This window comes from Camellia sinensis, chromosome 8, assembly GCF_055761805.1.
Source record: "Camellia sinensis isolate YWXY chromosome 8, ASM5576180v1, whole genome shotgun sequence".
Lineage (NCBI taxonomy): Eukaryota > Viridiplantae > Streptophyta > Magnoliopsida > Ericales > Theaceae > Camellia > Camellia sinensis.
The window spans coordinates 143,383,144-143,455,232 of NC_138968.1; the positions used below are offsets into that span (position 1 = coordinate 143,383,144).

The 72,089-nt window shown below is 36.7% G+C and overlaps 1 long non-coding RNA gene across 4 annotated transcripts; it reads right to left on the reverse strand.

Annotated features, from left to right (window-relative positions):
- Positions 1–30,899: 30,899 nt before the first annotated feature.
- Positions 30,900–34,389, reverse strand: LOC145797164 (uncharacterized). 4 transcript variants are annotated; one of them, XR_014338358.1, is made up of 4 exons: positions 34,021–34,389; positions 33,606–33,677; positions 31,586–31,662; positions 30,900–31,312 (listed from the first exon to the last, which is right to left on the reverse strand). It is a non-coding gene; the product is annotated as an uncharacterized LOC145797164 (long non-coding RNA). The 4 variants fall into 4 exon arrangements; XR_014338357.1 differs by having other exon boundaries at positions 30,900–31,299; positions 34,021–34,385; XR_014338359.1 differs by having other exon boundaries at positions 31,586–31,678; positions 34,021–34,385.
- Between the last annotated feature and the right edge of the window lie 37,700 nt (positions 34,390–72,089).

Below are 72,089 nucleotides of genomic sequence, written 5' to 3' on the forward strand. Positions count from 1 at the left end.
ACGGGCAAGTTAGTCTCTACACTCGAGATTACTTGAATTCTAAGTTAAGCACAATAGTTCTCACATACCTTTCTAGAACTGAAGATCCTGTATTTATAGTATTCTCATTGAGCCTTGGGGCCTGGCCCAACCCTAATCCTTTACATGTACTTATACTTGGCCCTTGTTTCACTGGAAGAAAAACCGGCTAATTTATTCAGCCCTTCAACTGAATAGGGGTAATGCCGAATAGAGGTTATGTTCTGGACTGGACTGGTCCGCTCTTGTTGATCCAATAATATTTGGCTCTCACAATTGCCCCCCAAACACCCCACTAGCATCAATTAGTCGGCATGTTTGGCTTCTAGTCGAGAGGTAAAAAATTCGGCGGTTACTCCTCTTCCCGATGCCTGTCAGGGCGCGTACATGTTTTTTGATCATTGTAACGCTTTCCCGCCCCTTCGTACACTGCCTCCATTTAATGCGATTTGAATTTGTCTCTTCAAATGTATGCTCTAAATACTCAAAGATATCTGGTTCGCCTTCTAGTGCAACTCCTACATTCCGCGGCTTCTGCAACCCTTTGTTTCTCGCTCTTTCCTTCGTCTCCTGTAAGTTTTCTTCTCCTTCCTTTTTAATCTCCCTTCTTTATCTGCTTTTAGTTTTCCATAATCCTTGGGTTGGCCAAAATGGCAAAACACCTGAAAGAGCTCCTTTCTACGGATGGAATCTCCAGCTTTCGACGCCATTTCTCCATCCCCGACGACGTCCATCCGTCACTTTTGGCAGACAGCACCACTGATATGGTGAGGGAAGATGAGAGCACAATCGTCTTTCCTCTCCTATCAATTGCTGAGGGCGGTATCCGTTTTCCTCTCCACCCACTTTTGAGGGTCGTTCTTCGGTACTAGGGTCTCATTCTTTCCCAGCCCAATGTGAACTTCTTTCGCATCATAATGGGGATTGTGGAGATAAATCGGCGTCTTAGAATTAATTTAGGTATTCCTACCATTCGGCACTGTTATGTCCTAGCCAAATCTACTGGCCGGCTAGGACGCTACTTTCTCAGAGCCAAGGATACTGATCATCACTTAGTGACCATGCTTGCCAGCTTTGGCAAGCGTGTCGATGATGTGATGGTCGTTGTCTGCGGCAATTGGGAATTCGGCGAAGGTGAAGATCGCCTAGACCCTGTGCCAAGGCGAAAAGGTGAACCAGGTGGCCGATCAGATCACTTTGTTTTTGTTGTTTACATATGTATGTATTCGGAACTAAACTTATCTAATCATTTTGTTTATGCAGGCAGCAACTTAAAGAGAGTGTTGGTTTCAGACGACGACGTTGTGCTCACAGACATTAAGGCCGCGCTACGGTTCGTCGGCCGTCCAGACCTTCAAAAACAAGGGAGGGCAGCCCACATTCTATTGCGGTACGAGCCAACCTACACGACGTTCTCGGTGGCAGACAATAGCAGACAATATTCTGATCATGCGAGGCGACAACCATCTTACGGCCCTCATTTTCCCTAGCTTCAAAAACTTGAGACAGATCGGCTTAGAATCATCTGATTTTGAACACGTGGCCGAACCAATTGCCAAGGACCAAGACCAGTTGGCCGCGGAAGTTGACGAAGCTGTTAATTCGGCCTTTGAGGAAGCCGACTTGAATTCTTCTGACCCTCCGTCTATATCGGGCCGAGGGGACGCCTTCAAAGATATTTTTTCTAACTTGGGAGACCTTCTCGGTGATTTTTATGAAGATATGGCTGGGGAAAATCTCACGTAGATGGCACGAAAAAGAAACGCCGAACGTATGGCTGCCCGGCAGAAGGCCATAGCCAACCATTCCGGACTTGTCCCGACTGAATCTGTTGCGCCCACTGTTGTAGAAGAAACGGCTCACATTGTCGTGGCCGAGACGAAAAAGTTCGTCGAGCGCTCGATTGCGGAAGGGCAGCCGATTTCGGAGGATCGGGGCGAAAAACGAAGTGCTGAGGGCGCGGACGGCTCGAAAAAGGGCCCTATCGAAAAATGGCCACGTTTGGAGGAGTCGACTGTAGTTGTTCCTTTCATTATTAAGCCAAAGATGAAAAACATGCCGATCTCCTCTGAAGCGTCGAATTTGAAAGATCCAGCTGTGGCACTGAGTTTGGCTGAGTCAGTCTCCCTGCCGACTGACGAGAGGACCTTTCGTGCCGAGCTGGATTTGGTGACGATAGCATTAGCCGCCCAGTCGGCTCTTCTAGTACGTGACTAACTCTTTTGTTTGGTTTGCATTCGATGTTTCTTGGCATATGACGATCCTTTGTTTTGCAGACGGTTGGCAAGATCACCGAATTGGGCCGCCGCCAGCCTGACGCAATTGAAAGGATTGTCCGTTTGCGATCTAAAGTCGAGGGTCAAAGGAGCAGGGCAGAGTTTGAGGCAATAAAAGCCGCGATGGAAAGTGCGTGGGCTGAGGCTGAGAAGGAAAGGGCCAGGACTACTGATCAACTCAGATCTAACACCAAGGAGAGGGCAAACGCAAGCGAGGAATCGCTCAAGTTAGCCAATGAGGCACTAGCCAAGCTGGAGGCCGAGTTGGGAGAGTTGAAGCAGGCTAAGGAGAAAGCCAACTCTGAAGCTTCGGCGGCGTTCGAAGCTGGGAAAAGCTCCACCCTTAACGACTATGTAGAAGAAGTCCCCAAATTCGAGAATCAGAGATTCAAACATGGTTAGCTTAAAGTCCTTGCTGCCGCTGGAGTTACATTGGCCACGCCAATTCCATACAAGCAAGTGGACGTTGAGCCGCTTGAGTCTGACCTTGAAACTTGATTTGGGAGACATTCTAGTTTTGTTAGGTTTCTCTCAATTTCACTGTATGTTTTTGTCTAGTAGATTTCTGTTAGTTCAAGGTAGTTTTCATGTATAAATTGGTTACTATCTACGCCTAATTTATTAATGAAAATTTCCTTTTCATTTCATAATTCACTGTATGCAGTTTTTGATAGTAACAAAGAGTTCTGCACTACTTTGGATAAGATGGTCATTATATATTGTGCTTGCTAATTATCGATCCGATAGGAAATAGGATTGTGAGATGTGTAAATTAAATCACATTGCATAGTTGCTGATTAGGTAACGGTGTAAATCCGAATAAGTAAATCCATTCGGCGCCGTCGTATGCCCTTGGGCCAGCTAGTGAGCTCTTGGTGCCGAATAATATTAGTTCATGGGTAATGTACTAGTAAATCGGTTCATAGGACGGCTGGGGCACTCGAGCCGACTAATTTGATGAATCTGCCCTTGCCCCAATTGGTTCATGAACATTGGACGCTGAATAACACATACTCATGAAGTATTGATGAATTGATTCATGGAGCGGCTGGGGCATTCGAGCCGAACAGATTGATGAATCTACCCTTGCCCCAGTTGGTTCATGAACGTTGGACGCCGAATAACACATACTCATGTATTGATGAATTGATTCATGGAGCGGCTGGGGCATTCGAGCCGAACATATTGATGAATCTGCCCTTGCCCCAACTGGTTCATGAATGTTGGACACCGAATAACACGTACTCATGTATTGATGAATTGATTCATGGAGCGGCTGCGGCATTCGAGCTGAATTGATTGATGAATCTGCCCTTGCCCCAGTTGGTTCATGAACGTTAGACGACGAATAACAGAGGGGGCGATTGGAGCACGTGACTTGACCGGCGCCAGGCTGTTGAGGTCTCGATATTAATGAAATTACCTCGGAGGTGTTGCCTTCGTGGGGAGTTAAAGGGGGTGTACTTCATGAACGAAGGTCTTATTTATATGTTTTGACAGTAACTCAGTCCAGTTCTTAGCGAAAAATTAAAAAAGTGTGAATGTCGAATAGACTTTTCTTCAACAGCAGAGGTGAAGCGAAGACGCTAGCTGAGCTGGGAGGAAACATGAATTGAAGTGGTGAACCTTCTCACACAGGCAGTAGGACTTCGAGGGATCGGGAGAGACACCAATCCCCCCGTCGTTGAAATAGGTCGCCCAGAAAGGACAAGCAGCCACAGCGCAAGTCTCATCAACCTCATCCTGGAAGGGAATCTGACGTGACTCCTCACTCGTTAAGTTTTGCGGTCTTTGTGGGTAATAGACCAAAGACAGAGGCGGATTTGATTATTCGAGATCCAAATGTGGCAGTCGAGTTCGCTCGACAAATCTTTCCGCCCGAAGTTTAGCAATCGATGGTAGGTCAGCAGGACTTCGAAGTGTTTCATGAAGGCTTTCACGGGGCGGTGAGGGGGCTGTACACTGCTTATGAGATTGGCATGTGTCTCCGAGCCGCTCGTCGCGATATAGAATAAAGAGATGAGCGCATTCGGAAGTTAGAAGGTCACGCCGAGAAGGCCGAGCGTGTGCTTCAGAAAATCAAGTCCACTGAGCCTCAATCGGCCAGCCACCAAAACCCAGTTGTGGAAGAAAAGGTTACTCAAAGGCTAATTAGTCATGCAATCACCGATCGAAACACGGCCAGCATGTTTGCGATCGAGACTGCGAGGACTACGGCCTACGAAAAAGGCTTCCACGACGGCCGAAAGGTCGGAATTCAGAATACCAAGGAGAAACTCGCCGAAGAAGTTTGCCGATGCGAAAATCGTGGATTTAGGCACAGTTGGATCAAGGCACTCCAGCAAGTTGAGAGTCTCAAGGAAGCAGGGTTGGATCTGACATTTTCGTTATACCAACAGAATGATTTCTCCTTCTCCGCTTTCAAAATTGAGAAGAGTGATGATGAAGAAGTCGCCGAACCAAAGAAAACCTCGTAATGATTACGTAGATTGAAAGTGAGATTATGTATTTATTAGCCGATTTTAATAAAATGTTTATTTCTCAATTTGTACTGTTTTTGTTATTTATGTTAGTACACATTTTATTCCGAATGTGCGCACGTTTAGATTACGTTTATGCGGCTTGAACAATCTTATTTGAATATTTGCATTTTTCGGCCTTTGTTCACGGAGGCTTTAATTTAGATAGTAGAACATTGGCCATTTCAACTATTTGTTTCGTTGAACGATCTTATTCGGCACACGATAATTATATAAACATTGACCGGCCCGAGTCAACTAGGCATTTAATTCCGAACGGTTATATGCCAGCTTGTCATGAGCATTCTTCATTAAATATATATTTGGCATACGTGTCACGCACGGTCAATGCGCCGATGAGGCTCCAAATCCGGAGGCTTTTTCCACCCAAAGGCGACATACGCTGACGGGGCTCTGAATCCAGAGACTATCAGCCCATCTATAGTTACCGTTTAGATGATTAGGCCATTTTGACTCCAAAAGACCGAAAATTAGTACATGGAGTGGTTGTGGCCAATATTGATCGGCGTCCGTCTTTTGGAGTTCAGTGTTAATGAAATCGCCTCGGGGTGACTGCAAGGATTAGAAATAAATCGCCTCGGATTCTTTGCGCTAGTAACTTCACTTACTGTATTCAGACTTGATTTAAAACAATTTTGTTGCGTGGGGTTGGATAAGTGTGAATGTCAAATGAAGTTTTCTTCAACAGCAGAGGAGAAGCTCAAACTTTGGCTGAGTTTGATACTGCAATGAATCGTAGCAGAGAACCCACCCGTGCGAGAGAAAGGGCGTTGAAAGAACGGAAAAAACGTCAGCCTCCAAGTCATCGAAGCAGATCACCCCGAAGGGAGAAACAACAATGGGGAAGTTCTCCGTAGCCGCGACCGAGAAATGAGGCCGATGTAGCACCGCGACCGTTGAGTTTTACTATTTTCGTGGGGAATTCCTTTCTTGTCCTGGATCTTGGCCTTGACGTTGCCTATGGTGTCAAAGCTCTCCGTCTCGAGGGTGATTGTCTCGCCAGTGTGAACATCGTGGATTCAAGCGCGGTCAGATCAAAGCATTTCAAGCTGTGGATGCTCTCCGAGCAGCGGGCATTGATTCGGTGCTGCCGCTGTACCAATGCGACCACTTCCCCTTTTTCGCCTTCGAAGTTGAGAAGGGTAAGGATGAAGGCAACGCCATATGAAAATAGATATTGTAATGCTCGAATACGGATTGTGTTTTTGTAATTACTGTTTAATCGAATAAAAATTTTTATTTTAAAAGTTTATATTTCATTCTGAATTTTCATATGCTTAATTAAGCATCTTATTTCGAATGTTGGCACGTTTTTTTTTTTTTGGAGGGCGCTCCGAATTCGGAATATTAGTCGGCCCTTGAGCGTTGCCCGGTGGGACGCCATTTGGTCCGCCAAATTTGGAGGTTTTTTCAGCCCAAAGGCGTCATTCGCCGAGGGCGCTCCAAATCCGGAGGCTTTTTTGGCCCAATTGTGATATCCACGAAGGGCGCTCCGAATCCGGAGGCTTTTTCGGCCCAAAGATGACATGCGCCGACGGGGCTCCGATTCTGGAGATTTTGGTCAATCGTGATACACGAAGGGTGCTCCGAATCCGGAGGCTTAATTAGCCCAAAGACGTCATCCGCCGATGGGGCTCTGAATCCGGAGACTTATTTTGGCCATTCGTGATATCCACGAATGGCGCTCCGAATCCGGAGGCTTTTTCGGCCCAAAGACGTCATGCGCCGATAGGGCTTCGAACCGGAGACTTATTTTGGCCAATCGTGATATCCACGAAGGGCGCTCCGAATCCGGAGACTTTTTCAGCCCGAAGACGACATGTGCCGACGGGGCTCCGAATCTGGAGACTTTTTGGCCAGTCGTGATATCCACGAAAGGCGCTCCAAATTCTGAGGCTTTTTCGGTCCAATCGTGATATCCATGAAGGGCACTCCGAATCCGGAGACTTTTTGGCCTGTCGTGATATCCACGAAGGGCACTCCAAATCCGGAGGCTTTTTCGACCCAATCGTGATATCCACGAAGGGCGCTCCGAATCCAGAGGCTTAATCGGCCCAAAGACGTCATCCGCCGATGGGGCTCTGAATTCGGAGACTTATTTTGGTCAATCGTGATATCCTATCATGAAGGGCGTTCCGAATCCGGAGGTTTTTTCGGCCCAAAGACGTTATGCGCTGATGGGGTTCCAAATTCGAAGCCTTATTTTGGCCAATCGTGATACCCACGAAGGGCGCTCCGAATCCGGAGGCTTTTTTGGCCCAAAGACGACATGCGCCGACGGGGCTCCGATTCCGAACACTTTTTGGCCAATCATGATATCCACGAAGGGCGCTCCGAATCCGGAGGTTTTTTCTGCCCAATCATGATATCCATGAAAGGTGCTCCGAATTTGGAGGCTTAATTGGCCCAAAGACGTCATCCGCCAATGGGGCTCCGAATTCGAAAACTTATTTTGGCCAATCGTGATATCCACGAAGGGCGCTCCGAATCCGGACGCTTTTTCGGTCCAAAGACGTCATGCGCCGATGGGGCTCCGAATCCGGAGACTTATTTTGGCCAATTGTGATACCCACGAAGCGCGTTCCGAATCCGAAGGCTTTTCCGGCCCAAAGACGACATGCACCGACGGGGCTTCGAATCCGGAGACTTTTTGGCTAGTCGTGATATTCACGAAGGGCGCTTCGAATCCGGAGGCTTTTTCGGCCCAATCGTGATATCTACGAAGGGCGCTCCGAATCCAGAGGCTTTTTTGGCCCAAAGACGTCATCCGCCGATGGGGCTCCGAATCCGGAGACTTATTTTGGCCAATCGTGATATCCACGAAGGACGCTCCGAATCCAGAGGCTTTTTCGGCCCAAAAACGTCATGCGCCGATGGGGCTCTGAATCCGGAGACTTATTTTGGCCAATCGTGATATCCACGAAGGGCGCTCCGAATCCGGAGGCTTTTTTCGGCCCAAAGACGTCATCTACCGATGAGGCTCCGAATCCGGAGGCTTTTTCGGAACACTGTTGAACTGCAATTTGTAGTGAGTAAATTGGGATCTTTGTATTACAGAAAAAGAGATGTACATGGCGAACCGTTCAGAACAAGCATCATGTCCCACAAGTCGGGTCAATGATAAAATTTGCGTAAATGCGTGAAATTCCAGGGCCGTGGCAGACTCCTTCCTGTCATGTCTTTGAGCCGACATGCCCCTACTCCTACGATCGAGTCAATCTGATAGGGGCCATCCCAGTTAGGACCCAATTTTCCATCAGCCGGTTTCTTGGCAGCTGAAAGTACCTTCTTCAAGACCAACTCTCATGGTGTGTAGCGGCTCAGCTGAACGCGTTGATTATACGACTTGGCAAGCTGCTGCTAATATCGGCTAGGGCTTCCGTGGCTTTTCGCTAGGGAACCGTCTGACATCGTCTAGGCTGTTTCGATTCGGCACTTCAGTGGAGTTGACCTGCAACTCCGTTGGTGTCATTCCAGAAAGGAGATAACATGCTTGCGCGGCTTGTTTCGGCTGGAGCTCGTTGGTGATGAATCTAGCCCTGAAGGATTTCTGTAATTGGTGGAAGGTTTTGATCGAAGCCGGCTCCAGTTTATAATACCACCTGACAGCCAATGGTCCCAAACTGCTAAGAAATATTCAGCACATGAGGGCCTCGTCGTCTGCATGCAATGTCATGGCTTGCTTGTAGTGGCGGATATGATCGGTGGGGTCTGATTTGCCGTGGTACAAGGTGAATGGCGGTGCTTTGAATTTCTTGGGTAGCACTACCTTTGCAATCCACCATGCGAAGGGATCATGCCGGTCTTCTTCATCTGAGCTGTTTCGTCTGCGCTTATTCCTTATACGTGGACTCTCTTCAGAGGAACTGGAAGTTTCAGATCGCCCCTTCTTCTTGGGCTCCGGGGATAACGAGTCGGAGTTGCTATCGGTGTCTTGTTGTCGAGCTCGAGATCATCGACCGTCTGCCCTTATAGGTCGTTCCGGATCTTAGCGTACAGCCTATTTGGACTTCGCCACCTCCAAGGCCAAATCCTGACGGAGACGTTCGTTTTCAGCGATCATGTTCTCCAACCTTTGTTCATTTTGCTTTGCTTGTTCCATGATCGCTTGCATTGCCTCATGTTCTGAAGTCGAGGGTGAGGCGAAGTTCAAAGCGCGTCTTACGGGGACAGTCTCTGGTCCAAGCATGTTTGTTGGAGCGAGGTCGTCTCTCTACGTGGTTTCATCAGTGACTATCGGAGGGTCTTCCGTTACGCCCGCGATGGATGTGTTTGAGTATTCCCACAGACGGCGCCAATTGTGGAGAAATGGTTTTGGAAATACTCTTCTGATCCTGGGAGATGCTAGTGATCCTCTTCTAGTCACCTGTAAAGGAATAAACACTCCGGTCGGGGGTGCCGGAATTAGCACTCCGACGAGCAAGTTAGTCTCTGCACTCGAGATTACTTGAATTCTAAGTTAAGCACAATAGTTCTCACATACCTTTCTAGAACTGAAGATCCAGTATTTATAGTATTCTCTTGGGGCCTTGCCCAACCCTAATCCTTTACATGTACTTATACTCGGCCCTTGTTTCACTGGAAGGAATGCCGGCTAATTTATTTGGCCCTTCAACTGAAAAGGGTCAATGCCGTATAGAGGTTATGTTCTGGACTGGACTGGTCCGCTCTTGTTGATCCAATAATATTCGGCTCCCACAAACCCAATTCACCTCCCTCCTGGGTTGCCTAACTGGGATAACAAAAACATTTAAATTATATTGGAAGACAAATTCCGAAATGAACTAATTATTTCGGTAGTAGACTATCAAATAAATTGATATATTTCGACCCTAGTTTTCCGAAAGATGTTGGGGGAAAAAAAAAACGACTTTTACATAGTAGAACTCACTTTTCCTTGGCTATCTTTCTCATAAACATTTATCTGCTTCTGAAAATCTAAATTTTGAGAAGGGAAATCTTCCATAACAATGATGAATGAGGATGTGGTTTAGTGTGTAAACTAAAGAAAAGCTAAAAATCAAGAATAAGTGTGTTTAGTGTGTAAACTAATGAATGGAAGCTAACGATGAAGGGTTTGAAAGGATGAGGATGGAATGTGGAGGTTTAGCATACTGAGTATGGAAGAATGGAGTAGCTTCAATCTAGGAAGCATAGATACGGATACGAGATACAGATACGACACGATACGGATATGGCGATACAACAAAACCTAAAAAAATAAGATACCGGTACGGCTAGGATACGTTTGTGAAAAATATATTTTTAAAAATTATTAATAGTGAGTTACACATAAGCTAAAGAACGTTGAAAAACCACAATGTAATTTTATAATTCAAAATACTAACTTTTGAAAAACCACGGGTGGGTTCTCTCTCTCTCTCTCTTTCTCTCTCTCTCTCTTTCTAAACTCATCTTTTCTCTCCCTTGTCTTTACAAACACACCCAAATCCAAACTTCTCTCTAAGATTTAGTAAAATCTTTAAAAATTTGAAAGGGCTTTTTACACCAAATCGAAGACAGCGACATAGGCTACGTCTACACCGATTGAATCGAGTTTTCTTCGTCATTTAGTTTTAGGGTTTTCATCTCCTTCCTCTTGTAACGCCCCAACTTTCAGGCTGTTTATAAATCAACTCAGCCTCAAATTTAAACCTCTAACTAATTAACAACCTAAAAAAAAAATCAAATTTATCTCCAAAATAATTACACAAATGTATCCAAAATATATCCTATACAAATCTCCAGAAAAAATAATAATAATAACATATAGTGGTGACCCCAAAATATCTAACTCTAATAATCTCTTTAGAACTTCAAATCTAATCTCCACTAAATTGCTCCACACTTGAAAAATAAATTAATTCAGAAAGTATACAATATAACAGGAATAAAAAAGCTCAGACAAAGAATAAATTCATAGGGATCCAATAATTACCCAAACGATTCAATTCAAGATACCAAGCAATTTACCAAATTGAACAAAAAAGTCAACTCGACATATGATAATTTATCTAGGACCAGATACCTCATCCTACTCAGTACACGACTAGTGGCCGGCCTTACCCCCCTCACCCAAACACAACCGCTTATCTAGGCTATTGGTACAGAGCATATTGGCAAAGTCCACTCAAACTATGTACGGAGCATTTCCAAGTCGCTTAATCAGACAAATCAACATTTCCAACACAAAATAACTACACAGAGTTCATCAAATGACTAGAATAATCAAATGAATTAACAATGAATAATTCCACAGAATTTATCCAATTATCAAAATCATCAAGATGAGTACAAATTGAAGGTGATTAAAAAAACACTGTTTACAAAGAGATTTAAAGGAAGCATATTGTATATCACCCGAATTACCTCAAATCAATATCCTCCGTCGCAAACACTCTAATCTCGATATTTCTCCATGGATCTCCAAAAATAACTCTGATCTTACTTTGTTAAAATCTACAACTCTCATCTGCTATATCACCAAGGTGAAACAGAATTTTCAGATTCAAAACCACTTAAAGATTGAAATTAAAAGGACCATTTCATATTTTTGCCGAGCCCAACCTTCCAATGGTTCGTAGAGAATTTTTTATAGTTTTTAGAACATTTTTCAGAAATGGAATAGCTTTCCTAATTTTTTTGTTATTTCAGAAATACTCCAGCTCTATCTAGATTCGTCTACCATTATGAAAATCGAATGCTCTTACAAACCGCTCACTCTTTTTCAATGAAACCAATTTGCCTTGAAAGATAACTCCTTAAGGAAGATTTTAACATAAAATTGAGGTCCAGTAGATGTTTCTACATTTTTCTAAAAGTTTTGAAAGTTGGCTATAAAACAGGATTTTTCATGTACAATACTCAAAATAAGAAGATTTGTGAGAAAAGAGGCTAACTAAGGGAAATTTTTCAATTCTTTTGTGATAAAGACATACTAAATAATGTATCAATAACTTTGCTATCTAAGGTGGTTGGACTTAGAAGGGAGACTATATTGACTCCTCCGACCTTGCTAGAATCTTACTTGGTTATTAGCCAAAGGACTCGTTAGTGACGTTTCCTACTCTTGTAACCTTAAATAAACCCTATATTTATTTGTTAATATATTTCCTAATCTTCCCTATTTTTGGGGCTTTACACCTTTTCCAAGCTTGAGGTAGGGACAATCTTAGAATTATATATATATATATATATATATGTTTGTTTTTAAGATTATGCTTGTTTTGAAGTATTTCTCTCGTGTTTGAGTTATGATTTTAGGTTGATGAACCCTAGATGATATCAAGAGTAGATTTTCTCTATTTTTCCCAAAACTTTTGAGAATATGAGCTATGTTCTAAAGTGTGGGTGTTGTTTTGGAAAAATCTTTCAAAAATGGAACAAAAACCTAATTTTGGTGAAAACCTTAGAATTAGAGAATTTTGGAGAAAAAGTTGCAACATTATGAAATTTATGTTTGATAATTTGTTATGAGAATAAATGATGGAGGAAATTTCTATTGTTGTATCAAATGAGGAAATTTCATGAGGAAATGAGAAATTGTTGATTTGGGAAGTTTGAGAATAGCTTATTGTTGTTGTTTTGGAAAGACTAAATACTAAAAATGATGATTAATATATGGAAAATGCATGAATGTTGATATTGTATTATTTTATCTCTTATAAGTGTATTATGATGCAACATTGATGAGAGGTATGGGAATTTGATCACAATGGAGAATTGTGTGGTAGAATTAGAACTGGACCATATTAATGCATTGTACATTTTGCATCGCTATTCCATTTTATCAGTGTTACAATTGATTTTAAATCGTGCATTGGAAAAATTTTGCTTTGAGAAAGGAAATCGTTTTGTGAAACAAGGTCATTTTGATTTGTTTCGGGATAAATGTGTTGGTAAGTCCGAATAGAGGGTGTAGCTGGTATTGGTTAAGTTGGCCTAAGTGTCCATGGTGAAAGACCAAAAATACACGCAAAGGAGGTGCCACGTGCCTTCCGGTTAGTAACTGGTAAAGTGGAGATTAGTCGTGCATGTTATGCCTACTTGCAGACACCAACCTAAGGATTACCTAAGTCATATTTACCACCCCTTGAACTACATTGAAATTATTGAATTGTTGTATTTTCAAATTGCATTGTGCACAAAAGTTTCAAAATATAGAGATATATGTTTTTTGAGCATGACGTGGCATATGCATTCATTCTAGGAGACCGTGTAAAATTTATATACTTTATTAAAATTTTCCTACTAGGCTTCGTGCTCACCTTTTGGGATTTTGTGCAGGAAAAGATGTAGTGATCCCGCTGAGTTAAAGGCAAGGAATGTATTTTTGAGAGCACAATGCTCTTTTCTTTTGTTGTAATTATTTTGACAAGTCAAGGGCTTTATATGTATGGGATTGAAAACCATTATTTTGTGTAACAGGCATAAGCCTTTGAAAATTGTAACCCTTGAGGGCATTGAATTGTACTTGATATATTGTGCCACATGCTATAGATTCATATTCTAGGAATGTTGAATGTATAACCGCATGTGAAATATTTTTTGTAAATCTCAAGAGTTTTATCAATACACATGTTGGAGATTTGATGACAATGTTAATGTTGAGACTTTATTTCCGTATACATTAAGCAATGGAAGTTATTGTTATGGAAACAAGATTATGTAATTGGAAGTTGATAAATCTATATTGCGTTAATTATTCAGGGCGTTACAACTTAGTATCAGCCCTACCGGGTTTGAATACATGGAGCTCGTGGAAAGTGATCGTTTTTTCACAATGGGTTCATTTCTTTTACCACCACCTCTCCCACCATGCCACCACCATCACTGCCACTACTACTACCACTACTACCACCATGCCACTATCACTACTACTACTACTACTACTACTACTACCACCACTACCACTACCACCACCACCCCCACCACCACCACCACCATTACTACCGCTACCACCACCACCATCACTACTGCTATCACCACCACCATCATGCCACCGCCGCTGCCACTACTACCATCACTTTTATCACCATTGTCATTATTACTATAAATACTACCATCATTTACTACCATTACTATCGTTACCACCACCATCACCGTCACCACCACTACTATGCCATTGCTATCGCTGCCACCACCACCACCACCACAATACAAAAATTAAAATATATAATCTAAAAATAATAAATTTTAAATTTAATTTTATACATATCAAATAATTTATTTTTAATTCAACACTTAAATTCTTATCAAACAGCTTTTCAACTTAAAAAATTCAGTATTCAGTTTTCATTACTTAATTTTCAGAGTTCAGTTTCAGTTTTCAACTTTATCAAACAGCACCTAATTAGTATATTGATAAATGTAATTTACTATATAATCAAGTGAACTCTGTCATGGGACAAATTAAAATTACAAAACTCATAAGATAAAATATATTTATAAACATATATATGTATATATATTTTGTAAATGTAAGTTTTGTAATTTTTTAATTTATACCAATTAAACCATAACATGCATTTTTTAATTTTATGTTTGAACAAATTCTAACATAAAATTTTTATTTTAAAACTTTAAGACCAAAATATTTTCTTTGACTCTATAATTAATTTTTGAGATAGCAACTAAAATAAATTCCAATAATTATTATATGGAGAGACATGTATCCTTCTCTTCTTTTTTTTTTTCTTTCTTTTTTGAACTAATTATGAAGAGACATGTACGACAACAGTTTGTAGTACACAATTCTAAAAAGCAATATTAATTCAAAATTCTCACTATAAAAAATATATACCCAACTTTATATTATGTTTGATTCATAGATTTTGGTAAAAATTTAAAACACCTTTTCACTTTTCCTTTCAAAATTTCTACCCAAAATCATGAACCAAACACATCATCAATGTTTGAAAAGAGTTTTGGATCTTTTATTGTATTGATATACACTATCTTCAAAAAAAAAAAAAAAAAAATATTCGGTAGGAGAAACAAATTCTTAAAATGGATTATCAATCACATTATAAGAGAACAAAATTTAGCTAATAAAAGTTTTTTTAACTATTTAAAAAATTAAACATCAAGAGAAATAATCTATAGAAGATGTGAATTGATTCCTGTATTTTATTAATACAAAAATCTAAATTTTAAAACTATTCCTTTTCAAATTTCTAAATTTAAAATTTTAAATAGATTAATTAACTTTCTTTTTGAAATGTATAAATTAATATGTAATAAGATTTTTTTTTAAATGATTCAATACAAGTTGAGAAATTTTTTTAAAATTTTAAAATTGATTAGTTAACTTTCCTTTTCAAATTTCTAAATTTGAATTTCTAAATAAATTAATTAACTTTCCTTTTAAAATATGTAAATCAAGGCATAATAAAAAAAATAATGATTTAATAAAAGTTAGCCAATAGAAATTTTTTAATTATTTAAAAAATAAGAATTCTAGAAAAATTGTATGAGCTTTTGAGTTTCACAAGACTCTTCTCATTAAAAATTCAATTTTCCTTAATATATAATATAAATATCGTTCATCTGTTACTTGCTATTAAAATTTTAAATAAAAATAGATCACGTAAAAAATTAATAGGATCAAAATAGAAGGAATAGAAGAAAAAAAAAAAGGCAACGATTAATTATATAGTAATGGAATTTGGCTAAAAAAGGAATCGATTAATTATATAATAATGGAATTTGGTTTAAAAAGGCAACGATTCCAAACATAAGCCACATTAATTAATTAATAAATATATAAATAAATGAGAGACGTCCACATATTTTGGGGTTAGTTAATGTGTAATGGTAACAACCCTCACTTCACTCTAGTCATGCTTGCATATATTACATGATCTTGTCTTGGTATGTTGCATTTGCAAAACCTTGATTTGTCTTGCATAAGTGTTACTTGCATGTTTTGTTCCTTGCTTGGTGTGAGTTTAGCCGAGGTCATCTTAAGCCTAGGTTACACCTTTGAACTCCTTACACCTAGGACCATCTTGGAACCACCCTGGTTGACCTCCACCCTCACCCTGACATGTTGGCCGGGATGTCATTATCTAGGCCGAGTTGTTCATCACCAAGGTCGAGATGTGTATCATCTAGGCCGAGATGTTATACCAAGTGATCTTGTTCCTGGACTGGTACGACCTAGACCGAGGTGTGGCACAGCTAGGCCAAGTGTTGTCCTTCCTAGCCGAGATCATTGTTCCCTTACTTGTCGATGCCTTAATTTTTTAGCCGATATCATTACCTGTCGGAGTGCCTATGCCATCTTGCTTGTTGAACACACTTTGTCATAGTCTTGTCTTTTCACTCAGTCACCTTTTTGAGGGGAACCAACCCGGTAGTGCCACGTGTTCCAGCTGAGTGTTAAGTCAGCCGACAGACCTAGAAATGCATCATTTTGTTGTATGTCTTTGTTCTTGAAGAGAGAGAAGCTCTAGGAAGAGAGGAAGAAGAGTTCTTGAGTGAGAGTAGATTCCAAGCTTGATCTTCATACCTTGAGCCATTAGATCCGTGTTTTGAGGTTAGATTCTTGATCTACTCTTGTTGTTCTTATTGATCATCTAGCTGCATTGCATGATCGAACCTGATTTGCAAGCCATGCATCGATTTAAAGTTGGGTTTAGAAAGAGAAAGTGGTATTCATGTGTTCTTGAAGAAAAAGCCTTGTTTGATCCGAAAGCTTGCACCAAGATTCATGTTTTTGTGTTTGTTTTCATGAAACCTTCGAGTATGGGTACCCAGGTCCATGTTTTTGAATTCATAGCTTAAAATCTCAAATTTTGTAATGATGAGTTATGATCCTTGCATCCATGTTCTTCATGTTCTTCAAGAAAGGGGAACCCAGATTTTTCCCAACCTTACTTCCTTGAATGTGGCCACCGGGACCACACCTCGGCAAGGAGGTGTCGGATCTCGGCCAAGACCTGGTTGGTGCCCATTATGTTTTCTCGAGATAGGGAATAGTGTTTGTTTTGTCTCGACTTAGTTTGAGGGAATGCTGAGATCAGTTGCATTCATGTAAAGCTTGTTTGATAATGCATTCAATGGGATTTGTTATGTGCTTGTAGGCCTTGGATCCTTGGCCGTGACCCCGACGTTTGAAGAATTATGTGAGTAGTATTTTTAATAAAGCTATGTTATAATGTTTTGATAAAGCTTTGTTTTGCCTTGTTTCGAAAAAGTATTTGTTAAGCATGAATGACTATCCCTATTTTGTGTATCAAGTATTAGCTTGGGTTTTGGTAACAACCTTTGAAAGTCCGTACGTGCTAAGGGACTATAAGCATTTGTAGCACAACCTTTGAAAGTCTGTACGTGCTAGGGGACTATAAGCATTTGTAGCACAACTTTTGAAAGTCTGTACGTGCTAGGGGACTATAAGCATTTGTAGCATAACCTTTGAAAGCCCGTACGTGCTAGGGGACTATAAGCATTTGTAGCACAACCTTTGAAAGTCCGTACGTGCTAGGGGACTATAAGCATTTGTAGCACAACCTTTGAAAGTCCGTACGTGCTAGGGGACTATAAGCATTTGTAGCACAACCTTTGTTAATGTCATCCCTTGAAACTTGAAAGCCTTGAAAGAATTGTTAGATGAACTTGATTCATCCCTTGTTTTGTTACAAGCTATGATCATGTGTTGTTTGTTTAAGATCTTGAATAGCATGCATGCAAACCCCTTTATTACTTGTACCATTCACTGAGTATCCAAGCTCACCCTCTCTATATATATGTAGGTGATGAGCAGGACGGCAGTGACGCCTAGATGTGCTTTGCAACTTGTTTTGGATTCGCATTTTGTAGCATCTTGAAGATCATGCTTCTTAGCTTGTAATTCATTGTGTTCTATATATGATGGCTCGAGAAGCCTTTTGGTCAAGATGTATTTTATATTTCATATTACTGTACCCAAGTTGTAAGACCTTGATAAGATGTATAACATTCCATTCGACATATGCACAGCTCTTATGGACTAATTAGACTTAAATTTATTGCTTCTGCACTTGTAAGCCCCATATATCTATACTCTGATTGTGTGTGAACTTTGGAAGTTGGCCTTCGGTAACCTCAGATTACTAGCTATCACGGCACCATTCTACTAGGGGCGGAATGGGGTCGTGACAGATTGGTATCAGAGCCCAAGTTTCTTATAGTACGTTACTCACACACTTTGAGTCCTAAAGAGCATAGGATTTCCCTTAGAATTGATGTTAGGAGTGCATCATAATGCTTGCTACTTGACAATGTGTGCATCATCTCGGCGTGACTGTTTGTTATTGGCATGCATATTATTTGATCGTTTTGTTTTAAAGTCACATTTTGCATACTCTTAGCATCATGAGAAGGAGTAGACCACCAGTTGGCCGAGATCATCCCGAAGACAGATTGGACAGATTTGAGAGATTGGTCGAAGGTTTGGTCCGTGAGTTTAGACAACCTAGGCCACAAAACACTAGTACTACTTCTACCCAGGCCGAGCAGACAAACGGCCGACATGCAGTTCCACCTCCACATCCTCCAACGCCGCAAGTGCCTCCATAGCAAGCTTTATATGGGGACGGCACCATAGCCCTGATCCAAGAGTTTAAGAAAATGAAACCGCCGAGATTCTATGGGGGTATAGAGCCGATGAAAGCCGAAGCATGGGTCTTGGAAATAGAGAAACTGTTTGAGATTTTTCCCAGCACCGACACCCAGAAGGTGTCATTAGCCGCGTTCACATTAGACGACGATGCACGAAGATGGTGGATGATGACCCGAGAAAGCAACCCAGGTTTGACTTGGGCCAGATTTTTGGAATTGTTTTACAACAAACACTTTCTCCTTAGCATTCGAGACCGCAAGACTACAGAGTTCCAGACTCTAACACAAAGCAGGAGGACAGTGGCAGAATATGACCGTGCTTTTACTGAGTTGGCGAGATATGTGTCTCACATGGTCGATGATGAATATAGAAAAGCCAGGAAGTTTGAAAGTGGGCTTCGTGGGCCAATACAAGATCGAGTGAACATGCTCAACATGCCGACTTACGCCGGAGTATTGGACAAGGCCATCCTTGCAGAAGCTAACTTGAATCGATATCAGAATCCAGGAGAGCGCCAGAGGAAGAGACAGAACTATGATAATCGCCGAGTTCCGTTTAACGCCAAGAAGAAAGTGAATGTGGGCAGCTCCAGTAACTCGAACCAGGAAGGTAATGCTAAGTCGATGTGTGCAAGTTGTGGAAAACCGCATTCTGGAGTTTGCCGTTGGGCATCAGGAGCCTGTTTTGAATGTGGTGAAATGGGCCATCGCGTGAAAGACTGTTCGAAGGCAAGGGCTGATAATGGTAAGAAGAATGGGAGTACCTCGGGCTCTGCACAGGGAAATAACATTGGGAGGGCCCAGACGAGACAGGGCAGAGTTTTTGCATTGGTACCAGGAGACACTCAGAATGCTGAGACAGTTGTGTCAGGTATACTCCCAATCTGCTCTCAAGATGCATACATATTGATTGATTCGGGTTCCACACATTCATTTGTATCTACTAAGTTTGCCAAGAAGTTAAATAGAGAACAAGAACCTCTTGATTATGTGTTATATGTGTCTACTCCATCTGGGAGAACTATGATCGTTGCATCCATTTATAGGGCATGTGTCGTTGTGATTGAGTGTGTAGAATTACTAGTTGATTTAATGCCGTTAAGTATGACTCACTTCGATGTCATATTGGGAATGGACTGGTTAGTAACGAATCATGCATCTATTAATTGTGTTTCGAAGAATGTGACACTGAAACCCCCAAACCAAGCCGAGGTTATTTTCCAGGGTAAAGGAGTAGTACCCCCACTTTACTTAATCTCATCCATGGAAGCCTATAAGTTTATCCAAAAAGGGTGTCAAGGTTACCTGTGTAGTATACTAAGTGATTTGAATGGAAATGTTGAGTTAGCCGACATCCCAGTGGTTAGAGAATTCCCCGATGTCTTTCCAAATGAACTGCCTGGCCAGTTAGTGGATAGAGAAATAGAATTTACGATCGATGTTATGTCAGGAACCCAACCTATCTCCAAAACACCCTATAGAATGGCCCCAGCCGAACTAAAGGAACGGAAACTACAATTACAAGAATTGTTGGACAAGGGATTTATTAGGCCGAGCACTTCGCCTTGGGGAGCACCGGTTCTAATTGTCAAGAAGAATGATGGTACACTTCGCCTTTGTATCGACTACCGAGAACTAAATAAGGTGACCATTAAGAATAAGTATCCATTGCCAAGGATCGATGATTTACTTGATCACGGGTCTTTTCTAAGATTGATCTGAGGTCGGGCTACCATCAGCTGAAAGTTAAGGCCGAGGATGTCGAGAAGACTGCTTTTCAGACAAGGTATGGCCACTACGAATTTTTGGTAATGCCTTTCGGAGTAACCAACGCTCCTGCAGCATTCATGGATTTGATGAACAGAGTTTTTAAGCCGTACCTAGACGAGTTCGTGGTTGTTTTCATCAACGACATACTGATCTATTACAAGGGTGGTGATGAGCATGAGAAGCATTTGAGACTAGCCTTACAAATCCTAAGAGATAGGAAATTATATGCCAAGCTTAGCAAGTGTGAATTTTGGCTTTCCAGCATTTCATTTTTGGGCCATGTGATTAATGAAGAAGGAATCTCTGTTGACCCAAGTAAGATTGAAGCCGTCGTGAGTTGGCCGACGCCGACTAATGTGTTCGAGATTCGTAGTTCTCTGGGTTTGGCCGGCTATTACAGGAAGTCTGTGAAGGATTTCTCAAGGATTGCAGTACCACTAACACAACTAACTCAGAAAGGAGTGGCGTATGAATGGACCGAGGATAGGGAATCAGCTTTTTGGGAGTTAAAGATGAGGTTGGTTATAGCACCGATACTTATACTACCGTCGGACAAAGAAGAATTTCAGATTTATAGTGATGCTTCACATAAGGGATTGGGTTGCGTGTTAATGCAAGGAGGTAAGGTTATAGCGTATGCATCCCGTCAGTTGAAACCTCACGAAAAGAATTATCCTACCCATGATTTAGAGCTAGCAGCCGTGGTGTTTGCTTTGAAGATTTGGCGTCATTACTTGTATGGGGCTTCTTGCCAAGTTTTCACAGATCATCAGAGCTTAAAGTACTTATTCACTCAGAATGAGTTAAATTTGAGACAGAGAAGATGGCTTGAGTTATTGAAAGACTACGACATGCAAATTCAGTATCACCCAGGTAAAGCAAACTCAGTAGCCGACGCATTGAGCAGAAAATCAGCTGGAAGTCTGGCATGCTTAACCATGATTTCAGTGGAGCCCACCGTTATAGAGGAAATGAAGGCCAGACAAATGGAAGACGGATTCTTCAAGAAAGTTGCCGATGAGATTATCACTAAGCCGAGGTCAAGGTATACTATTGAAAATCAGGTACTTAAGTTTGAAGGAAGATTGTGCGTGGCCGACATTCCAGAGTTGAAAAGAAAGATTCTACAGGAATCTCATGGTTCCAGATTTGCTGTTCATCCAGGGAACACTAAGATGTATCAAAATGTGAAACAAACTTTTTGGTGGCCGAATATGAAAAGAGAAATAGCCGAGCTCGTATCCCAGTGTTTGCATTGTCAACAAGTGAAAGCAAAACACCAGAGGCCAGCAGGACTACTTCAACCCTTGCCGATTCCTGAGTGGAAATGTGTAACGACCCAGAACCGTATACCATGATTACCAGTAATTAATTATGTGTTAGTATGATTTAATTGAAGATTATCTGTTGAACTTAGAAGAATATCTGTCGAGATGAGAACTTTGGGACTGAAATTGATGACCGTAATGGGTTCAGAAAACGAAATTGAGCACGCCTATGTGATACCGGGAATTTTTAGAACCATTTGGGAAAATAAATTGAGGACTGAATTTCGTCTGATTCGTTAAGCCTCGTTTGGCTTGAGTTTATGGCACAATTTTATAAATATGACTTAAGATAAGGATGTTGACCTATGTTTGACTCAAAAACAAAAGAGAAGAAAAATGTAGAAAGGAAAGGGAGAGAGAATTCGTGAGAAAGGGAAGAAGAGGAGGAAAAAGGAGAATCAAGCTAAATCTTCCTCAATTAAGGAATCAAGGTAAGGATCCTCTCTAAATTCTTGAAGTAAGGTTGATGCATCAATGATCTCATGTTAAATAAGTGGATTGAAGGGGAAGTTATGTTTGATTTGAGCATGCATGGCATAAATTGATGATTTATGTTTATATTTGGCATTTTTGAGGAAGAACCTCCATGGATATGAAGAAATGAAGCTTTTATGCTCAAGTTTATGATTTTCTAGTTTACTCCAAGATTTGATCTTCTATTGTTCCATATGGGTTTTGATTTGAAGTTTTGATGTTGATTTAAGATGGGTTTTAAGTATTTTGGGTCTTAGATTTCATAAATGTGGAAAGTGATTTTGTAAAGAGGAGAATGAAGCTTGGAAGAAGAACCAGAAATTCAGATTTTTCTCTGTACGCTCGAGCGGAGGGAAGCCCGCTCGAGCGGTGAAAACAGCCTCCCAGCAGTATTGGGACTTTTTCCAGTACGCTCGAGCGGCCAAAGTGGCGCTCGAGCGGGAAGGCCTTTTTTCAGGGAAAATTTTGGAGAAGTTGCAGACTTGATTTTAACATGTTAATTGCATCATTTATCATCTTATAAACATGAAATTTCATAAGGAAAGAATAGAATGACATGAATTAAGTGATTTATTGATGACGTGTATTGAAGAAATGTGTTATAATGTTGATAATTGCAGATCAAGAGGCGAAGACCGTGCAACCGGTTTTGGAAACCCACTGTGAGTAACATTTCTGTAAAGATATGTTAGTATGATCTATGTTTAAAAGTGCTACGTTATGCTATGGTTTTGAAATGATAAATGTTTTCTGTGAACGAATGTCCAGTTTGTGAATCTAGTATGGCATCCATAGATAGTCCTAAGTGGACCAGTTTACGAGATCTCGGTATGTGTTTAATCGGTGTCCGTGACCGGTTAACCTAGTCGTTGGACGACATATGTTATGTTCTATGGAGTATGCCATTATGTATATTCTGATATGAGATGATTATGTTTATGAATGATTTATGTTATGGATATATGAAATGCGGAATTCGTTCACTACCCCTTTACTTTAATGTTACTTGCTGAGCTTTAGCTCATTGTTTGTATATATGTATTTATAGGTGAGCACTCTGGGAGTCAAGCCTAGGCGGAGTCCGAGCCGAGCCACCGTTTTGAAGCCTACCCAGTGTTTTGGTGCCTCCGAGTTGGGGCTAGGCCTAGAAGGCCATTAGGAAACTTGGTTTTGATTGTACATGTGGCATGAGCCTATGTTTTTGTACATGAATTTTGATTATATGTGATGTAATGTAGTGGGTAAATTAACATTTTTGGCATGTAATGTATGTTCATATAAATGCACAGCTCTTTGGACTATTAGTGGTTATTGTTTTCGCTTCCGCGAGCCCCTTTTATTTATGTCTTGTATAGCAAGGCCTGTGGTAATCTAGGATTACTGGCCGGTCTCGTTGCCAAACTTCTAGGGGCGAGTCTGGGGCGTGACAAAATGGGAACACATCTCCATGGACTTTGTGGTTGGTTTGCCGAGGACACAAAAAGGCATGGATTCAATTTGGGTTATCGTTGACAGATTAACTAAGTCAGTACACTTCTTGCCTATTCAGACAACATTCAATGCTGACCGACTTGCTGTACTGTATATGAATGAGATTGTGAGACTTCATGGAGTGCCGATGTCCATTGTGTCAGACCGAGATCTGAAATTTGTTTCTAGATTTTGGCAGAGTTTACAAAGAGCTTTGGGAACCGAGTTGAAGTTTAGCACAGCTTTTCATCATCCCCAGACCGATGGACAAACAGAAAGAACGATTCAGACACTTGAAGATATGCTCAGACTAGGTGTGTTAGATTTCAAGAGAAGTTGGGAAGTACATCTATCGTTAGTAGAATTCGCTTACAACAACAATTATCAAGCTAGCATTGACATGGCGCCGTACGAAGCTTTGTATGGGAGGAAGTGCATATCGCCGATATGTTGGACTGAAGTGGGAGATAAAGCTTTGATTGGTCCTGAGCTAGTCCAAGTTACAACCGAAAAGATTAAGCTCATTTGACAAAGAATCAAAACTACTCAAAGTCGACAGAAGAGCTATGCCGACCAGAGAAGAAGAGAGTTGGAATTTGAAGTTGGGGATCATGTATTCCTGAAGGTTTCACCAATGAAAGGAATTTCCAAATTTGGGAAGAAATGTAAGTTAGCACCTCGTTACATCGGGCCGTTTGAAATACTTGAGAAAGCTAACCCAGCTGCCTATAGGCTGGCTTTACCACAAGAACTAAGCCAAGTTCACAATGTGTTCCATATTTCGATGTTGAGGAAGTATATTCGGGATCCACTGCATGTAATTGATTATTCCGGGATTGTGGCCAATGAAGATTTAGGCTACGAGGAGAAGTCGATGAGAATTATTAACAGACAAATGAGACAGTTGAGAAACAAGTCGATACCGATGGTAAAGGTTGAACGAAATGAGCATTATGGAAAGGAGGCTACATGGGAAAAGGAAGAAGAAGTGAAAATCCGTCATCCGGAGTTATTCATAGAGCAAGGTAACTTAAGTTTGGGGACCAAACTTCTTTAAGGAGGGTAGGATGTAACAACCCTCACTTCACTCTAGTCATGCTTGCATATATTACATGATTTTGTCTTGGTATGTTGCATTTGAAAAACCTTGATTTGTCTTGCATAAGTGTTACTTGCATGTTTTGTTCCTTGCTTGGTGTGAGTTTAGCCGAGGTCATCTTAAGCCTAGATTACACCTTTGAACTCCTTACACCTAGGACCATCTTGGAACCACCTTGGTTGACCTCCACCCTCACCCTGACATGTTGGCCGGGATGTCATTATCTAGGCCGTGGTGTTCATCACCAAGGCCGAGATGTGTATCATCTAGGCCGAGATGTTATACCAAATGATCTTGTTCCTGGACTGGTACGACCTAGACCGAGGTGTGGCACATCTAGGCCGAGGTGTGGCATAGCTAGGCCAAGTGTTGTCCTTCCTAGCCGAGATCATTGTTCCCTTACTTGCCGATGCCTTAATTTTTTAGCTGATATCATTACCTGCCGGAGTGCCTATGCCATCTTGCTTGTTGAACACACTTTGTCATAGTCTTGTTTTTTCACTCAGTCACCTTTTTTAGGAGAACCAACCTGGTAGTGCCACGTGTTCCAGCTGAGTGTTAAGTCAGCCGACAGACCTAGAAATGCATCATTTTGTTGTATGTCTTTGTTCTTGAAGAGAGAGAAGCTCTAGGAAGAGAGGAAGAAGAGTTCTTGAGTGAGAGTAGATTCCAAGCTTGATCTTCATACCTTGAGCCGTTAGATCCGTGTTTTGAGGTTAGATTCTTGATCTACTCTTGTTGTTCTTATTGATCATCTAGCTGCATTGCATGATCGAACCTGATTTGCAAGCCACGCATCGATTTAAAGTTGGGTTTAGAAAGAGAAAGTGGTATTCATGTGTTCTTGAAGAAAAAGCCTTGTTTGATCCGAAAGCTTGCACCAAGATTCATGTTTTTGTGTTTGTTTTCATGAAACCTTCGAGTATGGGTACCCAGGTCCATGTTTTTGAATTCATAGCTTAAAATCTCAAATTTTGTAATGATGAGTTATGATCCTTGCATCCATGTTCTTCATGTTCTTCAAGAAAGGGGAACCCAGATTTTTCCCAACCTTACTTCCTTGAATGTGGCCACCGGGACCACACCTCGGCAAGGAGGTGTCGGATCTCGGCCAAGACCTGGTTGGTGCCCATTATGTTTTCTCGAGATAGGGAATAGTGTTTGTTTTGTCTCGACTTAGTTTGAGGGAATGCTGAGATCAGTTGCATTCATGTAAAGCTTGTTTGATAGTGCATTCAATGGGATTTGTTATGTGCTTGTAAGCCTTAGATCCTTGCCCGTGACCCCGACGTTTGAAGAACTATGTGAGTGGTATTTTAATAAAGCTATGTTACAATGTTTTGATAAAGCTTTGTTTTGCCTTGTTTCAGAAAAGTATTTGTTAAGCATGAATCACTATCCCTATTTTGTGTATCAAGTATTAGCTTGGGTTTTGGTTACAACCTTTGAAAGTCCGTACGTGCTAAGGGACTATAAGCATTTGTAGCACAACCTTTGTTAATGTCATCTCTTGAAACTTGAAAGCCTTGTAAGAATTGTTAGATGAACTTGATTCATCTCTTGTTTTGTTACAAGCTATGGTCATGTGTTGTTTGTTTAAGATCTTGGATAGCATGCATGCAAACCCCTTTATTACTTGTACCATTCACTGAGTATCCAAGCTCACCCTTTCTATATATATGTAGGTGATGAGCAGGACGGCGGTGACGCCTAGATGTGCTTTGCAACTTGTTTTGGATTCGCATTTTGTAGCATCTTGAAGATCATGCTTCTTAGCTTGTAATTCATTGTGTTTTGTATATGATGGCTCGAGAAGCCTTTTGGTCAAGATGTATTTTATATTTCATATTACTGTACCCAAGTTGTATGACCTTGATAAGATGTATGACATTCCATTCGACATATGCACAGCTCTTATGGACTAATTAGACTTAAATTTATTGCTTCTGCACTTGTAAGCCCCATATATCTATACTCTGATTGTGTGTGAACTTTGAAAGTTGGCCTTCGGTAACCTCGGATTACTGGCCATCACGGCACCATTCTACTAGAGGCAGAATGGGGTCGTGACAGTAATGCCCCCCCTCCCCCCCAAAAGAAAAAACACAAAAAAAACTTTAATGATACAATAAAACTTAGTTAATAAAAGATTTTTTTAATTATTTAAAAAATAATAATTACACACACGAAAAAAACTTTAATGATTCAATAAAAGTTAGTTAATAGAAGATTTTTTAATAATTTAAAAAATAATAATTCTAGAAAATTAGTATAAAATTTCTGAGTTTCACAAAACTGTTCTTGTTAGAAATCTAATTTTTCTTAATATATAATATAAATGTCATTCATCAGTCACTTACTATTAAAATTTTAAATAAAAATAGATCACATACAAAATTTGGAGAATCAAAATAGGAAAAAGACAAAAAAAAAAAAAGGGCAACGATTATTATTTGGTAATGGAATTTGGTTAAAAAAGTCAACGATTCATTATTTGGTAATGGAATTTGGTTAAAAAAAGGCAACAATTCATTATATAGTAACTAGCGGTAATCCGTGCGATGCACGGAAAAAATAAATTATATATATTTTAGGTGATAAATAAATTAATTTAATTATAAATTACGTCTATGCATAAAAAATTATTAATTATAAAAATTGTTGAGAATAATAGTATCACAATTACTTAATAACATAAATAACTTGTATCAAACTAAACAAAACATTAAAAGATAGAAATTCTATAAACTCAGAAAAGTTATCATAAATTTACTTGGACTTTTAAATCAGTGGTGTATATTATTATTGTGGGATCAAATTATGAATAAATAGCAACTTTTAATTATACTTTATAAGTAGTTTTTAAAAAATTTTAATTTAAGTTTGTTGCCTTACTCATAAAAAGAACTTCTCAAGCAAATCATTAATTGACACACGCATATTATATCAAAGTATAAATCATTCTCTATAGTTTAAATAATATTTGCAAACTTCCTACATCATTTTAAAAAAATTAATCAAGGTAAGAATTTCGTAAGATTAAAAAAATTATAGAAAAAAATAGTTTTAATCCATTTTATTTATAAAAAAAATGATGAAAAATTATTTGAATTGTACTTGAAGAAATATAACAAATAATAACTTTAATCATTATATATCAAAAAAAATTATATAGGTTACTCAACGAAAAAATGATCAAATACAAATAAAGTAATGGACATTGAATTAAATCATATGGGCTCTAAATTGATAGCATATCTAGCAAATCAACTAATAATAACATAGATATATTGACAAATATGTACTCCTTCCCTATCATCTTTGTATTATTCATTAATTTCATATATCATATAAAAGTTTTACTCGTTTCGATCCTTTAATAAAATAAGGATCAAGAAAACAAATTTTTAAAATATATATTTTTTAATTTTTATCTTTATCTATAGGTCATGAAATAATTTTTCATAAATTATTTATGAATTTCTATATGTTTATCTAAAATGAAATTAATTAAAGTACAAAATGAAAGGGGAAAAAAAGGAATAATTTCATTTTTTTAAAATCAATTATTTAATCTTTATCTTTATTTGTAGGCCATGAAATTAATTTTTATAAGTTATTTATCAACTTTTATATATTTGTTTATGGGAATAAATTTTAAATTATTTATAAGTTATGAAATTAATTGCTTAATATTTAATTTTTATCTTTATTTGTAGGCCATAAAATTAATTTTATAAGTTATTTATCAACTTTTATGTGTTTATTTATGAGAAGAATTTTTAAATTATCTATAAGTTATGAAATTAATTGTTTAATTTTTAAAATTATTTGTAGACTGTAAAATTAATTTTCAGTTTTTATATGTTTATCTATATGGAAGATTTTTGAAATTCAAATTTTTATCCATAAGCAATGAAATTAATTTTAATTTTAATTAATCAAACAAATAGAAAATTAAGAAAAATAGAAAATATGAAAGGCAATCAAAGAAGGTTGCCACGTAGGAAAGAAAAAAATTTAAAATTATGAGAATTTAGGAATAAATATTTGAAAACTTTTGACAAAACAACTACATTTGGTTATATATATAGTGTAGATGGAATTTGGTTAAAAAAGGCAACAATTAATTATATAGTAATGGAATTTGGTTTAAAAAGGCAACAATTCATTATATAGTAATGGAATTTGGTTAAAAAAGGCAACAATTAATTATATAGTAATGAAATTTGGTTAAAAAAGGCAACGATTCATTATTTGGTAATGGAATTTGGTTAAAAAAGGCAACAATTCCAAACATAAGCCACATTGATTAATTAGGGTTGGTTTAGAATGTGGGTTGGCTTCTTGGATAGTTAATATATAATAGTCCTATAAATAGGAACACTTATTTACATAGGTTACACAATTAAACAATTCTTATTTTGTTGCAACAATGGCTCGGCTTATTGTAATAAGAATGTTGCAAGTCTTCATGATTATGATTTTGACTCTTTTAATGAAAGGGCAGGCACGCATTCCGATTGCAATGAAGAATGAAAGCCCCATTCTTTTTCAAAAAGTAGATTTTGAATCCGAGCATGAGTTCAAATCTGAATCTGATCTCTCAAAAGTGGGTAAGTCTCACACAACAATATTAACTTCAAATGCAAGGTCCTTCAGACTTGTACCTGGAGGACCAAATCCTCTACATAATGTCTTCCCCCCCTTCCCTCCCCAATTTACCCAAAAAACAAACCCATAAATGGGTCCTATCTATGATCTGAAGTTGTAACGAGAAAGTTTGAATAAAAGTTCCTTTAATTTTAGAAATTTGAACTAATATTTTTCTGCCTTCTATGTGCTCACTTGGTTTGTACCTGCACTGTGTATGTTGAGTATTGAAAGTTCCAAACATAGAAGATCAATTTTATTTTTATTTTTTTTAACAATGGACAAGAGAGGAATAGAAGAGAACAAGTTGCGATAAGATTCACAATCAGGCAACACAAATAATTGAAAAATATATTTCTACTAAGCTAACCATTTTTTCTTACCAAAAATGAAATTCAGACAACAACGTTATTCGTCCATTTTTGTTTTCATAATTTAATATTCTCCATTGGTCTGTATTCCATGGATCTCAATGGAAGTATTTTAAGAAATTAAAAAATTTACAAAACACAAAAAATTTAAATTGAAAATTATAAAATTTTAAAGTCTTCAAATAATTTTAATAATATTTTGTTGAGCGTACTACAATGATAAAATGGTATAATTTTAATTAAAATATTTTTACTATTGGGACTATCAATTTTAACTTATTATATTTCATCACATTTTAAATTAATTCGCTAGTGGTGATTGACCTATTATTATTGTTGTATCTACAAGGATACTTTTTTTTTGTTTTTTTTTTTTTAACATCTAGAAGGGTGCACATTGAAGCTATGCATTATTGGCCTACGATTATTTCCTTTACTATTATCATTTTTTTTTCTATATTTTATTTATTTTATTGCTATATTGTGTGGATGACAGTGTACAGGATGAGAATAGCCTTGTAAAAAAAGATACGATCTGAAATAATTCAAAAGAGACCTAGAATTTAAATGACGTAGAACTCTTTTTAAAATTATGTTGAAAAATATATTTTAGGTAAATTACACTGAGAGTTTCTATATTTTGTCCCTTATTTTATTTTGATTCCTACACTTTTAATTAACTCAGTTTTGATCTTTAATTTTAAATTTTATATCAATTTGGTTCAATTGATAACACTGTTACTGTTTTTGATGAAAAATGAATATTAAATTAGTTGAGATTAACTCACTGAGTTTAGTAATCTTATAATTTTTCCCCTAAAAGCATGGCATATGCCACTTATTTTCGTATTTTTCATTAAAAATACTAACAATTGTAATTAATTGGACTAAATTTAAAAAAAATTATAAATTTAGTGTTAAAATCGAATCAATTGAAATTACAAAGATTAAAAAAACACAAAGATAGAAATATAGGGACGACGACGACCGTAATTTGTCCATAAAGTTTTAGTCATGATTTTCTCAACCATTATCACTTCAGTGTTTTCCAAAGAATTATCACTTAACTTTGACGATTATTTTGAAATTGGACATTTGGATAAAATCACTCAAGATTGAAGGGAATGTTTCACTTGGATGAGTGGCCCTATCCTCATTTATAAAATTGTAATTTTTTTTTTAAACTAGTTGGACCCCATGCGCATAGCATCATAGTTTGTCAAAACTATACTCTATTTTTCTTAATTTTTCAAATAAATGAAACATATCCACACCAAGAACTATGCTCATCGGCTGTGTATAGGCAAAGATACAAATATGATTAACTGTTGATAAATTACAAAAATAACATGTTTAGTGTACTTGGGTCAAGGATTTGCTAGCTACAAGATATATATATTCACAGATTGCATGCATTAATGTGGTTATTGGAGGAGCTAACTCGTCATCAAGAAATGTAAGCACGATAAAGAATATAAGATTAACTAGAGATTCTATCCTGAATCATCTTACTCTCTTGTATGGAGATTTAGAAATAGATTAGCAAATTCTTATACCTGCATTACAGCTTCATCTTCTATCCCGCCAACTTCCCAATATCATGGTAAAGCCATGCCTTCTATGTTTAATACCACTTTAAGGTATTCCAAGTTCACTTGCAAATCGATGTTTGAAGTTTCAATTGCTTGACATGGCCATCTAGCAATTGCAACTTGCAAATGTCACACAAAGCAAGAAAGTCATTATTTGAAAAATAGGCAACTAATCTGACATAATTAAACCATTTTCATGACCTCACAAAAATCAAAAGAGTGGGAATTGATCTCATAGATAAATTTAGAAGGAAAGATTCATAACTTAAAATAAGTTTAATTTTTTACCAATCCATTCATTTATATTCAAACATGGAATAACAATTCTTATAAAATCGTATATTTGATGCTCTAAATTAAAATAACAAAGGGGAATTCTATTGGAATCTTACCTCTTGACATCTAGTCCCAATCCATAATAGTTTTGCAATGTCGAAAGAGTTGTTGCTACCATTACTGGAGCAGACATCTACACATACAAGTTGCTTTAAAAATTCAAATATAGTAAGCAAATTCCCTGGATAAAGAACATTCTATAATAAACATTCACAAATAATTAGTTGAAAACAATGTGATCCCAATATAGGAAGATTACATTTACATTACAATTTAAAAAAAAAAATGAACATGATTCCAAAATATAGGATGTAGTTGATAATAAGATACTATATATCTTTCTTCCAATAATTACTCATAGACTTAATAGAGAAAAGTAAAACAACAACAGGAATTTGAAGTCCGAATTCAAAACAATCAAGAACAGTGAAAAAAGGGTCATCCAAGGATAGGGATACAAAACATTATGGAGATCAATGCAAAGAAATAGAAAAGGAAAGCAATAAGCATTATATGCTTATGAATTTTTTTGTGAAGCTGTGCAACTGAATATGCCCAGGAGGAGTACATTCCAGCAAACCCCTCTGCAAATGGTAGTGCGTTTTGTAGCTATAAATGGTAGAATGGATGAATAGTTGCCTACTCCCACGAATTGTAAGAAAATGAACAATGCCCTAGTATGTTGATCATGTTCGCCATTTCTTCAGAACAAGAATCATAACATTGAAAGGAAATAAAAACAAATATTTGAATCCAGGTCATGACTTATTGGAAAATTTGATTGTTGAACATAATTCTTACTGAGAAATACAGATTTTTGGTGAACGCTATACATTACAATTGGGGTTTGCTCTATTTGATTGCTTAGTCTAAATGCGATAGATTAGTTTGGTCTATGTCACATCATTTTTTTTTAAAATTGCTGATTTGGTTTTAGAGTCCATCATCAGGAATTTGTAATTTCTTTCTAATTAAATTTGATAACAACCAATTAGGGAAAATTATAAAAAGGCTATTGATTCTATTATTTTGTTTCCTTGGGTAGAAACACGTGATGTACGGATTGAGATAGAAATTGTTTGGAGTGGTTTATTTAACAATTTAGAGTGATACATCTATATTTGGGATTGGGTGGTTTTAGAATGCAGATTACTTAGGAATTGGCAATTGATGGAGAAATTTATGCTTTGCCTACACACCACCTGCAGAAATTTATGCATTGCCTAATTCTTATCAACTCTAAATTTCATCAGTATTCTATGACACCAAGTTCTTAGATTATTAATTAACCATCACTTTTTGAGAAACACAAATAAAAAGACTTCAGAAGATATTTGGAACAAATCAGGGGTAACATATTCTTTGGGCTCATGTTGGGTGGCCTCTTTCTATCTCTTTCTCCAGATAAGGAGACCTTTCACACAGTATCACAGACAGCTTTCTATCCAAAAGAATGTTGTTTCTAGGCTTGTAGCTCTTTTTTCTTTTCTTTTTTCCCCCCAACTTTATACAATAAAAAGTTTTCCTTTGTGAACTACTTTAATAGTGAAACCAAAGCTACAATTTGTCTTCTTTTCTTCATAGTAAATAGAATTGATTACAATTCTAACAAAATTAAACCTGTTTTACTTTATTTGTTTTCATTTATGGACTTTTGACTTTCAGCCAAGGTAGATTGCTGGTGATCTAATTTGGTAAGCATAATGACAATGATGTTGTGATCAAACTGAAACAGTTGTGATGTCGTCAATGACTGAAATCGGGTCGAATAATTTCTCTATTTCTTCATATTCCACATTGTGCATTCTATATTTGTTCATGTGCTCCTTTGAGGAATTCTTTGTATTAGTTAATGCTAGCCCCAACCAACATTTAATTCAAAAACAAAGAAAAGAGAAACTAAACATCATTAGAAGATCACCCCAAAAAATTCATATGAAACAAATAAATAAATAAAATGAAAATCCAAAAAACCCAAGTCTTGATATTGTCAAAAACATATAGGAAAACAAATACCCATAAAAAATCAAAAAGAAAAGAAAAAAGAAACCCATTAAAGAAGGTTCATGAACCAACCTTTCCAATCCAATTAACAACCTCTTTTGTAGCCCCCAAATTGAAGTCCCCATTCCTTACCATTGTTGTCTTCTGCACATAGAAGGCTTCATCAAAACTTGGAGCCATTGCAAACTTTCACTAATTTCTATAGATATTTATGATTTAATAACTACCCATCTTATCAAATGAGAATAATAGAATCATAGAAATCTCAGTTTTGTTCCTTGGATTGCTTTATAAGAAAATTAGAATTCTTCACTAAAGAATGTATGCAGAAACAAGAATGAAAAGAGTACAAAAACAAAAAGAGATGAAGCACTCTGTGTGTGTGTGTTTCATTTTGGCATATGATCGAGCACATAGTGGACACACAATTAAACAGTTGTGAGTATCAAGAATAGAGCCCCAAATAGACAAAAGGAAGAAGACACACCTCAGTTTCTGTAGGTTATTCCAGCTCATCGAACATACACCAATCCAGTATGTATGGCCATAAATATACTGAAGGTTCTGTTTCGGTGATGAGTTTGAAAACCCACTCACCTCTTGAAGATCTTCCACTGTTCCACCGATCGCACCACTCAACTCCCGAAGAGCTTATCGCTTGTGTCATGAGCTTTTCCCTTCTTGAAGGTTCCTACTGTTTGTGGTCTTCCTGAAACTGTGATAGCGGTGTATGCGTTTTGTGCAAGTTTCAAGAAGGGAGAGATGGTGGCCTCTGATTGGTTGGTCAATCGGTTGTAGATGTAAAACAAGCAGCAGCGTTACACCAAACCACCACCACCAGCGTTACACCATTCTTACATTTTTTTTATATATGTTATAGATATATTAACGCTTCATTTGTTTCAATGAAAAACGTTTTTCACATCTTCTTGTATTTGGTACGATAGAAAACTTGTCAACAAAAAATAAGCTTATTTTTGTGGAAAATATTTTTCACTTTTGAAAGGAAGAAAATAATTTTTGAATTAAATTTTTACCAATGCCACACACCACCTTCACTACCACTACCACCAACACCCTATCACTACCAACACCACGTTGCCGCCTCCACCACCATTACCGGCCCTTCCACCACCACCTTGCCGCCGCTACAACTATCCCCACTAATAAAATTATCAGTACATTAGTTTCAAGAATGCTATCAAACATTAAAAAAAAAATGTTTTTTATGGAAAAAAAATTTGAAAAAAATATTATGTGAAAAATATTTTTCAGTTGAAAATATTTTGCATCGAAACAAATGGAGCTTAAATTAATGAATCAATGAGCGATGATGTGTAGAGACTTACCCAAGATCATATGCAATAGGTGACTAATCCCTTGCTAACTTATCCCTTGAGCCAAGTTCTTTAACAATAATATACTAGACCTATCCATGGTGGTGAATTTTGATGGTGCCATCTTTCAGGATCAGCTAGTTGTTGGCGTGGGTGTTGTTGTGCGAGATGACCATGGTGCAGTACTGGGTTCTCTGTCAGAGCGAGTTCTGAGTTTATTAGGTGTCGATTGTGTTAAAGCACTGGCAGCTCTTAAGGCAATTCATTTTGCTACTGAGTTGGATTTGCAGAATGTGATTTTTGAAGGTGACTCTCTTAGTGTTGTCTCAACCATACTCCATGGTGGTGGTTCTCTCTCGTCCTTTGGACATTTGGTGGATGCATTCATAGCTGCTATGGCTCTTTTCATCATTGTAGATCTGATCATGTTAGCTGTTTGGGCAATCGAGTGGCACATGGCCTGGCACGGCTGGCGAAGCATGGCCCGCAATTATCGACATGGATGGAAGCGGTACCTGTTTCTCTGTTATTCTTGGTTCTCTCGAAGATGCCTTCCTAATTCTGTTATTACTTTTCCTCAAATTATATATATATATATATATATATATATATATTAGGCTATATCCATTGATTCATATTTAACGATATAAGTTCTTGGGTAAATTATGCAAATAGTCTCTATAGTTTATATGATGTGTCAATTTGGTCTTTGTAATTTTATTTTGCTTGATTTTGTCCCTTAATTTAACGGATTGTGTCATTTTAGTCTAATAAATAACGAGTATTAAATTAATTTAACAGAAGGTCAAACAATATGTCAATTTGGTCCTTGTATTTTACAAGATGTGTCAATTTGGTCCCTGTAGTTCCAATTTTCTCGATTTTTACAAGGACTAAATTGACACAATGTTTGATTTTCCGTTAAATTAACTTAACAACTGTTATTTATTGGACTAAAATGACACAATCCGTTAAATTAAAGGGCCAAATCAAGTAAATTGAAATTACAGGAACCAAATTGACACATCATGTAAACTTCAGGAACTATTTGCATAATTTTCCTTAAGTTCTTAAATCTAAAAAGTGGTACAAAAAAAAAATTAAGATGTTAGAAACCAAAATTCAATGACAAAATTATTTTTTAGGAACCAAATATTTTTGTTGTGAAAAGTGTCATCGTTATATTTTTAGCAACAAAAATTGGACATTGTGATGAATTATTATCATTTTGGGACCAAATTTTTTGTCTCAAAAAATAAGCCATTTTGAGACCAAATTATTTTGTTATTAGTGACATTTTAAAAATTTTGTCGATAAAAGCCTTGGTTTTTACTTTTCGGGATGACCTTTTAGCGACTATTCTCACGACGATAGAAATTGGTCCCTAAATGTCTTTTGTAACAAAAATTTTTACTTTTAGAGATAAAAAAATTTGATCTTTAAAACTCTTATATGTTGTAGTGACATTAGATAAATTGGATATTGTCATTTGAATCCTGATTGTGGAATAAAATCAAAAATGTGAGTTTCATAATTGAAAGAATCTAATGACATGTGTGAGCTTCAAAAAAAATTTGTGATTGCTAATTGATAATGGGAGTAGGCCTTTAGAAATTAATCAGACTAAGGGTTACTTTGGGAAGTTGGTTAAAAATTAATTCTTTGTCTTTTTTAGTTTATTTTGTCTTTTTGTTATGTAAAAGGTGATATAACTTAAAAAGAATAAAAAGTTAAAAGCTGACTTTTTACCAACTTCCTAAAAGAGCACTAAATAATTTGAGGATAAGGGGTCACTGTTGTGCGTGAAGCACAGCAGTGACTGTGGTGTCTCCATTTGAGGTGTATTATGACCTTATTTTTATAATCCAAACCGTCCATTTTATAGGGTTTGTTGAGTACTCCATGCCTACCAAAAATCATATTAATCGGATATCAACAACTATATGATCGATAACCAAAAAAATAAATAATAAGTTTTATTTTGAGAAATAACATAAATAATATGCAATTCGATCATATAGTTGTTTATATCCGATTAATATGATTTTTTGTAGGCATGAAGTACTCAACAAACCCTACAAAATGGACGGTTTAGATCATAAAAATAAGGCCATAATATTTCTCAAATGGATGCACCATAGTCACTGTTGTGCTTCACGTACAGCAGTGACTCCTTATCCATAATTTGACGAGTGCATCCTCGTAAGAACCCTATACTCATTATTGGTGATGATTTGATATATATTTTTAGAGAGGAAAAGTAATATCATTGTATTTTAGTTTTTTTAAAAAAATATTATATATTAGTAAAAAAAATTATGATATTAATTATTAATATTTATAAAAAAAAAATTATAATAATATTTTTTACTGGCACCATGGTATCAGTATAATTCCCCCTATTTGAAATACCCAAATTACAGTGCTAAAATTAGGGGCGATGACGGACTCTAGAAAAAAGTGGAGAAATTTGAAGACAAGAAGCATTAAAACACATATGAAACCCACATCTTTTTACTTTTTTTAATTTTATTTTAAATTTTATTGTAAAACCCAAACGTTAGTGTTCTATCGCATTCTATATTTTCCTCTCGAACCGAACAAGTACAGTTCCTTAAAACACACTAATTTGAAAGAGTTTGGGATTGCTGTTGCATGGTGCACAGCAGCAGCAGTTGTTGCACATTTTATTGGGCTCATTTCAAGGTCTAATTTAATAATCTGAACTGTTCATATTTTAGAAGATATCAAGTAAAATATACCTGTAAAAAATTACGTCGATCGGATATCATTGGCCTTTTCACCAAATCACATTTGTATTTAAAAAAAAAAGAAGATAAATATAATTTGAAATATAAAACTCAATATAAATGTGATTTGATAAAAGAGATAACTATATCTGATCGACATGATTTTTTGTAAGTATGTTTTACTTGATATCTTCTAAAATGTGAACGGTTTGGATTATCAACTTGTGCCCTGAAATTTGCCCAATAAAATGCTCAATAGTTGCTGCTGCACACCACACGCAGTAGCAGCAACTCCAATCACCATTTGAAAAGGCAAAGGTGTGATAGTATATTTGAGCACACAGCTTCTTTGAGCAACAAATAAATCTACAATTTTTTTTCAGGAAAAAAATAAAGATATGAAATACACCAAGCATAAAATACCAAAAAACAAAAAAGGATAGAAACTTGCAAACAAATTCTTAAATGCTATGTTTTTTATGGGAGCTTCTATTTGCACACACCCATTCTTTTTTTTGCACATCATTCTCAATACACACTTGAAAAAACAATCCCAATTTATTTTTCTCACTCCACACACCTTTTATTCCACATCTACTCTCAAATGTAAACCATGCACACACACACACCCAGACCCGTGACACACACAAACCCCTCAGACCCCCAGACCCGTCTCTCTCACACACACACCCATCTCTCACGCTTCCCAAAAGCTACATTCATCCACTGAAGACATCTCATTGAAGTATTGAAGTATTGAAGACATCTCATTGAAGCATTGAACGAATTCTTCACGTTTGGAGAACTTAGGTTAGTTTACTTATTTTAATCCTTATTCGTATTTCATTTTGTAATGTAGGGTTTGTTTTTACCATTTTTGAAACAAACGCATAGCCCACCGTAACTAAGCATGTTGTTCCTCATTCGAAACTAGTTTTCCGAACATGAAACACTTGTTCGGAAATAGAATTCTGAAAATTACCATTTAGTTTGACAATAGCATTCTGAATTTTTTTATTTGGTTCGACATTCAACTTTCGAAAGTAATGTTTTTTTTTTTTATTTTCAACTTCCGAACAGGATAGATATTTGCAGTTTTCAACTTCCGAATGGTTTTTTTTTTCCTCTTTTGTATATTCTTTATACAATAGTATAGTCATTAAATATATTAATTTTTGCAGATAATATGGATTCTGAACGTCAACAATGTGTTCCACCTACTACTTCAAATAGAAGACGTCGTGAATTGGATGTTGCCCATGAACGGGGATGAGGGCGTGGGTGAGGATAAGGTCGAGATCGTGATCCAGTTTCGATAGAATATGATATCCCCAGTGCCAGTCAAAGTCGTAACCAAAGTCGGAGACGAGCTGAAGGTGATGATATGCTTGAAATTGCCACGAAGGATGCCCCTTTACTCGATTCTTCTACTATCCAGGAAAAGGACCTTACTCATGCTTTCCCAAGTAGACCGACTGATCCATCAATACTGTGAAGTTTCAATAATCATGTCGCTACAGCTGCTTGGTAGGGAGAGATAAACATTCCTGAGTAGAAGTTAAATTTATTTGTATATGATTTTTTATGGTGTTATATGGTAGTTTCTAATGAGATATTAATTTGTTTTATAGGAATGAAGGCCCCTAAAGTGTCATAATCACTCTTCGAAGATCCTTACATGGGCTTGGTGGTCAGTAGACAACAACACCATATTCAAAGCCATTATTGAGCGGTTTGGGCTGTCACAGTTAGCTCGTTGCACTTATCAGTTTGTCAACAAGCTTCTAATCTCCAGTTTTGTTGAGAGATGGCAACCTAAGACGAACACATTTCATATGACAGTTGGTGAGATGACCTTGACCTTGGATGATGTTGGCACTATTCTTAGCCTTCCCATTATAGGCAGATCAGTCAGCGTATCAGATGTGACAGATCTTCATGGAGTTATACTACTGGTTTCTGGCTTAGGGATTATTGAATGTGTAGCACACGACGAGGTTTCTACTGTTGGTGGGAATTCAATCAGGCTTGAGTGGTTGCGAAGTCAATTTGCTGGTGTCACAAATTCAGACCCAGATAAGGCCATAGAGTACGTTACTAGAGCTTATTTGTTGTTTCTGTTGGGATGTACTCTCTTCAGTGACAACAGTGGTACCAGGGTTCCTATTGTCTACCTTGGCTTAGTGATGGATTGGGATCCATTTATACTTACGCTTGGGGTGCTGCTACATTAGCATTTTTATACAAACAGTTGGGGTATGTTAACTGATCCGGTGTTAAGCAGATCGGTGGTTATATGACTCTTTTGGAGGCATGGATTTATTATATGCCAACGACATAATAAATTTCTAGCACTCGGGAATATCTTCTGTATGGCATTCATCAAGGCTAGCTCTCTATCAGTGACAATAATCGCCGGCAAAACAAAACCATCCATGACATCATGCAATGTATCTAACACCCACGCATAGTTATCGGCCCTCTCAAACTGTAAGTATGCGAAAGCTACCGAGAAAGTCATTTCACTTGATGTCACTCCCGCAATTTCAAAAAGAGGAAGACGATATCTATTGGTTTTATATATGCAATCCATAATCAATATACGTGGGAAAGACCGAAATAAGTCCAAACTGGTAAGATGTGTCCAAAACAAGTCGATCACAGTCATCGTGGACTCTTCACATCGATGGAACTCAATGTAATTTTACTTGGCCAATTCACCCAATAAGTGTTGCATCTGTGATCTTCCAGCTTTCTCTACCACCCTGTTTTGATGGTATACATTGTAAATGGTTTTAAGTGTGCTTACATTGAGGGCATCTCACTGTTTCAAGGTTACTAGGATCTCTTTTGACCTAACCATGCTCTTTGACATATCCATTAACAATGATTTCTCATCCTTTGATAGCTTCCCTGCATATGAATGTCCCTCAAGGTGCTTCGCAGGTGGATGGTTATGCAATCTACATACTACGGTCAATGTCCATTCATCATTTGTGGTCAACCTATCAGCCCTTATATCAAAACGATAACCACACTTCTTCGTACTGGTTATTCTTGATGTATTGTTGCCATCATGTTTTAACTTTTTTGTTGCTCTATATTGGCCATTCCTCACACAAGTAAGATACATCCTAGGTCTTTTTTTCCCTCCACCATGATCTGATGTTTTGATTACAATGACCAAACCATTTCTCTTTCCAACTTCACATACCCAGTTGAGCAATTCATCCTTAATTTTGAATACCTACAAAGTCAAATAAATATTATCGAACATTTATATTTGTTGAGAAATTCAAAACACAATCATTATAATTTCGTAGAGTGAACCTGTTTAGTTGTGGATTGAGTAGTGTAATCCAATACACTATCCGAGCAAGCTTGGCTTCCTTGAATTGAGACATATTCCTACAAGTTTTGTACAACATTAAAAATTTGAAATGGCATTATAAAGACAAATTTGCAATTAAAACTGCAAATTTAGTATGAAATTTACGAATTTGGAATATAAAATCAAAAAAAAAATTACTTCATTCAAAAGTACAATGTCGAAAAAAATGCTACTGTTCGAATGTAGTTGTCCGAATTATTTTTAACGGTTCGGAAGTTAAATGTCGAAACTGTTAATCATGTTGTTTAATTTTGATGATGCTTAAAATATTATTTGAAAATTTTGAATTTTTTAATATACATATTTTATATTATTTGACACAAAATATTATATGTTTAAAAAATAGGTTATATGATATATTTGTTATAAATATTATTTAAATGGAAATATTTTGAAAATATCACTTTTCAATTTTTGACAAATTTAAAATTGATTAATTGTATTACTTTGACAAAATTGATTGATTGGTTGGCTGGTCACTATTCACTTTTTGATAAATTTAAAATTGATTAATTATATTATTTTGACAAAATTGATTGATTGGTTATATTATTTTGGCAAATATAATATTGATGAATTGTTTCCTTTTGATATACTCACATGGGATAATTGGTTATTTTTATTTGAGTGTATTTATAATCTCTTCAACAATTAAAAAACTTTTAGAAAGGGTATATCTATATTTTATCTGATATGAATATTATTTAAAGAGATTTTACTGTGCAATCAAATTTTTTAAATTAAAAAATTATTATATACAAGTCACTATGTAAATCTGTTTTCACATTATTGTTTTTTAAAAAAAAGTTAGCAGATCACTATTCATTGAGAATGACTTGACCAGCATTTTCAAACTTTTGTGGTTACTCCATGTGATTGAAAAAAACAGAGTAAAAAAAGAGTATCTTGAGCTCATGTCATCCATCGTCAGAAGAGGAGTGTCTCTCCTCTCAACGAGCAGATATTTGAGTATAAATTGAAGTGTTGTGTGTGGAAAAATATTAAGAACTTGAAGAGAAAAAATCTGTGTACTCCAAAATTTTGAGTGTATTGTATCCTGCTCTTTCACTTTCAGATCTAAGTGTAGTCTTTGTTCTTACACTCACATCTACTCTTTGTGAGAAAATTATTATAAAAGAGGGTTGAAGTACCTCTTCTCTTTTTTTTGATTATTTTGTGAGGAGAAATTTTGTAAGGGTAAGGTATTTATTGTTAAGTAAGATTCAAAAGATAAGAGTAAGACCTATGTAAAATCCACAAGCTTGTGAAGCTTTGGTGGTGTACTGATTCGTTTTAATAGTGGAGGTTCCTTGAGAAGTGGACGTAGGCCCGACGTACTGAATCACTATAAATATCTGTGTTTGATTTTCTCTCTCCCTATCTTCTTTATTTTTATTACTATTGCTCGATTATTTTATTTGTTGAAATTCGAATATTTTGATTATTATTTTTAATATTGTGAAATCATTTTTTAATAACTCAATTCACCCCCTTCTTGGGTTGCCTAGCTGGGATAACAATTGGTATCAGAGTCTAAACTCTAGTTTGTGTGACTTAACCTTCTTAGAGTAGATCATGGCAACTCCTAGTTATTCCTTACCTGAAGGACAAGCATCCAATAGGCCACCACTGTTTAGTGGCACAAATATTAGCTACTAGAAAACTAGGATGACCATACATGTTCAATCTAATGATTATGAATGTTGAAAAATTATTTGCAATGGTCCAAAAATTCCTACCAAAATCGTAGATGGCCTTAAGGTACCAAAACCTGAAGATGAGTGGAATGAATTAGATATTAGAATGGTCTAAATTAATATCAAAGCCACAAACATGTTATATCGCGCCTTAGATGCAACGAGTTCAACAGGATTTCCACATGTAAAATCGCAAAAGAAATTTGGAATAAGCTTATAGTGACTCATGAGGGAACCGAACAAGTTAAAGAATCTAGAGTCAGTTTGCTAGTCCATAATTATGAACTCTTTAAAATAAAGCCTGATGAAACTATTCCCCAAACGTTTACTTGCTTTACTGATATTATTAATGGTTTAACTTCTCTTGGAAAAATATATACTAATGCTGAAATTATAAGAAAAGTGCATAGCTCATTGCCAAAAGGTTCTGAGACAAAAGTCATTGCCATTACCGAAGCCAAGGATTTATCAAAACTAAGTCTAGATGAGTTAATGAGATCTCTATTAACTCATGAGCTCATAATACAAGAAGGAAAGGAAGAGGAGGACAACAACAAGAATAAAGGAATAGCCTTCAAATCCACTTCGAAACATCAAGAGGATGAGGAAGATGATTTGGATGATGATGAGGAAATGGCATTCATTACTACAAAGTTCAAAAGGTTTGTGAAAAAGAAACAAGGCGTGCGAAAAATTTTCAGAAAAGACTTTAACAACAGGGATTTTCAAAGGGAAGAAAATCACAAAAAATATGAAGTTGCCTGCTACAAATGCAACAAACCTGGACACTATAACTCAGAATGTCCGGAACTTAAGAAAAAATTCAAACAGAACAAGAAGAAAGTCATGATTGCAGCATAGGGAGAAGATAGAGATGAAAGCGACTCAAAGACCAAAGTTTGCAAAAATGAGGTTGGTAACCTATGCTTAACGACACTTGGAAACGAAGATGAGGTAAATGACAAATCTTTTATGTTTGATGAATTACAATCAGCTTTTGATGAATTACATATTGAATTTAAGAAACTTAGTTTGAAAAGTAACTGTCAAAAGAAAGTGATTTCAAGTTTATCAAATGAAAATGAATCCTTAACTTGCAAGATAAATGCTTTACAAAATGAAGCCATGAAAACAAAAGGAAAATGATATTTTAGCTCAAAAAGAGTCTTCAATTTCTGAGAAAAGTTTAGTCGTATTGTAAGAAGAAAATGAGTCCTGAAAAAAGGAGCAAATTATTTTAAAAGAAAATATCAAAGACTTGAAAAATACTCTTTCAAAATTCACTCAAAGTAGAGAGACTTTAGATAAAATTTTTAAAAAATCAAAATCGTACTTTTGGTAGAGGCAGAATTGGATATAAACCTTTTTCAAAAGTAAAAACTACCAAAAATGGTTTTGTGCATGCATCTTCTAGTCATTCTCATCTCACATGTCATTTTTGTGGTAAAAAAGTCATATTTTACCATCATGTCCTCTTAAAAGAAATCCTTTTACTAAAATAAAAAAGATGTGGGTCCCTAAGGACATTTCAAGAGTGTCAAATTCTAACTTTTATGGACCCAATAAAATATGAGTACCGATAGAAAAATCAAATTTTTGTAGGTATGTTTCAAGACAAAATCCAGTAATGATAGATGGTATCTTGATAGTGCATGTTTGAGGCACATGACCAGAAATAAAACTATGTTCTCCACACTCCAACTAAAGGATGGTAGATATGTGACTTTCAGTGATAATAGTAAGGGTAAAATCATTGGTGTAGGTAGTATTAGTAAAAATCATTCTCCTATTATTGAAAATGTTTTACTTGTTGAAGGTTTAAAACATAACTTGCTTAACATTAGTCAATTATGTGATAAAGGTTATAGAGTTATTTTTGAAAAAACTCACAGCACAATTGAGAACATCAAAGATAATAAAACGTTATTTATAGGATGTAAATATGAGAATATATATGTGTTTGATTTGCATAGCTTGTCTTCTCATTTTGACGTTAAATGTTTATCTGTAATAAATGAAACTAATTGGTTATGGCATAGAAGATTAGGACATACTTATTTAGATTTAATTTCAAAACTTTTAAAAAATGAGTTAGTCATTGGTTTGCCTAAAATTAGTTTTGAAAAAAACAAATTTGTGATGCATGCCAACTTGGAAGACAAACTATAATTTCTTTTAAATCTAAAAATATCGTTTCAACTACTAGACCGCTTCAACTCTTGCATATTGATCTATTCGGACGATCTAGAACATTAAATTTAGGAGGAAAATCGTATGCCCTTGTTTGTATTGATGATTATACTAGATATACATGGGTATTATTTTTAACACACAAAAATGAAGCTTTTTATAATTTCTCAAAACTTTGTAAAAGAATTCAAAATGAGAAAAATCTTAATATTTGTAGTATTAGAAGTGATTATGGTAAAGAATTTGAAAATGATGAGCTTATTATGTTTTGTGATGACTTAGGAATAGATCATAATTTCTCAGCTTCTAGGACTCCTCAACAAAATGGTGTGGTTGAAATAAAAAATAGAATTCTTGAAGAAATAGCCCGTACTATGCTTTGTGAGAATAATTTACCTAGATATTTTTGGGCTGAAGCCGTTTTCACTGCATGTTATGTTGTAAACCGTGCCATGATTAGACCTATTCTTAAGAAAATCCCTTATGAACTTTGGAAAGATAAAAAGCCTAATATTAGCCACTTGCGTGCTTTTGGTTGTAAATGCTTTGTATTAAATAACAATAAAGATAACTTAGGAAAATTTGATGCTAAATTGGATGAAGTTATATTTCTTGGCTATTCAAATTCTAGTAAAACTTATAAAGTATTCAATAAAAGAACTTTATTTGTTGAAGAATTTGTACACGTTGCCTTTGATAAATCTAACAACATTGTTTCCAAGGATCTTGTAAGTAATGACACTGCAGAAACACATCCAAAAATAGAGAGCATTTACATAACAAATGAAGAAAATCCATCTCCTGAACAAAAAGAAGAAATCACAATGAAAAATCTTCAAGAAGAATATGCTCATCCAGAAAACGAATCAAATCTACCAAAGGAATGAAAGTATGCTCATGGCCACCCTAAAGACCTTATCATAGGTGATGTAGCGGAAGGTATACAAACTCGTTCCTCTATTAGAAATGTTTGTAGTAACTTAGCATTTGTTTCACAAATTGAACCAAAATCATTTTTAGATGCTGAAAAGGATGAAAATTGGATTTTAACAATGCAAGAAGAATTAAATCAATTTGAAAGAAGTGAAGTTTGGTTTTTGACCCCTTGGCCTAAGGATTATCCAGTTATTGAAACAAAATGAGTTTTTTCGAAACAAAATAGATGAATCCGGAGTTGTTACTAGAAATAAAGCTAGATTGGTAGCCCAAGGTTATAATCAAGAAGAAGGCATTGAGTTTGATGAAACTTTTCCACCGGTTGCCAGACTTGAAGCTATTAGAATGTTACTTGCTTTTGCATATTTTAAAGATTTCAAATTGTATCAAATTGATGTTAAAAGTGCTTTCTTAAATGGGTACATTTTAGAGGAAGTTTATGTTGAAAAACCTTCCAGTTTTGAAAGTCATAAATACCCGAATCATGTTTTCAAACTTTCAAAAGCTTTATATGGTTTAAAACAAGCTCCTGGAGCGCAGTATGAAAGATTAAATAATTTTCCACTTGACAAAGGTTTTTCTAGAGGAAAAATTGATACAACACTTTTTATAAAAACCAAAAAAGAGGATATGCTAATTGTTCAAATTTATGTTGATGATATTATTTTTGGTGCTACTAATGAAAATTTGTGCAAAGAGTTTGCTAAAGATATGCACGGTGAATTTGAAATGAGTATGATGGGAAAGTTAAATTACTTCCTTGGTCTACAAATTAAACAAACTAATGATGGAATCCATTTAAATCAAACGAAATATATCAAGAATCTACTCAAAAGGTTTGAAATGGAATCATCAAAGCCTGCAATAACTCCAATGAGCACATCAACAAAAATTGACAAAGATGAGCAAGGTAAACTTGCAGATGAAAAGAAATATCGAGGTATGATTGGTTTCTTACTCTATCTTACTGCAAGTAGACCCGATATAATGTTTAGTGTTTGTATGTGTGCACGTTTTCTATCCGCACCGAAAGAGTCACACATCACCGTAGTCAAACGTATTTTCAGATATCTTGTTGGCACTCCAAATTTGGGATTATGGTATCCTAAGGAAATCACTTTTGAACTTTTTGGTTACTCAGATGTCGACTTTGCAGGATGTAGACTTGATCGAAAAAGTACTAGTGGCACTTGTCATTTTCTTGGACACTCTCTCACTTCTTGGTTTTGTAAAAAAACAAAACTCAGTGGCTTTGTCAACTGTCGAATCAGAATACATTGCCGCTATTGGGTATTGTGCACAATTGCTTTGGATGAAACAACAACTTCAATATTTTGGACTTCACTATGATCATATTCCTATAAAATGTGACAACACAAGTGCCATTAACCTTTCAAAAATTCCTATTCAACACTCACACACTAAACACATTGAAATAAGGTATCATTTTCTAAGAGATCATGTACTCAAAGGTGATATTGAACTCGAATTTGTGCCTACACATTATCAATTAGTTGACATATTTACCAAGCCTCTTAATGAAGAACAATTTTGTTATATTAGAACTAAACTTGGTATGATGAATTCTCCCTTATAATAATTTTATATAAAATAAAATAAAAGTAAAAAAAATTATTGAAAATTAAAAAAAATTATATAAATTCTCCCTTTCTCTCTTTGCTCACCCACTCACCGTCTCACTCTCGCTGTCTTTCTCTGCTGCTTCTCTCTCTCTCTCTCTCTCTCTCTCTCTCTCTCTCTCACACCCACTCTTCGTCTCTCTCGCTCTTGATCTCTCTCGCCTGCTCTCACTTTCTATTTTTTCTATCCCATCTGCTCTCTCCAACACCATCTTCATCCCCACCATCATCTATCTAAATCTGTTACTGATCTTCTCTATCATCACAGTTCATCACCATCATCATCACCCAAATCCCACACTGATCTACCCAAATCCATCACAAATATAGCGATTCCGGTTTTGACCCCGACCCTTGTTGTATTCTGGACACGGGTTTCTTGGTTTCATACTGTTGAATATGTCTTGCTTACCTTCTTTTCCCTTAAACTTGACTATTGGATTGTTGTGGTTGTGTTTGGGACAAGTTGGTTGTTTGTTTTCCAAACTCTTATTGCCTAGAATTTTGCTCTTCTGCTCGAGCGGCATTTCTTGCGCTCGAGTAGACTTTGCAAACTCTCAGTACTTTTGCAGGTTTGCAAAACTACTAGAAGAATGTATTCTACACTCGAGCGGTCCTTTCTACGCTTGAGCGGCCTCAGCTCGAGCGACATTTCTTGTGCTTGAGCGTTGGTCTATTGTTTGCAAAACTACTGGATATGTGTATTCTACCCTCGAGCATTATTTCTTGCGCTCGAGCAGAACAATTTATTGTGTCTGACACTTGAGCGTCACTTCTTACGCTCGAGCGGACTATGCGTATATCAGTTCGTAAAAATGTCATTTTACATCACTTTTTCAAATCTATTTATTTCCAAACCCTAAAGTTGAGACCCTCTCTCTTTAAAATCTACTTTCTCTCTACTTTTTCATCTAGATCTAGTGATTTCTCCACCCTTGTGCCTTTGTTAAAAAGGTAGAGCACTTCAAGAGCTACATTTTGATCCAAATAAAACTTGGTTTCAACGTCTTTGGAGTTTCTCCACTTCTCTCTTAGTCTTCTAAGCTTGAGGTAAGGACTTTCTGCACTCTCCTATGAATTTTAACTTAGCTATTTGTGGTTGTGTAAATAAATGTAGAGATTTGGAAGATTTTAGACAAACCTAGGATTTGGGTTTAAAATCAAAAGAGGGGTTTTCAAATGAAAGTGTTGAAAATGATTATGAGTGTCAATATGAGGATATGTTGTGTTGAAATTGTTGATTTTGGTACATGAGTTAGGTTTGGGACAAAAATAGGGTTTTACCCTAAAAAGTTTTAAATGGTTATTTTGTATAAATAAATGAAATTGGTATTGAAAATATGAAATTAGGTGAATATTTGTATAAATGATGGAGTTGGATATGCATTACCTCTCATCTATGGGAATTTGGATAATTTATCTATTTTAGAGATTTTATATTTGTTTGGGTTATCGGTGGAGGATAGCCATGAGTGTTGTAGAAGTTCCATGAGGATTAGGTGAATTGAAACTAATCTCTTAATGGTTGTCATTGAATATGACTGTATTTTAAAACATTGTATATGTATGATGTTTGGGAGGAGAAAATAGATGTACTCCATGTTTGAGAGAAGAAAGGGAATGGACCCTATTGATATTGAATTAAGTTGGCCTGTGTGTCCAAAGTGAAAGTCTCGAAACATTGTGTATACATGGTGTGACGCCCCAAGATTTGAGGACATCATAATAAGGTTTAAAACTTAAAATCAATTTTCTTAATTAAGGATCCTCATCAATGTTGCCACCAAATTTACCATCATCCACTAGTTAACAACACATAAACTAAAAGTTTTTAAATTACAACTCCAATCAAACCTAAAACTATCTTAGTACACAAATTAAAAATAAAAATAAAAAATAAAAAGACACTAGAGAAAAACTAGAAAACTCAAAAAAATGGTTCATGGAATTTTGGTACGTTTCAAGCTAACCAGGGCTGAATGTTGCCTTCCAACACCTCGGTGTTTCCTTCGGTTCCTTCAGTACCTAACATAAAACACCAGGGCAATGAGAATGCCAATGAACAACGAGCTCAATAAGATACTACAACCCAAAAATATCCACCTTGATAATAATACTCACAATTAATGAATACTGTGTAGTTAACAGAATAACAAGCAGCATTTAATAAGTATAACAAGAATGTTATCAGTTGAAATAATAACAATGGATAATAAGAACAATGGCAAACAGAAATAGTATTTTATCACAAGGAAAAATGCCAACTTTTCTTTTAAATTCACATAGATTTAGTTTATCAGATAAGTTTAAGTAACTTCCCTCGGAGCACTATTTCCACTCAACCGCTAAACAATGGCCACGGGCAATTCTGACTCCCCCTTGGTCAAATATTTAAATGTTACTTACTATAACTATCAATGATGCCCACGTACCAAGGTTACGTACCCGAGTCGTGACATTACGGCTTGCCCCAAGGGAACAGTCTATGTTGTGACGCCCGCACCACCAACCTTATATCGCCTACACAGATAAGAGCCGAAATATCTTCCCGTGCCATGTTAGGGTTCGCAACTCACTTGCACAAGATTCTAAGCTGGGCTTACCCCATCACTTTTACATTTTAATGTATCATTAGTTAAATTTCGTGTTTCTTTACTTATTGAGATATTCACAATAATCAAAATTTAATTACCAATAATGTTATACCAACTCATTAAAATTCCCAACCTAAAATATTACACGTCACACAATAATAAACAAATGTACAAAATTTAAATAAACAATTTATTTAAACCATGGTATGAAATAAAAATGTAGATACCAAAAAGAAGAAATAAATCATAGTCACACACATGCATGGATTTTTAATCTATAAGATTAGACTAGCACAATATTAAATTTTGGTCCAAATAAACAATTGAAGAGATAATTTTTTATTCTTCCTTAATCTGCCAAAATTTTTCAAAATGCATATCTTACAATTAAAATTATAAATAAATTACTTATACAACTCTAAAATTCATATAAATCTACGGAATACTCAATAAACATGTTATGGTCATTTTTCAGAAAGCATTTTTCAAAAACAAATTATGAATAATTCTAAAAAATTCCAAGAAATTTTATGACACAAGTTTATCACATTTTCTTAAATTAATTCCATACTTAAATTTATAAATAAATTCCATAATCTAAAAATTTATTATAAAACTAGACTTTTCAAATTTTATTTTTTGTTTAGAAATTACCAGATTTGGTTTAATATAGAATTTTTTATGAATTTTCAAACATATAGTAAATCTTTCTTGCAGCTCCAGATTTAACTAAAAATTTGAATAAATTCGTACAAAACTCCATAATTGTTGAAAAATTTTGTGGATGAACTAGACATTATTATAAACAACTTTGTAGAGGCAATCATCTCAAAAGTTTGAGTATAAAATTGTAAAAAAATTTGTACAACTGATCAGCAGATTTAAGGGCCAAAAAGAAATCTCCAATCCTCCCTTTAATGGTGTAAACTACACATGCAAGCCTATTTCCACAATAATACCATGACTTTAAGACTATCAATATCTTCAAATATTTGATATACACATCACAAAATTTATATACAACTATAAATAAATTTTTATCTATAATTATTGCTAGGATCACAATCTAAAATTTTAACTTTAAAAAAATGAGTGGGTTGAGAGGGTTTTCTTACTTAATAATAGGGTGATAAAATGGTAGAGAATTTTGACTTCCTTAATCTCCTACTCTTCTTCCTCTCCTACCACTAAGCTTAGTTGCTTCCGAATTTCCCTCTGATTTTGAGTGTCAAATATATGCACTGTGCTATGCATATTAATAGCCCCCCCTCACTTGAGGCTCTCTTTCTTTCTCTTTCTCTTCATTCTAAGTAGTCACTTTCCCTCAATTCCAAGTGCATAATGAGCTCGTCTTCCCTATATTAACATGCAAACAAACATGTGGCAAAGTTGCCACCGAAATTTGCAAAGGTTTTATATGTATATATATATATATATATCTATAATTGTGTATTTATATGGGTTGCTTAAAATTGATACATAAGATTTTTAACTAAGATATTTAGTAAGAATAATTATCATGTTGAATTCTAATTAAAATAATTTATAAACAATAAATATTGAATACCCACAAAATTATTATTCTTAATAATGTCTTTGTTAGTGATTGAATTGGGTTAATTTAAAACTAACTTTTACACTAATGTATTTTTTAGATAGACTCTGAATAAAATTAATTTATTTATTTATTTTCTTTTAAGAATAATTAGATGTGGGTTTTCATACATGGGTGCCCATTCTCGCTGACAAAATTTTCATAAAATGGCAAATAGAAGTGTTTGTGTGATGACTATATTGATTCGAGAACCTTTGAGTTGTATTCTTAGTATGGTTGTTGGTAGTGATTGGAAATAACTCATGAATTGAGATGAAATGGGGATTAAGATAGCACAAATTATGATACAAGACTTGGCATGGTATGGGTCCCAAAAGAATTGTAAATTATTTAGTGGCAGGCATTATATATACACATCACATTTATATCTTCGTTAAGATTTATATATTGTGTTAGATTGTTTCTACTGGATTTTGACTCACCCTATTGGGAAAAACTATTTTCAGGTGCTGGTGATATACCTCCGCCAAGGACTTAGCTTGGGAAGGACTGTGGAGCTGAAGCTCACTTTTGTTCATTTTGCATTTATTTTCTTTTCAAGCTGAGGGCTTTATGTGTGTTAAGCTTCTGACTCATCTTGTTGTAACCAAGTACGGTCTTGGAAAGATGTAAGACTTTAGAGCATTTGGATATCTGTTAGCTTTCATTTCTTATTCCTATTTGTAACACATGCTGTAAATTCAGGATGAATCATTTATGTATGTATAATGCATGTGTCACCTTTTATATATCAACTTTGATTAATGAAAATATTTTGTTTCAACTTTATTTCCTCTTATGAGACGGGTTTATTCTGATTTTGGAGGCGTTGCACCAAATCTACATAAATCCATCACCGGTCTATCAAGATCTATCTCCGATCTACCGATCTTCACTGTCCTTTCCGATCCTCTCCATCGACTCAGATCTATATCATCGTCACCATTTTTCACCATCGTCAGAGGTGGCATGCTACCTGTACCTGAAAATGATGTTCCCATATAGGGTGAGCCACAACCCAGCAGAAATATACTAAACCGAATATGAACAATGCCTAAAAGATTAGCAACTGATAGATAATCAATACTTACACTTCCATTTACATCTTATTACAGTTCCATGACAGTCAAGTCTATGTTACAATTCACTTTCCATTTCCTATTCAACTTTGAGTTTGAAAACAAGGCTCAGTACTCTGGCCAAAACATTTGATGAGATTATAGTTCAACACTAGAACACCTTCGAAATTCAAGGTGGATACACATTTTCGTGTTGTACCAATAACACATAGACCACTTCCATACATCACAAACGATAATGATATACATTTTAGTGTTATACCAAATCAAACAAACATTTCAATAGATAAGCATATAAGCCATATCACACTACAACAGATAAGCATATGAGTTATATCAACACTTCAACAGATAAGCATATGAACTATATCAACATTCCAATAGATAAGCATATGAGCTATATCAACACTTCAATGGGAGAGCATATGAGCTGCATCCCTGGGTCCATCCCCCATCTTCCCTTAACCATTAACCGGTTTAGAGGTACATCCCCCATCTTCTCCTAAACCGTGGAGTACATCCTCCATCTCCACTCATACACAAGCAATGCATATAAACACAGAATCATATACGTAATCAATCAATACATAAAGTTAATGTATTCTATCAACCGTTATACTCTATGACACTTCCGATTGATTAGTTTTAGTTTGCCTAATCATCATGCATTGTCTACAATAATCAATACTATCCTTCACCGGTAGCCCAGAGCAATTATTTCTATACAGGAAATTAATGCACAAATGAATAATATATTAACATTTCAATTAGGTCAGCAATAAGTGATTTAACTACACCCTTTAGTCTCATACATTCCCAATTTCAACATTTCCAATTCAATTCCTCATTTCCTTTAATCAATTATATACATTAATTAATTAAAACAATTAGGGCGAATTACCTTAATTAACAAAACAACTCTAAGGTTCCACTTTCATCCACAATCCATCATCCAACTCATTTCCTTTTTTTTTTTACCAAACTTGCATATAGGTTTATTCCAAACAAAACCTCAATTTTTGTAAAATTACACAAAAGGCCCAAACTTTCTCAAATCTACCCAACAACACCCAACATATCAAAATGTTAAAATTTAAAGACAAAATCCATAAGGAGGAGTAGGATATCCCTACCTCAAAAGATGACACTCAACGGAGAAGACGAAAAAACTCAACGTGCTCCAAAACTCAATATTTTCGGATCAAAAGATAGCCCTTGACGATCAACCCAACTTTTAAAAGGACCAAAGGTAAGGAGAACACCTAAGCTAGATCAAACCCTAGAGAGAAGGGAGACTCTAGAGAGAAGAGCTCTCAAAAATGGGTTTTTTGAAAAAGTAGGAGAGAGAAAGAAAAGTGAAAAGTGATTTAAAATCACCCAGCGGATAACTCATATACGCACAACCCGCTCGAGCGGAGAATAGAACACTCGAGCGTCAAGCACAAATATTTGGTACCGCTCGAGCGTAAGGATGACCGCTCGAGCGCCAAGAAACAAAAGCAAAACACATCCGCTCGAGCGTGAAGAACCAGTCCGCTCGAGCACAGATTTTCATCTCCCAGAACTTTTCAGAAAAGAACTACCCGCTCGAGCGCCAACAATCCCGCTCGAGCGCGACTCACTCGAGCGCAAGAAACCCGCTCGAGCGTAGAAAACACACCTGCAGAAGTTCTGCAGGGGCACGAAATACTGGAAGTGTGTAAACCCCGCTCGAGCTTAATAAGACCCGCTCGAGCGAACAACCAAAAACCAAACTCTACTCGAGCGCAGAATGATCCGCTCGAGCGTAACACCAAAATATAGGGCAACAACACTAGAGACCAAAACTCAATCCACCTGCTCGAAACATGCCCAACACATCCTAAAACTCAAACACTAAGAGTAAAAGATAGAAACGAGAATAAGACGACAACACAACCACAGAACCGAGTCCAGATTACAGTTAAACAACCAAGGGGAAAAAGCGGGATCGCAATAACCTCCCCCCCTTAAAAAATTTCATCCCCGAAATTAAGGAGACACCTAAACACAAGGCCAACAGATCACAGAGCACTCAACACCTGAGCCCCAAGGAAAGAAATTACTCTCATAACAAACCTTCGATTCATTCATACCAAGGAAGAGACTAACTAAGGGAACACGTTCTAAACGACAACACTAGGTACGAAAGCCTTAACAAAACCAAACTTTCCCCGAAGCAATTCACCAACAACCGACTAGCACCCCAAGCTAAGTCATTACTCCACATGCATAATTCCCAACAACATGACCAAAGTAAATCGTTTGCATAAATAAAAAGAAAATCATTTTCTGGTTCAAGAGACATTTCTCAAAGATGTTTAAATTTTCAATGTTAGCATTCCGAAATAAATCTTGCACTTTCCATGCGAAAACCCAAAAGTTTTGTAAACATTTTTCACAAACACAGTGTTACCCAAAACGCAGAGTCATCCACAATCTATTTGCCCAAAAGATTAATCTGGAATTCTTTAAAATCCTTGAATTAAATCAACTTTTCAACAACGCCCTTAGATGGCCCAAACACTAGGAAAATTTTGTTTTCCATTTCTTTCCAAAATAGTACTATCCACAACCAACACAGAATATAACATTTCTATAATGATAGTTAATAGAAATAACAACAGTACTAACAGCACATAAGTCATAAGAAATTCATGATTTTGCAATTTCATTCTGCCCATACGGCTCAGGACCTGGCCAACATCCAAATGAGAGCACATCTCATCTCAACAATACCCCCTTTAATACACAAATGATACACATTATAATGCTGTATCAATATCAAACCAAACATCATACATACATAATGTATAAAAAGCCAATCATTCACAATGATCAATCAATACATATATTAGATGTATTATTCCAACCGTCAGATTTAATGACAAAACATGTTCGATTAGTTTCAGTTTTCCCTAATCAACATACAAAGTCTACAACAAACGAGACTAAACCCAAGGTGACCAATGCCAACCCAAAACCCGATACCGACAAGCTGACTAATCAACTCAATAAACTCCACACTCAGTAATCCACACACTGACGTGCCTATCAAACCATTAACCCCATCCACGAAGCTCTCTACACCAACCACAAATTTTGGAATCTCACCGGATCTCCTAAAATTGAACCGCATCAACACTGCGTCTAAGGGAATCACCATCCCCCGCCATGGCTATCTAGTAAGCCTGCTCACTTCCTTGACCGAAGACCGACACGGTCAACCTCAATCACAACAACCCAAACACGAAGGACCACTTTGACCCACGCTATACTCATTACTTTAGAACACGAACTGCTCTTCCTTCAAAGAATGCTACCAGCATCCACTCACGACCCACACCCAACAATTGATAACCAATCAGAATACGAACGCTACCCCTATACAACCGATGGGGTCACCACGGACTCACTAACTAGCAAGACCCAAAACACGAACCAACATACAGGTACCATTTCCACTAACCCGAGATACAAATCTCACATTTCCTCGAACACTCTCACATAACCTTGCCAACACCACGCAACTCTCGCAACCATCACATCTAACCATCACATCAAATCTCCACATCTTACTTGCCACCCATCCCGAGAGTACCCTCCAGAGGCCCGGCCTCCGTGCTAAACCACTAGTCAAAACTACCGCTAGGCAACCACCATGAACCCACCCCGACACTGTCGCATGTTGCCAACTAGGCTTTTAAAAACTCACCCTCCTCACTATTAACCCACATCTCTATCCGCAAATACCATACCACTGTGACTCCATCCACGGATCACACCCTAACGACGGGCTGTACACCTAATCAACCCTTACGATAGCATTTCCCGACCTAACCAGTGTTAAGGTACAAACCTAACACATTCGATCATAATAAAGGGGCCCAAAGACTTAGGAAATACCCATATACTACTACCCGAGATACAGCACCAACTGCTTACAATATATCACTCCCCGATGCCAACAACCATACCCTCATGTAGGGGCTAACACTCCCTCAATCGAAACAACCAACCAATACATATGCCAATTCGGCAGCGTTACCTACCACGAAGGTACAAGTCTATTCCTAATAAGGTTATGCACTATACCCTCGTAAAGCACCATGTTAAATACATACTACACCTAGTATTACTCGCACACTTCACATCCCCTCGAGGAGCCCTCACGATAGTAGATCAACATCACTTTCACGCATATAAGGTCAGATAGATAACACTAATGAAATTTCGAACACCCGGTAAGTATAGTTGTTCCCGCCTCCTTGTAATCCTGATTAAGATAAACATCTCTTAGTAATCCTTTCAAATTTGAAAGCATGGCTCATCAGCCCTCATTTCTCCCAAACCAAAACGCATACATAAAAAGGGCATTGATACCAAAAATTTTTTTATGGTTTTACAGCAACTTATTACATTAATAAAACTTTAGAGCTACAACATGCTCTAATTCACCCAATCCAAGGAAATTAACAAACAAAGCATATATGTATATATATATAGATAAACACCAGTTTAAATGTTTCAACATTCCCAAAACACATTGGTTACACAACAGAACCTAATGATCACAAAACAATAATCCACTGATTACAAAACGGATTAGTCAAAACAAAGTCATCCCATCGGTATTACCACCACTACCGTCCCTTACTGGACCGCCGAAGTTGGTCATCCCCAAACATAAGATAACCTACAAGCTTACAAGCCACGGACAAGAACTACTGACGTGCCCCCTTTGTCCACACCTGGAACAACTACAAACTTCCCCAACTGGGGCTTGGGAACTCGACTCTACTGAGGCCCTCGCAAACTGGCCTGCTAGTTCCCCAGAATGATACTGTTCCTGCCCAGTCAAATGAAACTGAGCCTGGCTAGGTTGTAAAACCCCTAAAGAAGCCCCCGGCTGAGTACAGAAACGTCGAATATGACCCGGCTGATTACACATCCAACAAGTAGGTGGTGCCTGAGCATGAGATTGGTTCAGAATCTGGGTTGATGAAGACCCCAACAACTGCCTCCCCACTGAGCATTTGATCGGCCCAAAACTCGGCTGGTTAGATGATCCTGGTGGTACAACTACTGGTTGAACTGCTAACCTTGCCCTCTTCCTCTGTGGGCAACCCGAAACCTTGTGGCCCAGTAGACCACATTTGAAACAAATGACACCCCTCTGTTTACGTTCTCCCAAACCCAAATCCGACACTGGAAGGGTAGTTCTAGCCCGACCTCCCTGTTGCGGGTTTAAACCCCTCTGCCTCTTAAAAGGCCTACCCACACCCTGAGTCACGGGAGTTGCCGAGATGGCTCCCTCCCCACTCTGTCCCATTGCTTGCACCGCAACCTCTACATGGGCAGCTGCCTCAACAAGCACACTATATCTTTTAAGCCAAGACCCTGCTACCCTTACACGGATGTCGTCACGCAGCTTACTCTCAAACTCGAAACAACGCAAGTTCTCCGTCTCCACCAATTCTGGAGCAAACCTCGACATATTAGCAAACCATCTTTCGAACCGCACCAAAGGTGTAGTACCTTAGCGTAACTCCACAAACTGTTTCCGCAACTCTTCCCGAGCGGAATGAGGGAAATCGTAACTTCCTCGCCTAGGCATCCTAGTAAAAGTAACAGAGACACGTTAGCACACTCATACATGTGCCGAAGCTAAACACTCACGTCCTAATACATGGACAACTATAATTCACTCCATGTAAGCACATAAACACATAGGCACTTACGAATTTCATTTTCGGATAATGATAGTCCTGAGGCGTTACTAGAGTTCCGGTCAGAAACAACATTGATCAAGTGCCTTTCTAACAGGACTCCCAGAGACCCAAAGATCCAATCACCATCCAAGAAACTACATTCCATACCCAAGTAATCACATAAACATGTTATCACATAAGTACATAACATTACGTCTAAGTCTCTAACAAGCGAGACAAACCCATTGTGATACTAATCACTTCCCACGTACCCAAAGTATTCGAACCTGGTACGCTCTGATACCAAGTTGTAATGCCCTCAAAATAATAACATTAAACCCATCCATATAGAGACATGCATTGATACATAAAAGTCCACATTCATCTATTCATCAGAGTATTTCATTACAAAACGTCTAACATGTTTACAACAAAAGCAAATGCCCTACGGGCTTACAGCTTTCCAAGTTAACACTTGGTTACAAAAGAGAGTGCTAACTTAATTACACATTAAGTCCTTGGCTTAAATCTATATGTAATACAATCAAGGAAAATAAGACAACAAAAGTATGTCTGCCTCTAGCCTCCCAAACTATGTCCTCAGAGGTGGCATGCTACCTGTACCTGAAAATGATGTTCCCATATAGGGTGAGCCACAGCCCAGTAGAAATATACTAAACCGAATATGAACAATGCCTAAAAGATTAGCAACTAATAGATAGTCAATACTTACACTTCCATTTACATCTTATTACAGTTCCATGACAGTCAAGTCTATGTTACAATTCACTTTCCATTTCCTATTCAACTTTGAGTTTGAAAACAAGGCTCAGTACTCTGGCCAAAACATTTGATGAGATTATAGTTCAACACTAGAACACCTTCGAAATTCAAGGTGGATACACATTTTCGTGTTGTACCAATAACACATAGACCACTTCCATACATCACAAACGATAATGATATACATTTTAGTGTTATACCAAATCAAACAAACATTTCAATAGATAAGCATATAAACCATATCACACTACAACAGATAAGCATATGAGTTATATCAACACTTCAACAGATAAGCATATGAGCTATATCAACATTCCAATAGATAAGCATATGAGCTATATCAACACTTCAATGGGAGAGCATATGAGCTGCATCCCTGGGTCCATCCCCCATCTTCCCTTAACCATTAACTGGTTTAGAGGTACATCCCACATCTTCTCCTAAACCGTGGAGTACATCCCCCATCTCCACTCATACACAAGCAATGCATATAAACACAGAATCATATACGTAATCAATCAATACATAAAGTTAATGTATTCTATCAACCGTCATACTCTATGACACTTCCGATTGATTAGTTTTAGTTTGCCTAATCATCATGCATTGTCTACAATAATCAATACTACCCTTCACCGGTAGCCTAGAGCAATTATTTCTACACAGGAAATAAATGCGCAAATGAATAATATATCAACATTTCAATTAGGTCAGCAATAAGTGATTTAACTACACCCTTTAGTCCCATACATTCCCAATTTCAACATTTCCAATTCAATTCCTCATTTCCTTTAATCAATTATATACATTAATTAATTAAAACAATTAGGGCGAATTACCTTAATTAACAAAACAACTCTAAGGTTCCACTTTCATCCACAATCCATCATCCAACTCATTTCCTTTTTTTTTTTACCAAACTTGCATATAGGTTTATTCCAAACAAAACCCAATTTTTGTAAAATTACACAAAACGCCCAAACTTTCTCAAATCTACCCAACAACACCCAACATATCAAAATGCTAAAATTTAAAGACAAAATCCATAAGGAGGAGTAGGATATCCCTACCTCAAAAGATGACACTCAACGGAGAAGACGAAGAAACTCAACGTGCTCCAAAACTCAATATTTTCGGATCAAAAGATAGCTCTTGACGATCAACCCAACTTTTAAAAGGACTAAAGGTAAGAAGAACACCCAAGCTAGATCAAACCCTAGAGAGAAGGGAGACTCTAGAGAGAGGAGCTCTCAAAAATGGGTTTTTGAAAAAGTAGGAGAGAGAAAGAAAAGTGAAAAGTGATTTAAAATCACCCAGCGGATAACTCATATACGCACGACCCGCTCGAGCGGAGAATAGAACGCTCGAGCGTCAAGCACCAATATCTGGTACCGCTCGAGCATAAGGATGACCGCTCGAGCGCCAAGAAACAAAAGCAAAACACATCCGCTCGAGCATGAAGAACCAGTCCGCTCGAGCGCAGATTTTCATCTCCCAGAACTTTTCAGAAAAAGAACTACCCGCTCGAGCGCCAACAATCCCGCTCGAACGCGACTCACTCGAGCGCAAGAAACCCGCTCGAGCATAGAAAACACACCTGCAGAAGTTCTGCAGGGCCACGAAATACTGGAAGTGTGTAAACCCCGCTCGAGCTTAATAAGACCCGCTCGAGCGGACAACCAAAAACCAAACTCCGCTCGAGCGCAGAATGATCCGCTCGAGTGTAACACCAAAATTCAGGGCAACAACACTAGAGACCAAAACTCAATCCACCTGCTCAAAACATGCCCAAGACATCCTAAAACTCAAACACTAAGAGCCAAGGATAGAAACGAGAATAAGACGACAACACAACCACAGAACCGAGTCCAGATTATAGTTAAACAACCAAAGGGAAAAACTGGGATCGCTATAGTTTATTTCAAATCAATTACGCACATGTGTCGTTTGTATATTAGTGGGACTAACAGTTCATCGTCATCATAACAAACGGGACACTGTATATTTAAAAAAACCACACATCCAAACACAAAAGTACAACATTTAAACCTTCATCTAAGCACGAATAAACACACAAAACAGCCCACATGATTAGCAGATAACACATTCCTATTCATACAGTTTAAATGTTTCCAATGTTTGGGTTAAACATTGATCGTCCCAGCCTCATATGCACACATCCTACGTAACTCAAACCATCCCACACATGCCACCAACACAATGCATCATCTTACACAAACGACGCATCAACACATATTATGTATGATGGCCACGTTTGGAAAAACACATCTCTATCAAAACAAAAGTTGTTGGTTCATTTTTTAACATTAATAATAGGTTCATTTTTTGCCATAAAAATTGTGCATGCGTATGACGATGTGCATGCTTTGTATATTAGTGTCGCGTGTACGATTAATTGTTCAATATTGCTAAGTTTATTTCAAACCAATTACGCACATGTGTCGTTCTAATATTTGTGGGATTAACAGTTCATCATCATCACAACAAACGGGACGTTGTACATTTACAAAAACCAAACATCCAAACAAAAAGTACGACATTTAAACATTCATCTAAACATGAATAAACACACAAAACATCCCACATGATTAGCAGATAACGCATTCCTATTCATAATGTTTAAATTTTGACGTTGATCATCCCAACCTCATATGCCCACATCTTACATATCTCAAACCGTCCCACACATGTCCACTACCACATATTACGTATCCATACACCATACCACTTTCTCAGTAAATAACACACCATCATGCCAAACAAACATCCACATTCATAATTGCAAACAAAATTATTTACCGGACTAATTTAACTGTCTGCGACCAAAATAGGACCCAACATTTTTCATAATAAGTATGTGCAAAAAAAACAAACACCATCATTCAAGCTACCCCATTGAGAAAAAATAAATATATGGTTCAAAAACCATAGTACAACGGCCAAAAAATATTCAAACAAGATAGTTGACAATTATGAACCAAACAGTCAACCGTATCTAATTCTTCATCCCCCGTACCGGGTCGTTAATGAGAGCCTTTACCATATTTGCACGCAACATGCTGCAGTTGGAACCTTGAAGCGACCGTTCTACATCACTTCGATACCCATATTGCCTCATTATCGCACACACTAGCACTCCATAATCTAGCCTACACAAATTAATCAGAATCATATCATTCACATGCATTGCGACTGCAACGTCATGCCCAAATTCAACTAAAATAATCAAAACATGTTGCACTTACGAGTCTGGTTTTTGTTGCGGGCACTTGGTTACAGACTCCAGCGGTTGACGGAAGTTTGCCTTAATGCTATGCTCATCCAGTTCAAATTCACGCAACGACTGCTTCATAACAGCTGACACACGTTCTTTCTGGCAAACAAACAACGACCATTAAACCTGATTTACAAAATTCCGGTCACACAATCACACCAAAAGCACACACCACAAACACATCAAAAAAACTTACGAGTAAAACAGCTTCATTGTGATATATATCTGCTCTGTCCCCACACTGCCTCATGGGATTGAAATGCTTCCAGCTACCGTCTTCAATATCATACACCACAAGCGTCCAATGTCCAAGGTGACACATGGGGAAATGGAAGTATCGGAACTCACTCCCTGCAGACACATTCCTCCTCACATATACCTCTATCGCCCGCACATCTTTGTTTTTCACCATATCCTATAAAACAACATAACCAACATCACGTGATATAAAAACGCAACACACACCATGTTCATATGTGATGCACAACAACTCACCAAGAAAATACTACTAAAGAAATATGATTTCTCTTCCAAATCATCATCCCCATACATCCTCAACTAATCAGATTTCAACAACTCCACATAAGCATCGATCACCTACCACACACTAACACCAAAGTCAAAACAAAATTAACCGAACATACACTTCATACTGCTCCGCCTATTAACATAATACTAACACATGCACAATAATTAAAAACCCCAATCAAGTACATGATAATACTCACATTTCCACGAATTCAGCTTTGTCAAATAAGGTTCTTCACATCGACGAAATACACCACCACGGCATTGGTAACGTCCTCCCACATAAAAGCCCTACACATAAACCCCATTTCAGACATTTCAAATAAATTTAAAACCCAAATAAATGGAAAAATAACCAGAAAACTAAATGCGCACCCATCACCGTGTATGTCGTACGCATTGGTGATTTTTGTTTTTTCAGCCACTGTCATCATTTTCCACACACCCAACCTGTTGTTTATATCAAACCCCGATTACTTCCTCTTCGGAAACACCACATCATCTACATCAATAACTGCTTGCTTTACTTCCCGGTAATTTTGTCGCATCATAACAGAATGATCCGTGGTTGCCTTTTTTTGTTATGACCCTCCAAACGTGAGTACTCAGAATTCAGCATTTCCCGTACCTGTCTCACTTTGTTCTTAATGTTACGGATGAATGAGTTTTGCATACTCAACCCAGCAACTGTTTCATCCCTATTTGACACACCTACACCTTCGCAATCAGAAACACTGTCGTCGCCATGTCCGACAACTCTTACTGGTATGAACTCCATCACCGCATCAACGATACCCTAATTATCACCACATACCCTGTTCGACAACGCTCTTAATGGTGACACATTGCATACCACCACACCTAACTACTCCACCCTCAGCATTTTCGTTGTCATGCCCTACTTGCACATCCCGAAATGCTTGCGTCAACACATGGACATCACGATCCGCAAGTTGATCCTCGAGCATAACTATTTTATTCCGCAACACCATATTCTCCTCTTTCAACTTACCAATCTCATCGTCTTTCATTTGCACTACATACTTAAAAACCCCCACTATGTTCACAGCCTGCAACTCCAACTTTCTCTTCAACCTAGCAACATCTTCTTCTAATAACGCAACCATTTCATTTTTTTTTTTGGATTTGCAACTCAAGCCCTACAATTGCACCTAGTGCTTCAGTCAGCCTACTATCGCCCACACTTTCACATCCGTGTGCATCGCGTGGAACATGCACTCCATCTATTTGCATTGCCCCTTCAGCCTTCGATTGTTGCACACTACCTACACCACGATACTCACGTCCATTGGCACCTCTACATCCAACGTTACCCACACGTACCCCCTGCTCAGCATCCACACCGTCAACCTTCCACACATCGACAAAATGCTCATCCCCACCAACACATTCCATGACATCTGCCACTGCATCTTCCCTCATCTCAATATCTGGCCCCATTACGTCACGCTCATAATCCAAAGACCTCAGTTGGTCAACTTTAACCTGTGTTTAACAAAACATACACAAACATTAACAAACACACAGCATCACGACGGAGAACAGTGTACACCATAGATTGCACGCAGCAACGACCCTATACAACCTTACTTGAAAATTGATTGGCTCAGACAAATTTACACCTTCAACTTTCTTCAGCAAAGCCCCAATGTCCCACTTCAGGAATCGGGGCAACATGTGGTCGGTTTAAGGCTCAATCAAGGTTTGAATGTTCACATATCCAATACTACAATACCAACAAAAAACAAAAAACAATAACCAAACCATCAGCCAATTATGATGACAAAAAAATGCAGTACACACAAATGCAGTCAGTCCAGTCATGTAACAGTGAACATACCACCAATGCGGCCACGCATCCAGTAACCTTCCCCGGTGTTCAATGAAACTCTTTCATTGAACCCATCAACGTTGAAAGAACTGCTCCAGTCCAATCATACATTCTAACCATGTTCAAGTCGTTCATGTACCTCACAAAGGCCTAACTTATTGTTTCTCCTGAATTAGCAAAAAAAAGCTTGCCACACATGTACAATGCCAACAACTTCGCCATGTCCTCCTCATCTTGTTTGCTCTGTCCTTTCACAGCTTCTAGGAATAACGTCTTCACGACTTTCAATGTTATGCGTGATATGTCACAGCACCTACCTTGGACAAAGTCCGACACTGGGCGCTGTCCCGGTGACAAATCCAACCGCTTCTTCCCACACTACAACCCAAATATCAACCTGATATCACTACTTCCAAGTTTCACACTAACTCTCCCAATGTGGAACGAATTTTCTCACGGGTCATACATGTTTTTTATCTTCGAGATTAGCTCATCACCCTTCCTAAATTCATTGTGGTTCAAGTTGCTGATGTGTATTGCTTCCACCATAATCCAAAACGATGTTTTCCTCACTTGTTCCAGGTGCCCATCTCGCAACTTTGCAGAATTCACGAGCTTCACTATCCCTGCCACATTGGACCGGTAATTGAGTCTCTTGTGTGTCAGCCATTGTGGAACTTGCATAGGCTTATTAACATTTCGACCACCACATTGTGAACGACTTTGGACTGCTTGAATAGGATGTGCCCCTGCATTCTCACTCCCACACTATCTGTCTTCAACCCTGCTGCTTCCTCACCCCTTCTTCTTTCACATGACCTTGTCCACGGACTTCTCACCATACTGCAATCTACAACGCCTACACAACACAATTCAACTCCAAAAACATACACAAACACATAACCACGATGCACACAATTCAAACTAACATAACACACATGACACCAACTGCAAAAAAACAAACACAACAACAACAAACGTGACAGATTGCTTAACCCCATACACATACTCCGCATATCAGAAACACACATGCCACTCGTGTGGTACAAAACCGCAATACCCCATGCTCAAACTGCACAAACCCCACCGCCACACACCCCAATGGCATACAAGTATAATCAATTATATTTCTTTGTGGTCCCAGCATTCAATTTACCCTTAAAACAAATATTGCCATCCACATGTGTCGAACAACATACAAACATATCCACAGTACACATCACCATTGTCAAACTACCCCACAACACACACAAAATACGTAACCCACACACATACTCCATAATGCGCTTTACAAACCTATCCCACACAAACCAAACCCCACAACAAAACCCTACCACCAACAAAACAACACACGTCAACCACCCCCACCACACAGCACACGCACGCACAACCAAACACTACAACCACAAATCAAATCTACTACACAAAAAAACATCAGCATAACACAAATGTTCGATTTAACCATACCAACATAACAACATATGTACTCGTAATGAAAACAACAAATCCCCACCTACCACATCGTTACACAATACATATAATACATATACAGGGAACATAACTTCTCCAGCCATAACTGCAGTCTAAATCAAACAACTACCACGAATGGCAAACACTAGGGTCTCGAAGCTGTCGATGGAGTTAAATGTGACACCCTTGCGCACCTTTGTAATCTGCACCGATCGTTCCTTCTCTGAATCACGCAACGGTGAATATGGTAAACCTAAATTTTCAAATTTTAGGAAATTGCAATATTAGGGTTCCTCCCGTCACACAATACCAAATTGCAATTGGTGTGGGATTTTTGTTTTCGCATTTAACAGGGTTATGTCAACGGGTGTGGGTTTGTGGGCATTCTATGAAAGGGGGTTTTGTTACAAATGTGTGGGAGGCTAACGTCCAATAAATCACGTGCCACTCACGAAACCAACAATCAAATTAGAAACCCTTATAGTGCGCTTTGACGGTGCGTGGCACCATTTTGTGTGATAGGGGGCCCACCTCCAATACAATCCTTTAATATTACCTCACTAGTGCCACACGAGCCTCAACACCCCTCCCCTCACATACAACTGTAAGTCATACATTCATACACACATTAATGGCATTTACGTCATTTCACACACAACGGGACTAAACAAACCATTAGAAAATAAATGGGACCAATTAGATCATAAGACTAACATATGGGATTTATGGGTAAATTTCTCCAAAAAAAAAAAAGTTGATAAATTGTATTCTTATATATATATTTTTTAAGAAATTTCAGTTGACCTAACAGTGCAAACTCCCATGGAAGGTTGATCATGTTTGGACAAGGATAATTTTTTTTAATTTCTTTAGCAATTCACAACCACCTCCACAAAATTGAAAGAGATGACATTTGATTAACATATAACCATTGTCCTATCAGTACTGTAATTTTTTACTTTTTAAAAATATTGGGCTCGATCATATTATTGTTTACTCATTTTAATGATTTTGAAATTTGAATTTTGGATGATTTGGTATAGGAAGGAATTAGATTTAGAATGATATTGAATATTGAATTTGTTGGTTGGTTCACAGTTTGAATTCATCTTTATTTTTATTTATTTTTTATTTAATTTAGTTGTTATAGTTATATATATATATATATATATGGTAGCTACATATACTTTTTATATTATATGATCGTTACAGGTTGTATAATTGAAGTACCATTTGTTTCAAGTATTTATATTTCAACATTGACTTTCTTTTAAAATTTAGAATAAATTATATCAGTAGTCCCTAAATTTTGTCCCTTGTGTTGCATTGATCCCTACACTTTCAATTGACTCAATTTTGACCCTTAATTTTAATTTGCTCTAATTGATAATGACATTAGGGTTGTGGATGAAAAATAATTACTAAGTTGGTTGATGTTAACTCAATAAATTGATAAAGTTTATAAATTTGTCCTTACGTGATACGTGTCGTTTATATGCGTATTTTTTTATTAAAAAATTAATAATTATAATGAATTGAATCAAATTAGGACAAAATCAAAAATATATAGTCAAAATCAAGTCAATTAAAATTACATGAACTAAAATGACACAAACAAAATATAAGAACTATTGGTGCAATTTATCCTAAAATTTATTTTTACAAAAAAAAAATGATTTTGAGACATATAAAAATATTATAAAATTCAATTTCTATACAATTTTTTACTTATTTTTTCAACTAATCAAACCTATTATTTCTTATAGCAAATGTGAATTTTTTTTTTTTTTTTTTTTCACCTAAACCCATTCACTAAACGGTAGGTTGTTTCAATTTTTTTTTATTTTGTTTATAACTTCTTCCTTATTTTTCTAAAGTCAACCTTAAAGTGTTGTTCCACACAAGCAAGGCCGCAGCTTAATGAACGCATGTGTTTCAAAAAAAAAATATTTATTATTTTTTGTATAGTAAACAAAACCGTACTGTGACAGCATTTACCTTGCTTCTCATGGGATTCACGACTATGTGAGTCTCACACTCATATGACATATTTAGTAAAAATTTTAAAAGTCTCCGATATTCTCTTTTAGTCAAAAAAAACTAACCATCCAAACAAGACTTAAAGAGAGGTTGGGACGTGAGAGCTTTTCTCAGCAATTTTTGTATTTAAATACACACTCAATTATAAAAGATATCACACGAGAGGTTGGATATTGTCATTTGAATCCAGATTGTGAAATACAATGGAAAATGTGACTTTCAAAATTGAAAGAATCTAACTGCATGTGGGTTTCAAAAAAATTCGGCGTGATTGTAGATTGATAGTTTGAGCAGAACTTAAACATACTAAAAGTCCTCGTTTGGTAAACATTTTGAGATTAAAAATGCACAAAAAGACAAAATAGACTATATAAGTCAATAAGACAAAATGTCACATCCAAACTATAATTTTTATACATTTTCTCTCACAAAAGTAAGAAAAAAAAAATAAAAACCAAATAAGACTAAAAAAATCTTAATACAAAAAAATTTACTAAAATAACCAATGCTAAACGAAACTTAAATAATTTGACAAGTACAAACTCGTAAGACCCATATACTCACTATTGGTGATGATCCGATGCAATATCGAATCTTTTTGTAGCTCACTCACAATATCCAGACGCAAGTTCCAACCTCAAGAAAATGAGCCTGAATATAAAATATTGTATTTAAAATTCTCAAATTACAGTGCTAAAATTTAGGACAGAGAAATTTGAAGATAAAAAGCATTAAAACACATGTGAACCCAACATCTTTTTACTTTATTTTATTTTATTTTAAATTTATGTCAATTTGTTTGGAAACAAAATATAAATTTTGGTAAAATATTATTGTATCTCCAAAAAGTACAGAATACGATAGTACATATTCCCACCATAGTATATGGGGTCAATTTTTATCTAGCAGTTAAAAATAGGAAAAATAATAGCAAAATGGTACATTAAAAAAATTACACATGAAAAAGTATAACATTTTAATTATTAAAATGTATAAACTTTATCATTATATATATATATATATTTTTTTTTTCTGTTCCTACTATGTTGTTATTTTCCTTTAAACATAATTATCATTTTCTTATCCCAGGTTATACCATAACTGGATGCGGAACGAGATTACATGAATCCAGGAGAAATTACACCTAATTAATGCGGGATTATGTGTGAGTGAGGGGAGAAGACTTTGCTGAAAGTGGATCTTTTTATTTAGTTTGTGTTTTAATTATGAGTTTTGGGTTTAAATCTCTACTCAAATTTATGTTTTTAAACAGAGTGTTAAAATTTATTTGAAAAATGCTAGAGATTGTAAAAGATTTATTAAAATTTTTATTAAATATATCACATGTTGGAACAATTTTCTGTGTAAATAAAATAAATTGAAATAATTCAAACAAAATAAAATAAACTTACAGAATTTATTTTGTTGAACCGTAACAATAATTAAAGACCAAGTCGAGTGTGTGACACTCTGTCCCTAAGACAGATTCGCCCCGCTACAGTGCTTACGGTTATGTGGCGTCTATCTCCCAGGATACAATGATCTTCACAAATTTGTAGTAGCACTTCAAACAAATTTGTCCGGTAAACTAGAACCTTGTGTTCTATTACTCTCTGAAATTTTTCCTAAAATAATATGAAGAATAAAGGACGCAAGAGAGCAAAATGAAGGCAAGGAAAATGAATTTTCGGAAATGATCAAAATTGGAATGGGGCTGCCTTTATATAGGCTTTGTTGGCACCTATTCAATTTGAATAGAAAAGGTATGAAGAAGGAACATAATCCTTCCTTTAAAATAAAGAGACACCATGAAAGGTTTGCACCCTTTCATTCAAATGGATGTTTGACCCTTTCTAAAAACAAAAAGACACCATGAAAGTTTATACCCTTTCATTCAAAATGGAGTCTATTTCAATTCACAACTACCTCTTTATAAATTTTTCAACAATCCCCCACATGAATGAAATTGACAAAGAGAAAATGCAACAACATGATATAAATACAGAGAGTATAGAAATTGAAAAAATTCTGCAAATGATAGGTAGCTTTTGGCTTTGAACCTTCCCTTGTGAGACACTATCAGATTTACTAGCTAACCAGTGAACATGATGTCTTGAACTGTTTAGCCGTTTGTATAAACCAAGACAATAGAACTCACACAGTATATCTCCAGACACAGTTTAGTTCTCACTATTGTGTTCATTTTGGCCCTGAACAACCTGGTCTTTCATGAGTGCTCTAAAGACTTGTAGCCCTACACAAATCTTATAGAACCGGCCCATTTCACACTCACATAGGTGATTCTTATGAAGAATATCCTGCCATACTCCACTAGGTTTACCTAGATATAAGAATCATTAAAATTTTACTTAACCTAAAACGCTGCAGACATCACTATTTCATCATAGAAATGGGTAGGAGTTAGACTCCCCAGTGATCCTTCTGAGTCATTCATAACTCGGTTGTCCCTTTGAACCTAGATCTTGGGATCTCTAGTCAACTAGGTTGGGTTGCCGTTGACGTAACTCTTATTAAATAGGCCTAAGTCCCATTCCCCTCGATGAATTCTCAACTAACTCTCTTGCTAACCCTTTGGTTAGTGAATCCGCTATGTTGTCTTTAGACTTAACATATTCTATGGAAATAATTCCATTAGAGAGTAGTTGTCTTACGGTGTTATGTCGACGACGAATATATCGAAACTTACCGTTATACATATGACTCTGTATTCTCCCTATTGCAGATTGACTATCGCAATGTATGCATATAGCAGGCACCGGTTTTGGCCATATTGGAATATCTTCAAGGAAGTGGCGAAGCCATTCTTCTTCTTTCCCAGCTTTGTCTAAAGCTATGAATTCTGATTCCATAGTAGACCTACCAATGCAAGTCTGTTTGGAAGATTTCCAAGATACAGCTGCCCCACCAAGAGTAAAAATATACCCACTGGTGGACTTTGAGTCTCTTGTATCTGATATCTAATTTGCATCACAGTATCCTTCAAGTACTGTTGGATATCTAGTATAATTCAACCCAATATTACGAGTAAATCGGAGATATCTTAGAACCCTTATAATTGCTTTCCAGTGTTCAACTCTCGGATTACTCGTATATCTACTTAATTTACTTACTGCATAAGCTATATCTGGGAGAGTGCAGTTCATCAAGTATATTAAACTTCCAATAATTTGGGTATACTCTAATTGAGAAATACTTTCATGTACATTCTTAGAAAGATACAAATTAACATCTACAAGTGTTCTAGCAAGATGATCATCATCTTTGTTGAATTTGTCAAGTATTTTCTCAATGTAATGAGATTGTGACAGAGCATATCCTTCTGATGTTTTGGTAATTTTCATACCAAGAATTATATCAGCAATGCCCATGTCCTTCATGTCAAAATATTTATTTAACATTTTCTTGGTAGTATTAATCATATCATTATTACTACCTATGATGAGCATATCATCTACATGAAGACATACAATGACATAACCTTTGTCTGTGTTTTTAATATAAACACATTTGTCACACTCGTTAATTTTAAATCCATTTGATATCATTGCCTTGTCAAATTTCTCATGCCATTGCTTTGGCGCTTGTTTTAAACCATATAATGATTTAACCAATTTACACACTTTCTTTTCT